The 72,089-nt window shown below is 42.7% G+C and overlaps 1 protein-coding gene across 1 annotated transcript; it reads left to right on the top strand.

Annotated features, from left to right (window-relative positions):
• Positions 1-20,109: 20,109 nt before the first annotated feature.
• LOC115321966 lies at positions 20,110-44,042 on the top strand. Its single transcript, XM_040214449.1, has 8 exons — positions 20,110-20,158; positions 24,771-24,809; positions 25,221-25,291; positions 27,331-27,408; positions 27,574-27,700; positions 32,652-32,716; positions 39,411-39,488; positions 43,911-44,042. The coding sequence occupies exons 1-8, from the start codon at positions 20,110-20,112 to the stop codon at positions 44,040-44,042; spliced, it is 639 nt and encodes a 212-aa protein (XP_040070383.1).
• Positions 44,043-72,089: the final 28,047 nt, after the last annotated feature.

Below are 72,089 nucleotides of genomic sequence, written 5' to 3'. Positions count from 1 at the left end.
AAGGCACGCCGAAGAGGAGCGCGCCTCTGCTTACGCACAGTCGTTGCAGTTGTCACTGTAATAAGCCATTTCTTGGACGTTGATTTTTTAGTATACCCCCCGCAATCATGTTGTTACTTCAAGAACTATTTTATTTTCTAAAAGATCTCCGACTCAAATGAAAAAAAAAAATTATTCCATTTGATGAAATTTTTGAGCAAAAACGAATTTCAGGGTCAATCGTTTCTTTACTCCTGAAGTGGTTTCTAAAATGTGACTATCGCGCAATTTGCTATTTATAATGATACTTATAATGTGTTATTTTATTTTCTACGAGGGTGCGTATATGTTATGTTATTTGCCGCAGTTTGTTTCATTAGGCTCTATAATTTATTTTATTGTTCTTATATGCGATTCCACCAAATAGGGGCACTCGAACATCACTGAATGAGATCATATAAGATTACATTTTCGGACCATACGATTTAACAGATAAGTATATCGTACTTCAACAGCAAAGACAATCGAATGAGTATTCAAAGTTCTGTATAAAATACTAGTATTACTCGAATAGCTAGTATTGATATATATTTTAAAGCTTTGGCTTATCTTAGCTTTATTTATCACAATGCAAACCATTGGTTTCAGCTAAAATAAAATTTACCCTAAACCTGGCAACTTCAAGCTATTCTCTAAACAACAAAAATATGCTATTTAAAACTTTTTTTAAACTATGCCAGCTAGCTGCTTATGTCAATTATCCTATAAACCAATACTAACGGGGCTCGATTAGCCTCCAAGCTAAGTTTGCGTGGTAGCATTTCTCTGAAGGTGTCTCTCCTAGCTCAAGCTCAGCAGTTTGGTTTCAAAGAAAGGTATTTCGTTAAGAAAGTCCTACCCTTAAGTCGGCAACAAGTAATTTTTTGTTTTCAAAGACGACCAAACGATTCTCGCTGTACATTTAGTGCGCGGTTCGAAAAGGCAGCTTGTGCTACACCATGTTGAGTCTTCACGGACACCTTCCTTTTCGTTTTTGTCTTTGAATGACTGTTCTGCCGTGCCCGTGTCAACATAGATCTCGGATTACATCTTTCAAGTACGGCATCATCAACGTAAGTGCGCTGCAACGTCCTTCGCGAAAATTAATTATTGCTCTACGGGTAATTTTCAGGATTACCTTTAGGCTTAGGCAGTGACTATCTCCTGGCAGCCGGAGAAAAAATTTCCCCCGAATTCTACAAACAGTCACCAGCCAATGGCTGTCTGAAATCAAGTCACAACTGCAGATAGAATACTGAATTTTTTATTCTCTTTACGTTTCGTGATAGCAGCTGTTCCACGGCCACCTTTTCGTGTATACACGTTTCATAGACACACGTTTCATCGACATTCGTTACGCGAATTGCACGTTGTAGGGGTATTTCGTCGCGCGTGTATACCTTAGGCGCGTGCTCACCGAACTAGCCCACCCTTTCTCGCCGGTGGATAGTAAATCTGCAGCGGCTCATTACGAAAAAGAAATGCTATTTTGAGATTTTTTCATGAAACATCTAGTGTTGATGGAACGATCTGTCCATGAAACGTCGTTCGATGAACTGATTGCCCCACCAATGAGCGGCGACTATACCGGTAGAATTTCGGAAAAGAATTCTGCCGGCTGCCGGGAGGCTGGACACTACCCAAGGATTACCCCGGTTGTTGTTTGCTTTGCAATTTTCTCAGTTGCATAACAGCTGAGTAGTACTGGCTCTTCCTATATTACAAATTGCTTAGCTTGTACTTGTCTACAGACTAGGCTGTGCGTAATGAACTTTTAGGATATTTCAAAACACTACCTTGTGTTTGTTTACCTTCCTATTTGCAAACAGATTGGCGAGCGCATTTGCAAACACCTGGGCAAGTGCAACGGTGGCCCAACATCAGCACCAATGACGGCCAACATTGAATTAGGTAGCACCTCCAGTATTGTCCAATATTACGCCGGTTTTTGCCAAAGTGGGACCACCATTGGCTGGAAGCATGGTTTAGCAATGGCCCAACATTGGCCTCAATGACTGCGCCAACGTTGGATAGGGTAGCGCTTCCAATGTTGTCTGATATTGAGGCCGGTCTTTGCCAATGTTAGGCCATAGTCGGACCAACATTGGAGTGCTGCCTGGGAAGCGTTTCGTTAAGCTAGTCATCGGGGAGAGGTTTGTGACTGTTACTATTAGCATAGAGTTGCTTCCTCCATCTCGGCATTTTAACCGCCTTCTGAACTGAGTTCTGCTCAGAGGCCTGGTGCATAAGACACTCAAGTTGGTCATCGCTACACCACCTTCACATGTCAACTTCCTGAATTGCTAGGTTGTGTATACACTGCGACTAGTTCGTTTCGTACACAATTTTTTGCCCCGCCGCAGCTCACGGAACTGGAAGCTGTTCCTCAATGGTTGGAGGCGCGGGAAGGCAGGTCCCCGGGCACTGGTGTAATGAAAATGCACCTACAAACTTCCATTGACGTATCTGCGTTGTAGTAATATCGCTTCGAGGATATGGGATATGGGGAGTTAGAAAGAGGTGGAATCGATGGTGCTGTTTCCTTCTCGATTAGATATCTTCATTATTAGTTTTCAAACCTGCATGTTTGTGTACTCGTAGATTCATTGGGTTCCACTGTTGCAATATTGACATCAAGTGGTATGAACAGTAATAGCAGCACACTTCCCCGGCTCATACTTGGGCCACTCTGGCGGAAGCTTGGTTAAGGCTTCAACCAAGTTGCGCTTCGGACATATCGATATGGACAGAGGGATACGCTTGAGCAACGTTTCTAAAACATGTATATTTTAGGGTTAGGCGCCGAACAAAATTTTTATCTGAATAATCGGCACCCTTTGATCGAACAATTATTCGATTAATTTGTTTTGCTGAATTTCCGCAAAACCCAATTATTAAACAAAACGACCGCAACCCCCCTCCCCCTAAAAATATTTGAGTGTTTCTTTCCCTAAAAGAAATAAAATGCAACTCAAATGAAATCTTGTATTCCTCCGCAGCCAATCGCATCCAATCATTTCCGTGACGTTACGACCTGCGTGAACGAATCTTCTTCTTGCGAAGGAATTTTTTCTATATAGCGGCCGGGCAGATTTCTTACGAGTCCAGCTTTTTGCAGCAATTATTCTGCACTTTGCTGCGATTTTACACTTACACGACGGTACGTCACTACGCGGCAACCACGTCCACTTTTTTCGCAATAGGTTCTGCACGACAGCTTGAGATTCGAGCGATGGTAGCGTAATCAAAAATTTCGATGGGGGTGTAAGGCTTAGCATGGTACGTCGGACGCCGTCTGCTTCTGTCTGCCTCAGATTGCGTCTCAAAAGTGTTAAAGCATCGGCTTAAATTCGCAGTGGTTTCCGTGGAGTAACGTTAAAATGCAACAGTCACCGAACTCTTTTTTATAAGTGTAGTACTATGAATGGAATGGGACATGATGGAACCGCCAACATAGTTAGTGTCTTCACCCGATTTCGATCGTATCTTTGCTGGCGTTAATAAATAGTCTGTTTACTTAAATGACGCCTTTGAAGCAATGTGTATGTATCTGTGAAACGTGGCATTCCTGTCACGTTTCCGCGTCGCAATCAGCTGTGCGGGAATCTATGGTTGAAAAAACACCTTCGGATGCATTCTCCTGCGAAATAATGAGCTGCTACATGCATGTGGCATACAAATTATAAGTCTAGTAACGCGTATGTTGCAAACCTTTAATTAATATTGTTTTATATTGATTTGAAGGTTAAGAAGCTGATGTATTCTTTCTGAAAAAATTCTGAGAATTTTAAGGAAGGAGTTATGGTTCTCCCAAATGCATCCGAACATTCTGCTTGCTCTGAAAGTGCCTGAAAGTCGTATTTTTATGTTTCCAAACACAGTACGTGACGCGTGCACCTGCACTTGAGTTGAAGATTTGTGCTAAGAAAGAAGATAATACATTAGTGAATGATCCATTTAAAGTAGAGTTTTCTTTACTAGAATGGCTATATCGGGAGGGTTTCCGCGCGCTCTGCGTTCTTGGGTAGTTCCACGTGATGCCGCTTCATGGCGACAAATGTGGTGCCGTGGTCAGGATGGCGGTTCCCTCTTGCCCGAAGCGCCGTTGCGTGGAACCTCTCCTCGGTATTCATTTTGTACTCAAATGCTTTGCGAAGGAGCGGGAGGCACAAGAGCTTCTCGTATCCCGGTACGCGTGCAGGACGCTCTAATAGACCGAGACTCCTCGAGTGGAACCTCACTTCTTTTCATGCTTCGTTTTACTGCGATGTCTGTTGTGGGCTCTTCTGTCCCCTAGATATGATGTCCATTTTTGTTGTAGTTGATGTTTTTGTTGGGGCAAGTGGGCGTAGGACGACTGTCGTCGTTATCGCTAAATGCTTGAAACAAATCGCCCGCCGCTGCGGTTTTCGCGGGAATCAAACCTTGGTCCTCAGCGAGTAAAATGAGCGCGTTACCACAAAGCTACCCGGGAGTATTTTTTTTATCAAGATTTGTTTTGTTTTTTTTCTTTTTGTATAGAATATTTAAGATGTACAAGTGGCCCAAACAAAAAATTATAATTATACATGGTTAGCAAGTACCGTAAAACATTACGTATAGGTACCAAACTAATTCTAGGCAACGGCAGCTGCATTTTTGCTACATTTTGTGCATTCAGCAAAATAATCAATTCTATTCTGTTTTCTTTCTTGTCAGCTTGACCTCTATTATGTCGGGTTCCTAACATAGATATCTTACCACATCTTCCCAATATTCGTCTTCAGAAACGGTAAGCGTCCGTTGCCCTGCTGCTATCACGATATACAGGAAATTTACCTATGAGGGTTTCGCGACCCTTCTTCGGTTTTGGCCTTCTCTATTTTCCCAACGTTGTAAATCATTAAGACTGCAAGTGAACCCATCACGCTATCCAGGTGGTCGGAGAATTGTAAATGTCAAAAAGTATTTCCTAAATTCCGAAATAGTTTTAGCGTTCTTTTTTAAAATATCCCAGGAAAAAAAAACACGTAAACACGTAACTCAAAAAAGTGTGTAAATGTTTCAACGGGCCTACAAAGTCTACTTTTCATTGACCATCATTCTTTTGATGCCTCGGAATTCGGGCCATCCTTTCACTGGTTCGGTACTTGAACGAAAGCATGAAAATAATGTTTTACATTATGGTGGTATTGGCATAAGTTTAAGGCTTTTAATCATGTACATTCAACAATTTCGCCGTGGTGTAAAAGGCCATTAGAGATATAACGAATCTTGGAACGATATAAGTAGTTGCTTTACTATACACTTTCGCGCAAAATGTCCCTACCCCAAAACCGTGCACCATGTTGTTCTTAACGATGTCTCTGCAGAGGAGTTGTAAATATATTCCCGCATGCATAATTGAGAGGATACGCTTCTCCGACAATCTAAAAGATTCAGGTAGAGTCTTACTCCGAGCGTCAAAAAGAAGGAGGTCAGAATGATCTTGCCATAGCAGGCTCGCCGAGCTCTTTCGATTACATTCTAGGTCGAAATTTCGAGATGAGGAGCATTGCTGCTCTGACATCTGCTGCCCAGACATCTGTTGCTCAAACATCTGTTGGTCTAATTTCATTTAGCGTAGAGTTCTGATCGGGTTACGATATTTCCCATCTAATCCTTGAATTTATACTCTCTATTTGTTCTTAAAGCTAAGCCTTCTTTTGCTGTTTTTTTTTTTTTTTTTTTGTGCAACCAGCAAGCTCTCTTGAGTTCCCCCAGGTTCCGCGAACATCTGTTGCTCAGTCGCGATGAGTTAGACATTCTCGGCTAGGCTACCTCCCTTTGTCTTGCTCTTTGCGTCCTCAGAAGGCTGTATAAGCTGTGTCTTCGGGTTCTTGCCCTTGCTGATTGGGTGTCAGTTCAAATGCTTGTAGACAATTTTTGCATTGAGCCTGTATCCTTTTCTAACTCGAGAATCTGTTCAGCATCTATAGGTCTTCTGCAGCGTCAGATATGTCCTCGTCTTTCTGCATATCAGGAGAGCCTTGAGGAGAATTGTCATCCTTGTTTATCTATTTTTTCTACGAACATCTTGAGATCACTTTGATCAGATTTCGGCAATGCATTTCCTAGCAGCTTCTAGACCTACGCATTCACGCATTCTTCACTGATATGCCCATAGCGGCAACACTTGATACATCGGGGTGTACAGCACTGTCTACGAATATGAGCGATGGCTTCACATTGCAGACACAGAGGAATACGTCCAGGCATTGTGACAAGCGTTTTCACTCCAGAGATGTTAGGTAAGTGTGCTTCCTCTTCCACACAAAAATGCTCCCTCAGGACTAGTGTCACAACTAGTGTCATTGTTTCAGTCTCTTCAGGCTGGAAAAATCGCCTTACTTTCTTTGAATATGTTTGAACGCGCCAGACGACTTAAGAACATTCTTGTATTTTCTGTCTAAAAATGTAGTAGCAGTCACTGAAATCTCAGCTTGATCTCTTCATTAGAATGGGTTGATGATTACGCGCCTTATTTTCACGCATGCCTTGATCTCGCATTTGGCTGCTTCACTGAACAAGGTGGCCCCTCAGGCGAGGCCCATCTGAAATAGACCCACGTAGAGGAGTTCCTTCCGCTGAATGGTCGAAAGGAGCGCTTCCTCTCAGCACCCAGCATGCTAGGAGGACCCCCCCCCCCCCCTTTTCCTTCCCCGGCGCACCCCCCCAAACACGCTCTCCAGTGGAAGAGGTATGTTTGTTTGGAAACCGGACGTATTAACTTTGACCAAGGTCTATAAATATATCAGAGAGTTCACTCACCAGGTGGACTTGATAGAGACGATAACTTGAAGAACACATTACAGCTAACGACTTTGTTAAGTTTTACGTTGGCCTCCCCGATTTGAAATGTTTAAATCTGCAACTCTCGTAGTGGTCTTGTTTGAAGTATTCGCTACACAACGTGCCTATTTTTCTCCGAATTTACTTTCTGAAGAGAAAGATGGGAGGCAAACGCGGGTCTTGCAAATAAGAGATGTGCTTCTCCAAAATGTTCTACGACTTTAGTTAAGCGTTTTATTAGGAATGTTCGCAGCATGGTGACCAATATTGATCACCCAAAATCTTACTGAGAGCGGGCTCAAGCAATAATCATATTTTCATATCACGCATATGATCAGTCAGTTGCTTTAAATTCAATTCCTAAAGAACCCCCCCCCCCCCCCCCCCCCCCCGCAAGTCCAATCTCCTTTTCTCCGTCCGGCCTGCTACGCCTCCGCTTTGCGGCGATTTGTCCTGCTGCAGCAAAACTTTGCCTACCCCGGTTAATATGAGAAGATTAGCTGAGGTATAACAAGGCCAAAAATTGGGCCCGTTGGTCAATAATCTTACATGAATGGAGCAGCGCTAATTCGACAAAGGACAAAAAACACGAGGTGCGCAGACAAAGGACTGAAAAAGAACAGGGTGCGATGCATAAAGAATGCACTTCAACGAGTCATAAAGTTGAGCGAGTTAGCTGATCATCTTACAGGATGGGAGCAACGAGAATTTGGCGGGGAAAAAAAGCCCTGGCACAAGAAATCCACAGCACTGTTTGCGCACTTCGTGCTTTTTGTTGTTCGTAAAATTTGCTCATTTACTACAATGTAAAGGTAGCTGAGTCTGGTTTCTGCCTCTAGGTAAAGATACATTTTTGTTTTGTGAAAGCTTCTTGTGTGTGTATGCGTAGTTTAATCGCGTACCACCAATGTGAAGACACGAATTGCCGTCTTATCCAGAATATGATTTGCTAATACACGTTTCATATGTATGTTGATAAAAAAATTAACATCCTTTGAACGAAACGTGATAGAAAATTAGGTAGGATTTAGCTCGCTCCAAAAGTATGCATTTTTTATGTATAAGCAAGTTTTATATATATTTAGGATAGCGCAAACACAAATGTAGGAAAAAGAACGGGACAGGGCCTAAAGCAAACTCGCAGCTATGAATTTTACTAGAAGCCAGAATGATAGAGAAACAAGAAGACACTTCAATCCACACTTCGGCACGTGCATCCAACACGCTGCCCCTGAACGCTGATCACCCTCCATGGGGGGGGGGGGGGGGGTCATTATCAACTCTGTGACATAAATTTTCTTGTTCGATAACGTCAGTGATAGTTCAGTGACATAGTGTTTCCAAAAGATGTAGATTTAGTATGCCTCGAGTAAATCCCGGACACTTTGTACTTCTGCCTGCAAAAGGTAGCTCTGTTCTGGAAGCACGGTTTTCCACGGCATTTTTTACAGTGGTACCGGTAGGTGTCCTTATACTTCACTCTCAAAATAAGGTATTCTGGAATATAGATCGTTTTATTCCGAAATAATTAAAAGCGGTGTTGCTCTATCGTGTCTAGGCTCCGAACTCAAGAAGTGATTTCAGATTCTTCGGGACAGCTTTTGAAAACAAGCATACAGGATCACAAAATCAAAGTAGCCGTCTGACCTAATGTCAGACGTGTCATGCACTCCGTCTAAAATAGCAAAAAACTTACTATCAAAAAAAAAAAAAAAAAACAGGGAGGAAAGGAGACCGATGATCATTTCATAACGGTACAGGGTGCCTCATAATTGAAAAACAAAGCAAAACACAACTTTGGTAGCTGTTCTTGGGTTTCGGTGGTATTTTAAGCACCCAAAACATGTAGCTAACTTTCCCAAGAGTTAACATGAAGGCTGGGGGAAAAAGCAGAAAAAGAGTAATATGCAGGTACTGCCAGATGTAGATACGGCTCGAGCGTCAGTAGCTAAGTCTGGTTAACGTGACGGTGCGTGAGTCTGGTTAACTAGACGGTGTGGGTTCAGCTACTTTTTGCGAGCTATAATCGGGGGACGCCTACCGATCCCCTGTGAGGAACGTCTGTGTAAACTCTGCTGCAAAACACAGGCATCTTGTGAAGGCATGAAGAAAACCGATCTTTAAAGTACTTGAGTAATTCTACGTCTAAAATCTCGGAGACAGACTGCATCAGTAACCATCAGCGATGTTGTCCAGAACGGAAATATATCTCTTGATGCTCACAAAGTAGCCTCTGCACGTGCAAGCCTTGAGCTATTGGGGTACAGGGTTGGGCAGGGAGGTGGACACACATTTGAGGCAGTACATTGCGGTGTTTCTTGTTTTTTTTCCGCTGCGTGTAGTAAAAACTCTAGAGGCCAGTTACCGCTTTGCCCTCCTCCCGTTCTTCTTCCCATAGTCGTGTTTGCGCTATTTTTATCTAAATATCTACGAATCATTTTTTATATAAAAATATACGAACTTTCAAACCGAGCTCAAAGCTACCATGTTGTGTCTATCTTGTGTTATTGGACTCATCTATTTCTTAACCTCAATATTTAAACAAAATGTACGCTAGGAAACTATACTCTAGATAACCTTAGCATATTGTTATTTAACACTGGCGGTACGCGATGAAGCTGCACAAATAATGTACGAGCACGTTTCTTAAAACTAAAGTATATTGTCACGAATGACAAATGATGAGGGGGAGTGTAACTGCCAAAACTAAGAGTTTAATGGGGCGAACTTTCGCCCAAAACAAAATAGATGCAAGTCAGCATCTCGGGCGTTGATATTGGGGAACAGCAGTATCGAGTGCTGGGGCGAGACTTACTCCCGACTCGCCACACGGAGCAACTTTTCTACCGGTGTAAGTACCTGGAACACTCGGCCTAGAACGTTAGGAGCGTCGAACATTCGTAACTCGACGAGAAAAGAAAGTTCTCGGACTTGCGAGAACGACAAATAGCAAGAATAAATAAAAGAACATTCCGCTACTGGGAATCAATCCCACATCGTCCGCGCGAGGGACAAGTGCGATAACCATTCGGCCACGCACGCTCTCGCTCGGCTAGTCGCGTGGTATTACTTTCCCCTTTAAAAAGAGCATCGGCCCGATGCGCCTCCATGGTATATGAATAAAAAAAACAAAGTAAAATAATCGCAAACAGCAGAGGCTTGTAAAACACAGCCGTATCGAGCGCAGTACAAACAGATAAAAGTCACTTACAACTCCCTGTAACACCGAATTAGAGTGCAGCCCTTGAGGAGGAGGAGGGAAGGGTACTGAGGGGAGCGTATGCCCCTCCTCATTCCTCCTCACCTCCTCAACCTGCCTGCTACCCCTCGCTCCAAGCGGCGTCGGCGTCACCATCGGCGTAACCGTGAGGTCACGGGACCCTGGTGAGATTACCGGGGTCATGTGACCTCACGGGGGTCACGTGACGTCACCGGGGTCACGTGACCTCACGGGGGTCATGTGACGTTACCGGAGTCACGAGACCTCACGGGGGTCGTTTGACGTCACCGGGGTTACGTGATCTCACGGGGTTCACTTGACGTCACCGGGGTCACGTGGCGGCACCGGGGTCACGTAACGTCACCGAGGTCACGTGAGTTCACGGCTAAGCCGACGGTGAGGGCGACGCTGACGGCGACGCCGACGCCGCTCAAGCCGGAAACGGGCGTCTAAGAGCTGCGCTCTAAAAGAACGAAGTTTACAGTCCTATCGACGGTAGTACGGCTTGAGGCACAAGACATGGACGACTTCCGGTCTTGGAGGGCGGCGCGATGAAGTCCGTGTTCCGTCGGGCATCACGTCGTAGTTTCGTAGTTCAGATTCCCAAGTGGACGAAGCAATTTGTAGGGTCCGAAGCAGCGCTGCAGGAGTTTTTCGCTTAGTCCACGTCGTCGTTTAGGGGACCCACACTCGGAGACCCACACACAGTCTCCGGGTTTGAAGCGGACGTCGATCCGCCGAAGGTTGTACCGCGTAGCGTGGGTACGTTGTTGATCTTGAATCCGGAGTCGGGCGAGCTGGCGAACTTCTTCAGCTCGCCGAGCAACAACCTGGACGTCTTGGCTCCCATCGCCAGTTGGTTCGTGGGGCAGCATCTCGTCGAGCATGGTCGTTACTTTTCGGACATGCACCAGCTGAAACGGTGTTACTCCTGTCGTCTCCTGCACCATCGTGTTTAAGCAAATATCACGTAAGGTAACAACACCTCGTCCCACGTCTTGAGCTCTGCGTCGAGATACATGGAGATCACATCGGCGATAATTTTGTTTAGCGTTTCCGTTAGTCCATTTGTCTGCGGATGGCACGCAGTGGTTCGACGGTGGATGGTGCCACTGAGACGAATAATATCTTGCGTCAGCTGAGCCATGAACAATATTCCGTGGTCTGTAATTTGAAATTCGGCAGCCCCGTTTCGGAGGACGATGGACTCGATAAAAAAAACTTGGCGACTTCCACAGCAGTCCCTGAAAGAAAGGCTTTTGTTTCGGCGTGCCGCGCGAGATAATCTTTGGCAACGACTATCCATCGGTTTTCTAACGTTGACGGCAGGAAAGGGCCAAGTAGATGCATTCCGATCTGCTGGAAGGGTGCATTTGGCGGAAGAATTGGCTGCAGGAGACCTGCCGGCTTCGAAGGAGGTTTCTTGCGTCGCTGGCACTCGTGGCATGATCGAGTGTATATGCGGACGGTTTTAAAGGGCATGGGAGAGTAATACTGTTTACGAATACGGGCCAGTGTCCAACTGCGACCAAGGCGTCCGGACGTCGGGTCGCCTGAGCAGGCTTGAAAGATCTCCTCTCGAAGGTCGGTCGGAATTACCAACAGCCATGGCGAGTTGTTGTCTCCGAAGTTCTCATTATAAAGTACACCTTGTCAAATGGCGAAGGTCGGCCGGGCTCGTGAGAAAACATGTGGCATAGTACTCCCGCGCTTTTCCAGGTGCTCTATTAGGGGGATCAGCTCAGTGTCGTCTCGTGGACGTCGTGCCCTGTCGTCGGTGTTCAGTGCGCCCAGGAAGCACTCGTCGTCATCACCGTCGGGGATGCCTGGGGGTGCCTTGACTGGGGCTCTAGACAAACAGTCAGCGTGGGTGTGCTTGCGGCACAAGGAGGTTAGAAGTACTAGGAAGGAGCACGTCGCAATATTTGTGAAGCCTAGTCATAAAACGTTTAAACGCTTTTGTGCCCAGCGTGACCGCAGATTGGTCTGGCGATTGGTACGCGTGATATATCACGTGCGAGATGGATGGTTGATTGTTGGAGGATTCCTTGCAGGCTTGCGCGCGCTCCGTCCGGTAGGTTTAATCAGATCGAAGGCTAGGCGAAGGCGAGCTACCGTCACGTGATGTGGTGAGAGTAAAGAGGAAAATGAGAAAGAGGCGAGACGTCAAGGGTGCATGGCTTGTGGAGGCTACACGGCTGACGTCATGCCCTCTCCTACCCTTCTATTCTCCGTGTTGCGGCATGACTTGTAGACCACGGTCGTGTGAACTCCTGTAGTCGGAGACTCCATAGAGCTAGGCGTCCTGAAGGGTCCTTGATGTTCGCAAGCCAGCAGATCGAGTGGTGGTCCCTGACAGCGCGGAACGGGCTCCCGTACAAGTACGGGCGAAACATTGTGATTGCCCAAACTACCGCAAGACATTCTTTTTCAGCCGTGGAGTAATTTCTCTCCGCCTTGGACAGTGCCCGACTTGCGTAGTCGATGACTCCCTCGGTGCCTTCTTGCATTTGAACCAGTACTGCTCCAAGCCCTTCGTTACTTGCGTCCGTGTGAATCTCAATTTCCACATCCTGATAAAGTGTCCAAGAACCGGAGGAATCTGGAGTCGTCGCTTCAGCACGTCGAATGCCTGCTGCTGCTCCTCGGCCTCTTCGAACTTCTCGGCGTCCTTCGCGAGGTTTGTGAGTAGTGCGGAAATCCTGGCGAAATCCCAAACGAAACGTTTATACTAGGCACATAATCCAAGGGACCTTCGTGTTGCCTTCTTGTCTTTCGGCTGTGGGAATACTGCGACGGCGCGAGTCTTCTATATAAAGAACGTGCTTTTAACCCTTATCAACACTATTTTAGAAACAGGTATTATACCCAACGAATTAAAACAAGCCATAGTTGTTCCTCTTTTCAAAGGTGGCGTACTAGACAAAGTTTCGTCGTACAGACCTATTTCGATCCTTTCTTGTGTATCTCAGATTCTCGAAAAACACCCATTTGTTATTATGACCTACTTTCTTGACAAACACTCCACAATTTCACAAAGTCAATACGGGTTTCTTGATGGCCATGGCACTATTGATCTTCTTCATAATTTCTCAGACACATTACATTAACCCTTTAAGAATAAAATGTACTTCTGTGCACCCTTCATTGACGTAGCTAAGGTTTTTGATATTGTGAACCACGACTTACTTTTGCATAAATTGTACAGGGTGAGCTTTCAGGGACCGTTCTTTTAATTTCTCAACTTTTTTCTCTTGAATTATACCCAGGTTGTCTCTCTGGGCATGTCTCGCAGCTCCAAATTGTGCTTGAAATCTGGGGTTCCACATGGCTCTCTTCTGTCACCGTTATTGTTTAACATCTACGTCAATGACCTACCAACCGCAATCACAAGATTCACGGTAGTACAATACGCTGACGACATTGTTTTTTTTCTCGACATCTGGTATAAAAACGTCGGTTAAAATACTTCAGGCAGACGCGATGAAATTCATGGACTGGTTTTCGGAAAATAAGCTGCGAATTAAGACTTCTAAAACGAAACTTGTATGTTTCTGCAGTCCTGTAAAATGCGTGAGCCTATTTTTTTTTTATGAATTAGATTGTCTGTGCACCAATTGTGAACCCGTTCATTATGTTAGCTCCATAAAGTACCTAGGTATTTAATTTGATTGCGATTTATTGTGGAGCACGCATTCATCGCATTTGGTTAAACGGTTAATTGAGAACCGCGTCTCGTCTTATGTGCAATATGAAGTGTTTTGTTGTTTTGTCTTCACCCAGACGCTGTGCATCTGGTGATGTGTGTGCGTGTTTGTCTTTTCTTGTACTTAGTTTTTCGTGATACAACTCACCTTTACCTTTCTAATAACTGTACGCTGTTTTATTATGGGGCTGACATTTCTATGCTCTGAATATTCTATTTTGATGTCATAATGCTGGACCTGGGCTTAGAAACTCTAGATGTCTTTGACCAGTACGACGTTACCTCTGCCACATGTGCATTCGTTAATTAATATAATATTATGAGTATTGTTATTTTTATATTAATACTATTTTTAATATTGTTATCATCAACCAAATCAGGCTGGAGTGTTTGCTGAACTGCTGGTCTGATGGGCACATCAAGCCGTCTGGTGTGCCCGCAAGTCCACAAGTAAGTACATCACGATGATCTGAAGAGTCCATCAGGCATCTAGTGCAGCCATCAAACGCTCTGCGGGACTCACGACGATGGTGCTCTGCTTACATCAGCTTGTCTGGCGGACGCACCAGATTTTTGTCGTTGAATCAGGCTTTCCTTGTGTTACACACAGATTGTCTGATGTTTTTCTTTTTCATTAAGGTCATGTGACGCAACTGTTTCCGCTAAATTTAGCTGGGAAACTAAATTGTATTGTAGGTCCCGTGACGTCACGTCATGTGACATCAAGTTTCCTGTTAAATTTAGCGAGGTAGCAGAATTTGTGTATAGACGTTATGATCTCAGTAGTTTCCTGGCCGGTGGATCGAAGGCGCTGACACACGCGGCGAATTCAAGCCATCCAAAGTGGCTTCAATTTGGTTGGTTTTGGTTTGAGTGGGCTCGCGGCTGTGTTGGTGTGTTATGTGGCTTTCGCTTAGTTTTATGATATAAATGTATGCCTTTTTTTTCAGAACCAATGATACATTAATAATGCGTCACCTTCATAACTGCTACGTAAGTACGAGGATAAAGTTTGGATATTTTTTACAAACAGTTCTACCGGATTATGTTCTTGGTTTGGCCAGGTTCGGCAGCGAAACGACTGAAATGAAGCAACAGGTGGATTACTGATGTTTACGGCCCTTTTGGACGTACCCATTGATATTAATTTCTATAAAAATTAAACTAATAATGCGACTAATGCATGAGGGAACAGGGAAAAATAAGGTCGTCCACCTGACTAACAGTGTGATGAATCGCAGAGAACAGATGAACTTGTAAGTTCAGTGACCACTGTACTGTTTTCGAGGACACCAACGTTTTGCGACAATCGCCGACCGAGAAACTCGCTTGTAATGATACAAAATAATAAAAAAAAAAGATGTAATATTGTCTTCATCGGTTTCCTTCAATAAATTAAGTACTCGAGAGTGGTTTTGATGGTCCATCCTAGTCGAGTATAAATTTGCTTTCAACTATCAGCACATCTAGAGTATTTGTTGGCAGAATTTCACAATATTGAGCTTAGCAAACGATTAGTTATACGGAGACTTCCATTTAATGTATTGAGAGTATGAGATAAGTGGAGAAACTCGTCAATCGAAGTCTGACGTCTGTCTACGATGTGACTTGGGAAATAAAATTAAATCGCACAAGATCATTGACCTTCAGCAAGTTTAACTCAAGTAAAATGCCAGTCACAATTCCATAAATTTCGATAGAAAGATATATATCTGTTTCAACATATACGCTTTTTACTTTAAATCTGCAACGCTGAACTCAAGTGATTTCTATGCAGACGACTTCTTTTCGGCGTCACATATTGCGTGCCTCAGGCTGTTTTGTCAGGCCCTCACCAGCTGTCTTCGTAAGGTTATTCCCCTGGGGCTGCAGACATGAGACTGAGCATAATGTGTATTATATTTAAATGCGTCAATAAACCGGATGTCTATACTGTAAAAATGATCCCCCCATGTAATCAAAAGCCAGTGTTTTAAATTTGTTAGGAAGTCAGAGCACGATGCTTTCAAGAAACAGGCTTACTGACTCCTTTAGGTGGCCATATTTGCCTTTTTTGAGATCAGAAATGCGTGATCATACATATTAATATATACCTCGGCGCTTGCTATAATCATCTACATACTCAACGTGTGCCAGTGCTTACGCTAATTTGCTCTAAAACCAAGTGCAGAAGTTGTGGACAAAATAATGGCATGAAGTCGGGTAGTAAAATAAGTATCAGACGACGCTTCATGAAGAAAGGCCTAAAATTGGGGTAGAACGCGACGAAAAAACATGACGCTCCTCTCTGCTCTCTGCGGGCCGCGTCATGTGATTCCAAGATGGCAGCGCCGCACCGTATCGATAACGAGCATAAACAAATATGTTCTCAAAGCATGCCACAATGAGCGCGCCTTTCATAACCTACAGTTGTTACCATTGTCACGGTAATAAACCTTTTCTTGGACGTTGGCTTTTTGCATATCGCCCCACAATCGTCTTGTCGCTTCAAGAACTCAATTCATATCTAACGCATTTCTGATTCCACTGACACATAAAAAAATATTTCCGTGATATTCGAAATTCTCTGCAGAAATGACTTCCAGGGTAAATTGTTTCTTTACTCATGACGTGCATGGTTTTCAAAATGAATTATATTCCATTTTGCTATTTATAACGATACTAATAATGTCTTATGTCATTTTCTACGAAGGTGCGTTTACTTTGAGTTATTTGCCGAAGATTGTTTCATTATAGCTTAATTTATTATTTGCCTTCTCGCTACGTAATTTCGTAAAACGGGGGACGTGAGGATCACTGCATGAAATCCTAAAGGAGAAAATTTTCGGAGCATCCGATTTAGCACAAATCGATAGTTTTTCAGTAGGGTACGTTGTTGAGTTAGGTTAGGTTAGGTTGGTTAGGTTAGGTTAGGTTAGGTTAGGTTAGGGTAGGTTAGGTTTGGTTAGGTTTTCGTTTTGCTTAATGACCTGAATTTTGAACATCGTGTAAAGAGATAGCCATGGAGACGACGGACACTGCATGAGCGCAAACTCGACCAGTCAGAGAAAAAGTGGCGGTTACGGGTTATCGACCGTTCATCGGTTCTCACTTTCATACCAATAATCGTGGAGGCCAGGGGAGGGGAGGGCATAGAGAAGGAGAGAAGCGGTTGTTATCGGTCTCGCAAAACAATAAAAAATCAAAGCACTTTTACGCGTTCTCTTTCTTTTTCTCTCTTTCTATGTCAACACTCCTTAGATGAACCTACCCCCCCCCCCCCCCTCCCTTTATGTTGACAGTTGACCGGAAAATGGGGAGTGGACTCGACCACCATGCCCAGACAAGTAAACCAAAAGAGTATCATCCGTACCCTCGAAGACGATGCTCTTAGACTCGCGCCGGGCGCTTTTCAACCGTGCGTCAAGAGCATGCTAGAATACTGTAGCGCACAACAAAGACAAAGATAGTTTGACCCCCTCGTGCGAGGCTGCATCGTCGGTTACGCGAGTTGTGAACCCGCGAATCGAGGGGGTACAGACCCACGTTTGATGTCTGTGCAGGTGGTGGGAGACGTCGAAGAAGCTGGAAAGGTTAAAACGGTGTAAAAGTCAAAAACAAATAAACACAAAAAGCTTTCTTCAGCCCGGGAGAAAAAAAAGAAAAAGACACGACGGAAGGCGAAGGAGAGCCTATTCGGTGTTGTCTTGCCTGATCTTTGTCTTTCGTATATTTGTACATGCTTTGCCCGTTTTTCTAGTTCTAGTTACCGGCTCTGCAAAATGTCGTGTATTCTATACGGCTATTCTCCCCTTCTTCATGTTTTCTACTTAGTTAAACTTGCTCTCTCTATGCTGCAGAATGTTCTGCTCAGATCGCTCTAGTTCTGTATTATGTTCACATTTAAAAAAAAGTAACGAGTAATTAAAGTGATTCGTTACCAATATTTTGTAACGAAATTACACAAAAAACTGCTTGAAAATGTCACAGATTACAAGTAATCCGTTACTAGTAACGGATTACTTCCCAAGTCTGATTTCACGCCAAAGTGTAGACGAAACACACGGAAGGCATGCGAACATCCGTGAATGGCCGGAGGTTTTTCATGCGAGAACGCTAGAACCCTAGAACGTTTTTCGTCTTCATCTGGGAGTCACGGCGGCTCTGTCGGGGTCGGATAGTCGTATCTTCGCTCTGTGTAGCTCTTGCTTATGTTTACTGGCGTCTCGCGGGAGTGCCGGCGCCATGCGGCATTCCGTCTCTCGCGGTAGTGCCGCGTGGGGAGTCTCGTCGAATTTTCTAGGTATTTCCCGTCCGGCGGGCGCGCCCGAGGTGGATGAATTTGATCGGTGGCATGCGGTTTAGGAAGTTCGTTTTAGCAAACGAAGTTTTACGGAGCCCAGTTTAACGAATCGCCTCACAGAGAAGATCAGTTTACAGGAAATGCGAATGAACCTCCTTTTAGCGACTTCTGCCGCCGCGAAGCGGGGTGTACGAGTGGGCCAGGTGCGTTAATATTTTTGCAATGAGCTGCCGCAGAGTGTCGGCGCAAAGCCGCGTTAACCAGGAGGGAGGGGGGGGGGGGCGGTAAACACGCGCTTTAGTGAGGCACGCGCGAAGTTGGGGAGCCTTTTCTTAAGCTCCGTTCCCTTTTCGATAAAACTCACTTTCCCTTGTTTCGATGAAATGACGCTCGATCAACCATAGTAAACACGAATTTGATGCTGCATTATTGTTTCCGCGGAGGCTCGGTGCGTCATCCCGTCGGCGCGTGTCAGCGAACGGTGACTCTGAGCGGCTCAGGTCGACTTCGTGACAGTCAGTAAGAGCACTTAGCTTTCGTCTTTGTAAAATATGCTTACAAATATATTTACGTTAGTGGAAACACCTTGCTCCGCAGTGCTAAGCCTCTCCAAATTTCCGGCCCACGGCGCACGGAAGAGTAGCGCGAATGTGCACCCGATTGGCGACCGGGATGGCAGGTTTTTTTGTTTTGCTCCGGTTCAAATTCAGCTCCAAATTGGCGCGGAACATTTCGGTTCAGGACCTGCTCCGGTTCGGGCAGAATAAGCGTTTCAGTTCCGGCTCCGGTTCAGTTCCAGTTGCGGCTCAGTTTCGGTTACGGCTCGGCGCCCTTAGTCAGACTGGTCCAGACATGGTTTCGGCGATGTCCCAGAAGCGCTCCCGGCCAGAGTGAGCGAGAGCCTAAGCTCGACCGCCCCTACTCAGGGAGCGGAATCTATTATATGTCCGCAAGAAAATCGATTCCTGCGCTCCTTCCCCTCCCAACTCCACCATAGATTTTGACCTGCCCATTGCACTCTGGCTCGGAATAAAATGGTACTTTGTGCTGGTGTACGTGGCGACAATACTTGAACAACTCGCATACCGCATGTGCCGCCTGCTTCTCAACGCTGGATTCTACAACCAAGAGGTTCCCACTACGCCTTCTTATGGTTTCTACCGCCTTCCTTCAGTCGCTCGAGGTTCCGGCTCTATCCGCTGCCGCGATGTTGGCTTCGCCGAATAACCACGCCTCTTCACTTCCATATTTGTTTCGTCCATTAGTTGTTATCCCTCCTCCCCTCCCCCCAACCAATGATGACCGTTTGGCTTCTGGCTATGACATACGCGTTAGTATTTTTTTCTTTCTCAAGCCTTCTTTCTCTCTTTCCCAGTGAGCGAGATCTTGGCCGATGTTTGAAACAAAAACGTAAGCGTCTACCAACAACGCATGTGGCAGTAACCTGATGCGAGGCAACCGCAGCAGACCGTCAGCTTACTTGGTGGCGTCCCTTATATAGCGGCCGAATCACCATTTCCGTTTTCGGTAGTTTCCCGAAGTGGGTGAAGGCATTCGAAAAGACCTTACAAAGAGACGAGGGAATTTAGCAGCAGTAACTTAAGGCAAAAGCACTGTGAAGGTAGACTTGAAAAATTGTATGTTTTTACCTCAAATCATTTTTTTTAATATATCCCATTTTGCTCCCTAAGCGGTGTTTCTAGTTTCCTCTATTGGCGGTTTGATCGGAACACAGCCTAGCAGATCAGGATGTAAGCGTTCTCCCAAAGATCGGCACTCCCCAAAATAATAAAAGCTGCACACAAAAAAAAAAGAAAAAAAAAGGCACGTTTGAAAGACAGTTTTTTCTTTTTTTTTGTCTGGCGTAATACACAATCTTTTCAGTTTTCAAAATGGCGCATGTAGAGTTGCTTCGTAGGGTGCGCCAAGCTCATACAATGAATACAATGAACGTCACGTGAGAAATACTGCGCATGTCGGGGAGTATATATTAACTGCAATGAGACCGTGTCTGAAGTCGGTTCTACTTCAAAATAGTTGCCTTGCACAAACTCTGAAGTGCACTTTCACCAAATGGCTTTGAAAATCCAGAGGCTGCAGTTAGTCTTGGTGTTCCTCGTTGGTAATATTGCATTCTTTACGTCACGCTGTTTTCTCTTCGCGAGCATATATGTGACCGCCTTTTCAGTTTGCTTGCTCTTATGCTAACGACCATCTGGTTTAACATAACCGGCAGTCTCCAACAAAACACTTTTAACTTTCTCTAATCTATTGCTTTTAATCAGATGTGTGGAATAGTGGCAAGGCAGAAAGTTGAATAAGTTGATGTTCTAAATATACAATAAAATTATATATAACTAAACATACCGGCCCGTAGCCGCTACCACTGAAAAATAATAAAAAAATGCTAATTTTGGGGAAGTATGTAATTCCTCTTTGACAGAGTAAATCGTGATAAGCTCACTTTTTCATCCAATCAGTCACTGCCGTTTTCGAAACCCAAATATCTGGCCTATAGATTTTTTTTAGCTCAATAAAATATTCTGCCTTTATTCTAGTACTTCCAATTCAAACAAAAATGTTTTAATCCTCTCAAAAGTACTCAAAACAATTAATACTCACACGGAACTAACAAGCGACACTAGAATACGAGCTGGAGTTAGTTTTTTGAGTCTTCATCACTTAATAGAATATATCCTCACCTTACCCAATAAATCACACCGCACGGCCATTCGGCAAGCCCCCTCCTGATTGTTTACTAACATAATTTCGGGTGTAGCTTGTTTTTGTACTAAGGAAACTCTGTCAGCGCCGTTTACGCGTAGCTGGATACGAGCGCCACGTTATATGCATCTGAACCCTGCAAGAACCGAATATGTGTAGGAAATTCATTCCTTTTTCTCCCTTTGTGTTAGAAAAAAAAAATGCATTCGAGTCATTTCTTTTACGACCGCATCGTTGTATGTTAATAAGGGAAGTGGCGTTGAACTGTATAATACGTTATCTCGCCAGGCACCCGATGCTATTTTGTGTTATTCTAATTTTCCGCCACTGTTATAAATAAATGAAGTAAGGTGGCGAGTGAACATTTATCCCTTTCACAATGTAAACGCCCTCAAGTAGCCCGAAAGTTAGTAGAAATGTTAATGGCAAACAGATAAATCAGCAGAAAAAAATTATGGACATTGAATCATGAGTAATTGCACCGTAACTTTTCCTTTCTTTAACAGGTAGTCGGTTTTAACAAGACATCGCACTGATATATTTTAGTTTAAGGTTATTTCAGCTCTTAGTTTAACCTCTGATCTTGTATTTTAGTTTCATATTAATGTCCGTAATGAAAATATAGTGTGCATTTTTAGATTACTGACATGAAGATCGAAGTGAAATTGGAACGCATAAAATTTATTGATTGAATAAGTTCTCCTCTGTTAGCAGTATTTGAAATGCAAGTATTTAAAATGTCTATTTAAAATGTTTCCAGTATTTCCGTATTGTACATTTAAGAACACATTGCGGAATGCTTATGTTGGTTGTAAATCTATAAGTTTATATTTCAAATTCAATTGTAACTATAACTACAATTTGAAGCAGACTTGCTTTTTGAGAGGAAACCAAGACGTCTGGATGTAGAGGCAGCCAGAGGTATGTCTGCCTTCGAGATATGGAAACCAGGGTCTTTGAGATAAGCAATTTAGCTGTACAATGCGAGTGTCAACGAGTAGTTTTTGACGGGCTCTGACTAGTAATTACGTGACCGCACGATAGTACTATCGTCATCCATGTCGAAGCTGGCACGAAGTCATACCTTGGGTCTGCTGCGCGAGTTCTCCCTCCACGCTCTCGGTGCCTGTCGTTGACAGATCAGTGTTGCCAACCTCGTTACTGTGGCTACCTCCGCTTGTTTGCCGGCTATCTTCTTACACGTAACCCTCAAACGACTACCGGCTGCCGATCCGGTGAACCCATGGTTAAAAACGGGTGTCTGCACAAGTGGCTATAAAAGGGATCGAGTTGATAATTTGAGATATAGGTACAAAAATAAGCAGAATATTTATTGGGTGTCTTCTTTCTTTAGCGCTCACCTTTTTCGAAAGGTATCCAAAACATGATTGATAGCTTGTGTGACTGTGAATTTCAGAGTACATAAGAATGTTCGTATATCGTCGAGAGTCAACAATACGTGAAGCACGCCGCATCAAAACATTAAAAAGCAAAATAAACTTGGAAATTCCGCCATGACTACACCAACAACAGCGTAACTACCTGGCATCGACCATCCCGCGGAAATGAAAGCCGCCGCACAGTGTGTTAAAACTGCAGTTTGGGCCAGGTAGTTCGTGATTACCTAATAAAGCACAAAAAATACGTCGGTACAAGAAGTACACCTTGTATCGTTCACTCTCTTGCCCTTGAATGTTTGGTGTTTTATTAGGTGCACAGTGTGATCGGTGTTGAGGTTAACAGAATGGCGGCGGGAACGAATATAAAAGAGGGGCACATTGGTCAGTTGGCACAACCCCTAAACAAAGGACGCATGAATGCACCTTATTGTTAACGCATTGGCCCACCACCGAGAAGGTGCTTTCAAGCTGGCGAATCGCAATCGCAATCGCAAAGCGGATCCGCTCCTTTTCATAATCAAACCCGCGTGAAATTAATAGTATTGAATCTCTAAGCTACCGCGTCCGCAACCGCTTTGCGAACGCGGTTCAGGCGCCAGTGTGAAAACGGCGTTAAAGAGTGACTCGTCAAAGGCCAGTGTTTCGGCATGTTCGATCGCAACAAATATGCAAGAAAAAAAAATTGAAATAGATAATGCACGCGCCCAATTGAGCCACTAGCTTTTTTGCTCGTGTTGCAAGTATTTGTCTTATAACATACTTTGGGGCGGTTATCGGAGAGCAAGTTTTTCAGGTCGGAGCTCTCTGGCTCTGCGCCCCACGCATTGTTTTCTTCTCCGTAGTCTCTGTACTATCAAACCTACGAGTGATCAGCAGCTCGTGACGCCCTCACCATTTGGAAATAGTATTTTTTGCACATTTTATTTCAAGTACAAGAAGGATTCCTTGCCCTACATGAACTGTTAGCTCCGGTCCAAGATTCATTCGGCCTGATTTCCTAGTTTGAGCCAAATACGTTTTATTGTTAGATTTCTGACTTTAATTTTATGCATTTGGTAATCGTAGCATATATTCTTTATACTTTATTCGGGCATTGCCGTTTTTCTTTAAGGGGTAAAATTTAACGTGCAACTATCAAGATATGGGTGACATATATAATTGAAAAATATTTGAAAGGGATTAAATAATAAATACAAAACGAGCGTCTTTGTAACAATATCCACGATAACGAATAATTCTTTCACACCTTCGTTATGATGAGATTCAATAATTTTTCGTTTATTTGTTTTTTTGTTTTTGAAGATATTTTTTGTGCGATTAACAATGCAATTTAATATATCTTTTACAGCGGGGCTGTTAAGGGCTACTTTTCCCAGTTTCGTGTCCGGTACCAAACAAATGTCGACACAAAACTACATAAAACTCAGGGTAGCTACCGCCATCTATGAGTGACGGCGGCAACCAGAGAGCCAATATGGTTGCCGCCGTCACTCATAGGTGGCGGTAACCTTTCCAGCCTTTCCGTCATGGCGCGCGATAATACGGTGGTCGCCGTCGTGTCCGTACCCCCGCGACGCCCAATGGAGGCATAGAAGCATTCATGATGGTCGTCTTCGGCTGGGTCATGCGCGGCGACGACACGTCTGCCGTAGTGGCGGGTGACTTTAACGTTGACATTGCACGCCAGGAGGTTGAGTGGTTCACTTCGTTTATGCTCGAGCGCTTCGGGCTTGCGTACGAGAACGAACCTACGGTGCCCACGATTAGGCATCGTACATGCATAAACCTCGTGTTCACAAAGAACCTGCCTGCCGTCAGTGTATACCGCATGGCGGTGTACCACAACGATCACAAGGCCATGGTCACTGTGGTTACCAAGTAAATAACAACCCTGGATCATTGTAAATATGTCTGGTTCTTTAATTGTTCAACTAACCAATTACCCAATCACACCTTAATCGTTACATTTATAAATACTCCATTCCCACCATAGTAACACTTCTCTGTTCTTCCTTCTTCACCGCAGTGGAAAAGCTGACAGTTTTTTGTCAAATCATTTTGTGGTTTTATTTCTATTCGTTTTTGCAAGTATTTGCCCATCTCTGCTCTGCAAATTGGTGTATCAGCATCAACTGATTACAATAATTCAGCAGCGTGCCTGATGTTTTTTTTCGAGCATAATATCGACATATATAACGAGCTCTCATTTCGCGACAACAATAGATCACTACTCTCAATTAATAGATATAGTCGCAGACAAGACAAGAAGTGCAAGAATCGTGGATGCACAGCTTCCAGCACGTGCTTGCTCGCTTCCGTCGTGCTTTGGCTACGCGTGAACGATTGAAGCTTATCATCCCCCGATGTTTTGCCGGAGGGCATCACGCTGGAAGCGGGACACTTGTGAGGCCTTCTAGGCGCTCTTATTCTGGCGGTGACTGCACAATACAATTATTCGGATTTAAAGCATGGATTGGCAAAATGCGATATTGTACTGCTTTGCAAAACAAAAAGAAAGACATGACAGTGCATACCAGTTCTTAATCTTCCTCTTCCCTCTCGGATATTAAAACGTCACTAAATTCTACTAAATGTTTATTTTTGACGCAGCGATGCAAGAAAATGTTCCAGCAATGTCCGCTCGGATGGGTGAGAGATCACTTCGATATTACGTATGTTAGAACATTTTATCAGATGTTGTTTAGATTTTAAAATAAAGTGTTTGTCATGAGGCCGACAAAAAAACAATCTTAGAAGCCTTCATGGTGACTCAGAGTTTAAAAAACGCAGAAAGTCGTGAATTATGAGCATCTCGTTATTGCTTTGAAACCAATAAAATCGAGGAATCAGCCGATAAGAATGCCGAACAGTGAATCATGAAGCAAGAGTCGCGATCATAAGGAGCCATGCCCTGCGCTACTAAAACTGTCGCGGACTCTTATCACGAACTAGAAATCACACTCGCCCAATCTAATGTGAAAGCACAAGGGTTCGATGCATGTCTCAGTGCAAGGTAATTCTTTGAATTGTATAGCTAATGTTTCTGATTCTCGCGCGTAGCATTTCCTCTTTTTAAACCACCGGGACTGGATGAAGCTAAATGCATAAAGAGCCACGCATTTGGCAGTGGGGTAAGCATTCATTAAATTATTGTGAATAAAAAGTAGAATTGACTATGTTTAACTTTTTAACAATGTAGATAGTATCATGTCTAAAAAAAGGTATTGGATGTCACCAATTCAAATAACTCGTGGTAATAGAAACCAAGTGCTATAAAGCCCAGATAATAGTTTTGATTAATCTCGATGGCACATTACCTTCCACGTAGCGCTCTTTAGTTGAGGGATCATTTTAATGCTGTAGGTAGAGGGTATGTATGTACATACATTTCGTATTAGACTAAAATTATCTACAGAAAGGGGAGCCGAATTAAACAAGTAATTCCTATGGGATAACTCTATCGATCGCGGCCGCTGTCGGAAATCGAGTTTGACACATTTGTTAGCCAATTGATAAGCTTTTCAGACACGTTTTTTTTCAGCTGACAGACTCCAATTAAAAATCACCAGTGTAAAAAAAAAAAAAAAACTTCAAATTGGTTATCAGCTTTCACGAATCTGTATTTTGCTTAGCGCTACTCTAGGGACCATTTAAACTTTTAAGAACTCAGGGTAAAAGAACAGTTTTCGGCTTAGTTCTGGTTCGGCGGCACCATACAGTGGTCTGCAATTTAAAAGCAAATCTATGCTAATAACCACCACTTCCTTAAAAAAAAAAAAAAAGTCTAATCACATGTAAAAAGAAATCATGCCACGGAAGTAATAGCGCGATATTTAGGTAGTGAGCCGCATTTTTACTGTCTGATGCAAATAAAACGTGCCGAAATAGAAGCAAGTTTAGGGGAGCGCTCCCCACTAAAAATAATATAACAAGTAAATTGGACGCAATGTTATGACTTAAGTTTTCAATCCAGACACTGAAATTATTTTTGGGGAGTTCAGCGTTTGTAGGACCGTTTTCGAAACCTGCTTCTATTTCGAGTTGACGTTCGAAAATATCAGAGCCGCAACCATATTAGAATTGTGCCTCGCAACACAAATATTACGCTAATTATTTGTTTACGGCGGATGGGAAGTGGAGATTCTTTACATGCGTGTCATATACGCACACTTCGAATCATTTTTGTTTTAGTGCCGCGCTTATTTACATAGGAGATAAAGGTTCTACATATAGGGTGACTGAAATAATCAGGCTCTATTTACTTTGGGCCAAAAAAATCGGCGCTTGCACGCACCAATCTAAATCTTTTCGTCAAAGCTGCTTTTCACAGGTCGGTTTTATCTTGTAAAATTACAAAGCGTAGCTCCCTTTCTGTAAAAAAAGGGGCCGAAAAACTTGCCAAGTTCAATGGCGGACGGCGACGCAGGCGACCGTGTCCTGTGGCGGGGCACGTTTGGCGTACCTTTTGATAGATGGCGCTACTTCCTTATTGAGACTGCTCGATAAAGAATCTATTTTGTACAAAATGCAATACTTGTTATTTCGTTACGTGACCCGCAATGTATTTCAGAAAAAAATGTGTCTAGCTTCTTCACTGATTACCGATTTCGACATTTGAATCATTGGTATAGCAACCGATGTGTATTTTTATAAGTATCCATAAAGTATTCATTATTGTTACTTCCCCTGCTGGTGGTTTTCGAGTTTAATTTGTATATAATCTTGAGTGACTATTTAATTTGAATTGTATCTCAGCATTGTATATCAATGCTAAAGGGCAGGGGCCTTGTCAAGCTGCCACTGCAACTTTTCGCCCAGTCCTTCAAACAACTTGGAGGGACAATAAAGAGTTATTATTATTATTATTATTATTATTATTATTATTATTATTATTATTATTATTATTATTATATACAGTACACGTAATGATAAGCGAGCGCGGCTTGCCTTGGTGATAGGCACTGGTTGCACTAATAACGAATATACATTGTCAGTACCTGACATACACAATTTTCATTGTTATTTAAAGCCGCTCTTGGTTTCAGTAAAGTCAAAAATTAAAATTTCAATGTTGATTTCTTTTTTATGTAAGGCTTGTTTATGTACAATTACATAAAAACACCACTTGTTAGAACATTCTTGACAGGAGTTTGTACTTTTTAATCTACAGGATCAAACAATACACCTGAAACAGCGTTGTGATGGAGGATGCAGCGGGAACAGACCAAAGGATGGCGACATATGTGTTGTAAGTTGATCGGAAAAAAGTGTTCTTCGGTGTATTTGTTTAAACTAATTTCGCGTACCTATTTTATTAATTGTTTTAATTACACCGCTAACGGCATAGCTAACATAGGCGCTCATGTTTATTCTCGAAAAATGTTGCGGGAATTTCAAATATCTCTCCTTCCAGGTGGAGACCGGAACATCAGGTTTTGCTCTAATCTTTCTCTCCGGAGTATGCCAAAACAAGACATGTAAAATAGAAAATGACAGCGAGATATACAAACAAGAAATGAATGTATCACTCGGTAGTAATGGTAAGTATATCTTAGTTGTGCAGAAATTCTCTCTCTCTCTCTCTCTCTCTCTGTATATATATATATATATATATTTATATATATATATATCTATATATATATATATATATATATATATATATATATATATATATATATATATATACGGAAGAAAACGCACCTGAGACGGTTGTTGGAGTTTTTAAAACATATTATTGGTAAAGTTGGTCGACGTTTCGGCCTGAAACAGACCTTTTTCAAGACCGGCACATGAGAGGTCAGATTGACGCTCCTTGTGCCTCTCATGTGCCAGTCTTGAAAAAGGTCTGTTTCAGGCCGAAACGTCGACCAACTTTACCAATAATATGTTTTAAAAACTCCAAGAACCGTCTCAGGTGCGTTTTCTTCGCTTCGTTTTTTTTTTTCTCTCTCTCTCTCCCTCTCTCTCTATATATCCCTCTCTCTCCCTCTCTCTCTCTATATATATATAGGGCATGGTCGCGTAGTGTTGGCCGAAGGCGTGGAGTACACAAAGTGGAAAATCCCAAGTCAGAGAAACAAAAACACGGAAGGTTTATTTCAACGTTTCGGCAAGAGTCTTGACGAAGGCAAGACTCTTGTCGAAACGTTGAAATAATCCTTCCGTGTTTTTGTTTCTCTGACTTGGGATTTTCAACTTTATATATATGTATGTATATATATATATATATATATATATATATATATATATATATATATATATATATATATATATATATATATATTTTTTTTTAATATATATATATATAAGCTTTACACCGTCATCTGTCGTTAATATAAACGCCTCAGTTCCACTGAAAAATCGACCGTAACCTAAGTCGTTCATAATAAAGAATCAAAATATAAACAAAGAACAAATACACCGAGGATAGTCACAGAATGCCCAGTGTCTTTAGCCACTTTAGTTTAGGATTTAGACCCCGATTTCTTGTCCAAAAATTGTTATAGGTTTCACCTTTTGGACACATTCTGCCCTCTTCAACTTGACGCCTGACGGAGTTTACTGCCTTAGAGGCAGCGACTCAAACTGAAAATTATAACTGTTCGGTTAAGGTTACGGTTACAATATATGTAAAAAAATCAGTTTAGTTTCTTTCTTTTTTGGTAGAGGTAAATGGTATTTGCGAAACTAGTTTTTATCGGCTCGGAAACCATGTTGACAGATGGATGTTATAAAATTGTACAGGGTTCCCAGAATAATAATACTCTCAAACTTCAGATCATCTTTCTTTTCAATGGATTGTTTTATTTAAGGTTAAATATGTTATTCATAATAATTAATTTCAAGTAGCCGTGATATCACACAATGAGTCGGCAATGACAAATGAATCGGGGTGACATCACGTTACAAGAATTCAAAAGTGTGATCGCCTCCTTTGATTGGTTAGGAGTCTCAAATATTTTTACTGGTAAAACTCTCGTACTCTATATTTATTATCATCTTTTTTGCTAGGGAAGAACATATTACACACAGTACAAGACGCTGCAAAAACCATCTTCCATAGCAAAAAAAAAAAAAAAAAGTTTCACTCCGGGTGGGGCGGAGGTTATTTTATTTTAACATTCCTATGAACCTTTCGTTGTTTCAAGAATTTTTTTCATTATTTCATTCTTTTCTTTAATACTAGTCCAGAAGTAGCACCATTCAAACAGCGTATCAAATAGAATATATGGATATCAGAACGCTAGAGATCATCGAAAACAAAAATAACTTTTTTCTTAATGTGAGTTCCAATGCAATATTTCATCGTCCCCCAGATCTGCAAGAAGATTAATTTTTTTCGATATTTCATAGCGTTGATAGCATTGGCAGTTGGAAGGACGAAGTGAGCTGAACGTTACAGTATTATAGCTCCCAAGTGCATACTTTTGAAAAGGCTGTAAACAAGCAGCTATAGAACACACTTTTATATTCATATGGTAGTGAAAACTGAACTTTTACTCTTATTTATAACTAGCAGCTCCACTTTCCGACGCCCTCTTCGTCTACGTTGTCAATCAAAGAATCCGCCTAGTGGTTTGAATTTGTTATTAAAACTTTGCCGAACCGATTTAATATATGAATTACCGGTTAATTTCTAACGGCTACTGTTACGGTTCCAGTTTCTGCTGCTAAGCGACCTGGGAGGTGTGTTGCCTTGCGTTTTAAGCAGAAGCAGTGTACATTACCAGCGAATGTCCTTCCGTTTCGTCATGTATGAAGGTAGGCACTAATAGAGAAGAGCGGCAGGTTACCCATTTGAACTCAAAACCTAGAATAATCAAACCATTCATTTGTGTGTAGGTCTTCTTTTAAATATAAGAGCATTTCTGACGTAGGAAAAAATAAGTGACGTCAAAGGCGTATTGAAAATACAAAATTGGCTGTCGGGGTGATATCAATCCTTTCCGGTGAATCTGTTACTCGTCACCGCCGTTTATTCCCACACTTATTTGAGTCGTAGGGATCACTTAATGTATAAAGCACGAATTTCAGTATTCAGGCATAACAATGTTGCCGTCATAGCAACCACCGTAGCCACTACACTCGTGTCACGCTTTTTGTCTGAGCTCTTAGGCATCATCCATATGTTTGAGTTCTTAGGCATCATCCAGATGTCTATACACCAACGTCACGTTCCGGGGATGTCGTGACGTCACGTCGCGTCCTCGATAACCACCGCCGCGATTTGGATACCATCGTTTCGACTTCGATAATGCAAACCCTAACTCTCCATGTACGGATACACTATACCTCAATCTAGAAGCGCCCGTGTGTCATTTTACCCGTAGAGCACCTGGTGAGCCAACCACTGTGAAGGAGTGAGTCAGCGAAGGACGTGGTCGAAAATACTGTGGACCACAAAAAGCGGAGTCCGCTTTGTGACATTGGGCATGACGCTTTATATTCACAGGCTCAGTGTAACACTCAGCTCACTCTCAGTCTAACATAGCAGACTTCACAACATATATTTGGCCTCGTTATTTGTCGAGTTACTTTCGTGTATTTCTTTGATTGACTCTCCGAGGAATGTGCAGAAAAGTATGGAGACGGGAAATTTGAGATATAAGTATACGTGGTTGATATATGACGGCATTAAGCTGTTTCATTGTATTCACCTCCTTTCTGCTCTTCTTCAATATGACGCTTTAGTTGTGTTTAAGTTGTATTCGCGTAAGTATTTCATTCTGAACAATCTGAAAATAAAAACAATGTCGCTCAGCATGGGGTATCGATGGCCGAGTGGGCTATCGCACATCCACTCGAAGCATGGAAAGCGAAAGCTAGCGCTGGAAACCCCAGGATCCTGGGCTCAATCCCGACATATATGCCCGTTTCGTTCTGGATGAGCATCGTACCGGCGTGCGTTGGTGTATTACTACTGCGTGATGCACGTTAAAGACCCCAGGCTAGCGGTTGTCCTGCACTGACTAAATTTCTCATCTACAGCTGGGAGACTGATTGCCCATTGAGGCAAACCAAGTTCTAGGCTGTACAAACATACACACAACCCACTTTTTTGTCGCTCAGCAGTAAGCGTGGCTCATCTGTAGTCACACCTCACTCTGCACTGTGATTCCCCGATGGTCTGGAATATATGACCTTGGGATTCTTGTTGACTAAGTTTTGAACTTCATTCATTACGTATCCTATTTCGAAGTCCTCGCTGATGACTCTCTGTGCGATATCTCGCTTAACAAAGCGATTTTCTTCACCTGCATGTTTCGTGTGGCTATTTTGTTTCTTGTATCGTTTGGAATCATATTCACCATACTGCATCATCCTATTTTGAACATGTTATAAAGCGGTTTATGTAAGTTATCTACAACAGGTATTTTGTGGCTAAGTGCTGAGAAATTACGTCAGAAATCGGGATTATGTTCTTTGTTTAATAGACGTCGTTTACATGATTTATTCCTCTTACGTACGATTGTCTGCGCAGCTGTTGACTTCTCATTCCCTTTGAGCGCTGTAGCTTTCATGCCTCCTCTCAGTCGGGTCGTATCGTTCTTAATGTGTTACTTTTTTTTCCGCGTGTTTCCAACTACAAGAACGAAACTCGAATATAACAATCTAGAACAATCTGTAATAGAAGTTTTCGTGACATTAACGCTCTTCGGCGAGCAATCAACTGCTTGACTTTTGTTTCTGCTTTGAACGTGTTTCCTTATTCCTATCACACTGCACCACTTTGTATGATTTGTGATGTTTGTGAACACAGGAATATAGAGTTCATTAAAACGTTTTCCTTCATGTTGGCTCACGGTGTGCCTTGGCAAAGTCTTCATAGAGTACGGCAAGAGAGAGGCTCAGCAAGTGAAAGTTCAATTGCGTAGCTTAGCAGAACAGATCTCAAGTTGAGCATAGTTTTTCGTGATTATTACTCTCACATGTCAAAAAATATTGTTTTGTAACTTAGAAAAACAGTGTTATTAATTTTTTGTTCAAGCTTTAAATTTTTGCACAAATAGTTAAACTAAAAACCGTAGCCCATATCTTCCCCTAGTATTTCCGGAAGTTTCTTTGAAGCTCTTTTTTTTTTAACCAGCCTTAAGTATGTGCCATGTGCATGATTGGTAATATAATTTGCACATCAATAGAGGGTATATTATATGTCACTGTTTGGGGCTCTTTATAAAGCGGAACTTCTTTTTAAAGATGGAATGTTTAGTTATCCTTTCGTCGTTATTTTGAAAGTTTTAAAGGAGTTGTTACTTTACAATACTCCAGACACTCCTCACAATACATAATCAATAATATATGCTTTAATATAGTGAAACAAATTGAGGTTTTATTAACACTATAAGGAAATACTATGCTTTCGTGGACCAATAATGTATTTAACTTTGTTACATTTCTTTGTTGAGAGTTTGATTTGTTCAGGTTTAGGGTTTTAAGGGCTGCCTTGAACATGTACTTATCTAACGAAAAGCTTCCGCTTTTTTGTCGTAGATGAAGCATCAATCCCACGGCTGCCTGGTTGTGGGTTCACAAGTGTTCAAGATAAAAACAGACAGGTAAGTAAACTATCGAAACGCCCATGCCAGCTAGCTCCTTTTCGAAGCTCCTTTTCAATTCGAGTCAATTGTTTAATTGAATTACTGCGTCTAATTTAAATCGCTCAATTTCTGTAATGTGTTTGCTTCGCCATTTATTTTATATAATTGTGTAATCTTGCTTCCTTTGGTACTTCTAATTTGAACTCTGTCTATACTAGTATTATGTCTTACTGTTTCGTTTCACTTCCGTTGCCTCAGTGTTAGTGCGACCCATTTTGTTACTCGTAGAGAAATTTGTGTCAACCTTGTGGATTTGGTGCATACTGTTTGGCCACAAGGAGGACCAACCAGACTTAGAACAAATGCAGTCCTGTCCTTAGGAGCGTCCTTGCCATTCCATTTTCGGCTAGGAGTGACTGAACTTGCGGCGCGGCACCAAGTTTTTGCAACGTCGACATCCTTATCGTCGAAATGCAGTACCCCGACGCCTCATTCATTTTTTTTTGTAGCCTGGAGACATCGGTGTGGGCAGAAATTGAGGGCGAGGAGGATACGAAAGCGCGCGGGGACGTTAGAGCACCAAACGTGAGAACCAGTCTTGTACACGTTACTTAAAAAAAGTAATCGATTACAATTACTATTACTATTGGCTAAAAAGTATTCGATTAGAATACTTGATTACTCGACGGCAAAAGTAATTGGACATTACTTAAAGAAGTAATCGTTACTTTTCCGATTACTTTATCGTGTGAAGACACATCTTTAGCGCTCATAACAATGAACTACTTCCAACCTATATTTCACATTTGCACAAGTATTGAAGAAGAAAAACTGTCTCCCTCTTCGTGGTCGTTGCACTTTCACAATGCGGACACAAGCATAGAATTCGTTTGAAGACGTTTAATGATTTCGGCGTTCGCCAGTGTGTGTGTGTGTGGGGGTGGGGGGGGGGGGGGGAGCTAAGGGGGTTTGCTTGAGCAAGGGTTCTCGCTCAAAGTTTGCGTCGCTCATTTTATTACTCACATGTGGATGAGCTCGCATGTCATACAAAAGAGCAGCAGCTCCAGGATTTGAAACGGATCATGTGTAGCATCCATTGGCGGAAGAGATCGCCCCGACCACTTCTCAACTCGAAATATTGCTTGTCACAAAGACCACGTAGGGGAAATGGGGAAATATTTCAACTGCCTTTGTTATATTTTGCATCCGCTTTAGGCATTCTTCGGTTCTGGTTCTCCTACGGGCTGCGAGTAGGTACCCTTAGCAGAATTGTTTTAATTTTTTTTTTATTTCTGTGTGTGTGTGCGTGAGGGGGCGAGTTTGAACGAAGGACTCACAAAGCTACATTCTGCTTCCTCAAACTTTGCCCGGAATGGCCTTTGTCACGTACTGTGGCTTCCCTGGGGCTTCCCGCTCCCAGTCCCAGCACAAAAACAAAAAAACAAAACAAAAAAAACGGACATTTCACAGAAACTGTACATAGCAAGAGATTGACCTCGTTTCCTACAGCTCCGTTCTGTCCGTCCCTATGTTTATTCTTTCTGTTTTTATTTAACTTCACCAACGCGCTCACGTCGAACTAAGTCCGCAAAAATCTTTCTTTTTTTCCGATCGAAAAAAAAAAGCAAATTTTATTTTTGTCAATTCATAAAAAAAAAGCGTGTGCCGGAGGGGGGGGGGGGTGTCCCGTGGACAAATTGTAACGGTTACAAGTAATTTTATTACTTCGAAAAGTAATCAGATTACTCTTGTGATTACTGCCTAATAAAAGTAATCAACTGATTACAAAATTACTCCCAAAAGTAATCGATTACAAGTAATTTGATTACTTGTAATGCGTACGGTACAAGTCTGGTGAGAACACAGCGCAACACAAGTAGTGGGTAGACGCAAAGCTAGATGCCTTTTTTTCACTGCACTCGTCCAACCCGATAGAACGCAGAACTACGGCGTCCGGCTTTCGCGTTCTGGCGTGTTCGACGAGTGCAGTGGAGAAAAAGGCTGCCAGGTTTCCTTCCACCCACCAACCATTCCCGCCAAAGCTCGGTGTTCTGACGTCCTCGCGCACAGTTGTCTCGTCCCCTCACTTGGTTTCCGCCTGTCACTGCCAGGGTGAGAAGAGCCGGGGTCGCCTTTCGAACACCCGGTCTCCAGCACGCGCCCGTTGCCTTTCGCCGTGCGTCGGTGCGTGTGCGTGCTCAAAGCTCACGCAGCCGCCAAAGCCTTGTCAAAGGAATGAAGCTCGCGCTAGAGGTGGCTTTGGTTAGAGGAAGGACAGCTGAAACTCCTTCCTGGCAATAGAGCATTTTCTTGGCAAACACCACCAGGCGGTGCTTCAGTCTTTGGCGTCCCAACAAACTTCCGGTTTATAAAAAGAATGATCAAAGCCCACCTCAACACCGCTGCTCGAAACGTCGTTGAAACATCTAACCACCAATTCTCCAGGCGATCGCGATAAAGAACCAAACAGCGCGAGATATGATCAAGGATTTTTTTTACATTAATGTAAACAACTTGTCTCTTTCAGACATTAAATCGTAGGGCCGAAGGCCCTCTTAAAATCTCCAAGTTTGTTGTCCGTGTAGCATATATGCTTTCTAGCACTAGTGACATAAGAAAATTTTATACGCTTGCAAAGACCAGTCTGTGATATTATCGGGGTACTTGTATCGCGATACCGAAATTTGGTACATTTTCGTTAACTTTTTAACTGTAATTAGATATTTTTCCTTAAGTAACTGTAACGCTAACTTAAATGCTTTTTTGATAAAGTAATAAAAAAGCATCTGCAAGGATACTGACACTTTTCGCGAAACAATGGCCCTATTTTGCGAACACTAGAACGGGTTTGACTATGCGCGGAGGACGGGCTCCACATAAGACGCGACAAAATAAAACGAAAACTCAAAACATTTTTTCGTCAGAGCAAGGTGCGGATGTGGAGGAAAGACCTTTTCTACTTTCTTTTTTTACATTTTTCAGCCCACGGAAAAGCGCATTTAGCATTCGCTTTATTTCAACCATTTTGAACGTGACTGTCTCGACCCGTCTTCAGTCTTTCCGGCCTTAAAGGGACACTGACACCCCCCAAAATTTTTTTTTAATTTTTTGCCAGGCGCTTCATTATGGTGTCGGAGGACTACCCAATCAATATTTTGCAACAGAGTAGCGTATTTTTTTAATAAAGCCAAAAGACGCAACTGCTCGAAACCGAAACCGAAACCCGACGGAGGTCGGAGATGTGGAGAGAAGAGTGTGTGTGGCGGAAGTCACGTGGCTACACCCGACCGTGTTTTTTTTTTTTTTTTTTCTCCTTCCCGGTAGCAGACGACATGCGGCGTATGGGAACTGTTCGCCGTGGGATTCTTTTGCAGTTATGTATGTTCCGCTCGTTGTTCTGTACTCAAAGATGAGTTGTTTTGTACACTGAGGAGTTGGAGATGAGTAGTGAGTGCCCGTGGTGGATTTTGATCGGCTCCGAAAAGAATACACCCAAGATGTTGCGTGAAGAGCTGGCTCCCATGTCCCGCGTCCGAAACAGAAGTGGCATTGTGCGACAGAGTTTCCGAAAGATCAACGGGATCGGGACCAATGGCTGGCTGCAATTCCTGTAGACCATTTACGGGCACCTCGGAAAGCGGACGCTACCTGATTTATATGCTCCTTGCATTTTGTGGAAAGTGATTACATTGAGTTCGCAGTTGTCAAAAAGGAAATCTCATACCATTTAATTCAGCGACGTGTCGTCCACAACATTTGTTTCTTATATTTTTTTTTGTTTCTTCAATAATAATTGTAAAAAAAAAAAAGAAACGTAGACATCAAAAAATATTTGAAAAAAAAAAAAAAATAAAGTTTCACGGGGGATCGAACCTGGTCCTACCGCGTATGAAGCGGACGTCTTTCCCACTAAGCTACTGGGGCACCTCTCTTTCGGTGGATCTCTTTCCTTAGTAATAATTCAGCCGGTAAACTGTAAGTTGGAAAGTTTGCTGTCGATTTTTCTCTAGCAAAAGCACTCCCGGGTCGAAGTCGGGAAGCACCACGCTTTGGAGACATTCGCACCTAGTAAAGAAATCGTACGCGTGCATATTCACCTCGAAGTAGACACGTCGTGCTTGACGTTTGCGCGAGCGATGTCTTCAGCCACGAGAACGGAGCGACGGCTCGGCGACGTCTTCGTACAAATCGGCTTGGTGACCGGGCGTGTCGTACAGGGATGAATACCAATTCTTTTGATCAGTCCCAAATTTCTCTTTTAACGGTAGACAGAATTCGCCGGTACCGCGAACGACAGTTCTGAAATAGAGGTCCCACGCCCGTCGTCCGCTGTCATCGCCGTCCCCGCGAGTCCCACGATATGCGAAACGACGAACGCACAGAATGCTTCCGGTTGTCTGTGGAACTTTTTTTTTCAATCAACGTATTTACAGCTTTTTAGAAGCCACAAAAAATGGGTTTCATATTTTTTTCTATTTTTAATATTGAGTGTGTGCCTTCAGTGACCCACGACTTTGATTAAATTTGGTGGTCGCATCGATACCTTAGAAAACGGCCCGTGACCGCGAAAAAGAGAGTGAGCGAGACTCGAACCGGCCAGTTCTTGATCGGCGGTTTTCGCGCGGAAAGAAACCGAATTTCGAGCCGCAAATTCTGTTCTGGGTAGTTGAGCTCTCATATGTCACGTACAACTAAAAACCTCGGCGAGCATAAATACCCTGTCAGTGTCCCTTTAAGAAACATATAGTGAAGACGGCATTCACGTAAGAGTAAAAACGCCTTTTTTTTTTTTTTAAAGTCTGGTTCGAATAAAAAATAACACTCGGTATTTTCATGCTCTTTACGGCGTACCAAAAAAAAAAGAGCACTCGATTTGAACGTGTCTTGAGAGGGGAGGGAGGGGGGAAGGGAGGGTGTCTTAGGAAGCAAGGCAAGGAAATGTAAGTATAAAGCTAAGCTAGGGGCAGCACGACTTCCTACAACCTGCGATTGAGCAGCATCACTTTACAGACTCTTTCGGTTCAATTCAAGCTGGATCAATTTGAGTGAAAGTTTGTTTTTGTTTTCCTCTTGGAGGTCATACATTACACCACGTTTTTTCATCACTAGTTCAATACACTGCAGAAGATTAAAGAAGGTTTGCAAAATTTAAGTTTTTTTAATTAATATTGGCCTTCGATTTCAATTCGTCACACTCATTACGTAATAAGCGTTTTATAAAATAATTAGGAAAAAAATATTTTCTATTTGCATGTGCCGGTGTGAAATTGGCGGTTGTGAAAAACACCATAGCGAAACCTTGGCAACATCCACGCCTCTAGGGAAAAAAAAAAAAAAAAAGATCCAGTTGCGTTTTACACTAAACTATGATATGCCTACCTTTTATTAGGAGTAAACAAATAATGCTTCGAACCCAAAAATGCCGCGGCATTTCTATAGCTTCGACACTGCAAACAGGCTGTACGTCGTGGCTTTTTTGCAATGTAAAATTGTTGAGTCACTCACTCCTATTCAAGTCAAACCGCTGTCCGCCCATCCCCATCAGTGATCCGAGACGCGGGCAGTGATACCTGCATCAAGGCACAATACCACGCAATTTCTAAGTGCTCGTGATTGGATCTGGCGGTCCGTAGCTTTTGTCTTTAGTCCATCGTAGGGTGAGACGAAGTATAGCTTCGCAATTTTATATCTCCGGAATAAAATTAGCTATGGTGCTCGCATAGAGCTGAATGTTTGTTTCAAGAACATTACTTTCACATATATTTTTACGTAAGCATAAATAATATGACCCGTTCCATTATTGCGCGAACTGACGTGACACACCCTACAGACTTAGCGTTGCAAAAACCTTACCTACGTTCAAGGGGAGCGAACCAATTTTATATCTTGGCTTGTTTGACATGGCTTGAAATGCGAGGAGCTTATAAAAGGGCAAAGGAACGGAAAGAAGAACGTTTTACTGCATCAATAGTGACAGATGGGCCAGTTGGTACATGACTACTTTTTCACAAAATGCGCCGCAAGACAAAGACAGAGTAAGTGACACAACACGAAGCGCTTGAACGAGTCATCTAGTAAAATCTATATAAATGATTAAAACCTGTAAGACACGAAACAAAGTTCTTGATACAAGATTTACATGAAGTAAAAATTAGTTATACTAGTCATCGTTCCCTGCGGTTTTTGTGAACAAATATTTGCAAAGACATAGAAAGAAAAGTAATTTAGTTGCAAATTGATTCCGTTTAAATTTTCGAGCTGCCTTAACAAAGCTATTTAGTTAGTGATCTTCTAAACACTTCTTCACGTGGTACAGAGGTGCGTGAAATATATAGGGTTCATGTGGCAATTGAAGCAAGGAATATGGAACCCCGGAGGCGAAGAAGTCTCACCTGTTCTTAGGTACCTATTCCTGAGCTTAAAAGTGACAAAGATGACACACGCGAGAGCCTCATAAAATGATTCATTTTTAACCAATCAATCAGTGAAGAAATTGAAGGTGAAAAACGCATTATTGGATTAGTTGTTTGATCGATTAATTCGCAGCCCTTCTGTAAAGTGTCGAGGTTAAAAAATAAAGGCTCTAAACGCTACGTCTGTCGTTGGTTTTCCTCCCCTACCTTGGTAGGGAAGGAAATACTACAATTTTCACCTCGATTACTAGTTCCCGTGTTCGTGTGTTTCATGTATGTTTTTTTTTTTTTTCTTTCAGCATTTACTTTCCACGGAGTGCACGTCCTGTGAATCTCAGTTAAATCAAACGCAACGACCAGATTGCACACCGTGCATTGTATGTAAAACCTTTTGTGTTAACTAATTTGCTTGAACATGACTAAATACGAGTGTCCTGCTAGTGACCGATATTAAAATTGTCGCGATTGTGAAAATATGACATCTAGCAGTAAAGACGTGGTTTCATGCCTACTTCCTCCGGTTGCTTAAAGTGCACAATGCCGTCAATTGTCGTCCTCCGTCTCACCGAACATTATTGCCGCATCACTTGGCCTAGACCTGTTCTGTGTGCCAAAAACTTGAACATATTATTTTATATCTGCATTCTGATGATAAGCGTTTAATTTAAAAACAAATATTATATTTATAGTCCGAATTTAATTAGGGCATCTGGCATGAATTTCGTGTACATGTATGAGTATGATTTAATTATGCATATAATATATATATATAGAATCTATATATATATATATATATGTATATAAATATATATATATTATATATATATACAATATACAATTTATTTGGATACTGAGTTTTTTGGTGTCAAAGCATCAGCAAGTTCGACGCATAATTTACTTTCTAAGAATGAAACACTGGTAATCTTTATGTTTTTGATATCAGGACCAGACCTGATAATCAGGAAATAATTATGAACCATAATGTACAAAATTAAAACAATAATATTTTTATTAGTCACTAAAGAAATAAAAGGTGCAACTTTTAACACCAAATACTTACCTCAATGTATTAATCAAGAGACGAGTTTATAATTTCAAAGATGATTATTCTCAAATATTGCGTGGCTTTCGAACTAACTGAGTTTATAATACTTAAAATCGGTGCCAATGCGACTTTTAAAAAGTTTGTTTTTTATTCGTTGAATTTTTAGCTATTGTTGTCTTCTTTTCTTGTCGTCCCTTGCGGGGAACTTGTAACGTCTTAGACCAAAATATAAATTTTATTTTCCCGTCTGGAGCAAAAAAGGATGGGCACTGTTTGGGCGTTGCAACACAAAACAGGTCAGCGGAGCCATAAGCTGTAGTCAACGATTAGGTTAGGACGGCAGGGAGGAGAAATTAGCGCGAGCTTTCTACATTCGAGAACGTTCCACGTCTTGTGCCTCTCGAGCACGTGCACGCAGACAAAACATGGCGGAAGGCATGAGACGCGTCTTGGAGATCATGCGTTCAAAAGGCCCTTTCTGCTATTCTATTTTTTCCAGTCGCTACAACATAGAGTTAATATAATGTACGCTAGACGTTCAAGTGGCGCTAGTGTGCTGACGCAAATTGAAGCAGACAGCAAGCAGTCGAAAATTGACTTCCGGTAATGCATTTCTATGGGAAAAGTGAGTGCATTTTTTCCCTGCGCTCGGTCATTATTGCAAATATCCCGAACAATTCGTGCGTACTAGGTTGCTTAGAACATTTCTCAGACATCCCGATGAAATTATTGGTCAGTTACGGCGTTTTTCGTGCCAGTTCATCGCATTGCAAACGGTGCTAAAACGGAATCGTACGTGTGTTTATGTACACTGTCGGACACTGTTAGCGCGAACACGACGTCCGCGCTTTTCAACGAGCGAAGGACATCTGGAAACCAAAGGAAAAGGCAAGAACTACGTAGTAAGACTGAATCGTTAGCTACCCGTGCATGTTCGATTAAAATAAATTGAAGATATATTCCGATTTTAATTAAGTACGTACCGCTTTCTTATTCCTGCTGTGTGCGAAGTTCTACGTTCAAAATATGACCCGCACGCTCGAAATCTTTAAGAAGATGTGCCCGATAAAAGCTGCCCGGCAGAGAAAACAATAGGAAATGACACCTTTTAGAGCCCAAGTACTTTATTATTTACGTTTTGAATGTTCTTATCCACTCATGCATGACGGGGTCATTTTCATAGCTACAAAACTCGCATATTAGGTATATAAAAGCGTCACCGGAATGCTGGCGAGCCTTGAACACTCTCCATATTCATTTTCATTGTTATTTTGCTTAGAAACACCCCTTGTTTTTAGACGCCTTCTGTGGACCACAGGTTTGGGTCTGAAATATAGCGAAGTTAAATATCGTTCACTGATGAAGAAAAATGCGCTAACTAACGCAATTACACTTCTACAATGTTAATCAAGGTGCACACTATTCGGTACGACCCAAAAAACCACAGTGTTCCGTGTTATTTTCCGGCGAGGAGACAAAATGCACGAACGTTTTCCCATAGGAATACACAGGAGCACCGGAAAAGTAGACTGGTTGCTGCCTGCTTTAACTTGCCTCTCGGAAGTCGCATAGACACTAGCGCCAGTTGAACCTCTAGGGTACATTATAATAACTCTATGGGCTACAGTACACACAGGTGCCCCCCCGCCCCCCACACACACACACTTTTCAAAAGAAAAAACAGAAATTCATGTTTTTTCGTCGCAAATTAAACTGCGCAACGCCGAATCTCTCATTTTCCGGCTAAATTTAGCTTTAGCGGTCAAAACCAGATGGCAATTAACTAGCAGTTGTCTCATTCAAAATTTACAAGCGACTTTTTCAATCTATTGAAACGGGAAAAGGGGGTCCGTTTTTGGCTGTTTTCGGTAACAGGTGATTTATTTCAGCGTAATGGACCATCATATCCCCATTTTAAATATGGAAAATCGCTTATAACATCCGAATAAGATAACAACGGTCAGGTCTGAAACTTATGCATCTGGTTGGGATCGATAGCTCTACATTTGGGCCGACATTGAGCGCTCGGCGATGCGTAGTTTGTTTTTACAACACCGAAAACTTGTAGTTTTCTTGTTTGTTTTTTCGAACACTTTTTACCTTGTAAACCGAACTTCCGAGCCGGACATTTATTTTTCCAGTGTATGTAGAGCCACTGCTAACTTTTACAATCGTGAGAATAATAATGTTCCCCGAAAGAGAAGGTGTACATATATAGTGCTCACGTGTTCATAAATACCTGGAAGTAGCAATCTCTATGGTAGCTTACATAGCCACTGAGAGCCTAAGATAGGCAGGATGTTGCTTATTATGTGAATGCTTCTGTAGTCATTGAAAGAAAAAGAGACGCAAGGAGTGACAACTCCCGAGCAGCATACACAGCCATTAAGATTGCGGAATTAGCCCAAGAATGAATCATGCAGCAAAAAATGTGAAGGTCACGCACCGTGTTCCTTAAGCTGTCCTTGACTATAGCTTTGTGATTTGTTCTCGGGTGTTCTTAACGTCTAAGATCGCAATCTCATAGGCAGTGGAGTGATGATACATTTCTGAGGACTGGCCACGACCTGCGTTTCTTACGCTATCATCGAATCTAATATGTTGAGACATAAGAACTGCAGGAAAGTGTCTACCACCTCATTTCAAGATAGGAATGAAGTCACTACAGGACTCAGCACCAACGTTACTAGATTAGCTCAGTTACAGGACTAGCCCATAGACGCTGCTTCCACGAACAGTACGTCCCCTCTCCTCCAGAAGCTCGCCTCCAGCCGTTCGACGCGCCACCGTTTTGAGCACGGCTGATATAGTAACTGCAAAGCATTCTATGGAATACGTATGGTTTGAAGCACAGCGTCTAAGCGGTGTTTAAAGTACTATATAAAATATGCTGTTTTGAAACGAGAAATCTAGATGTCGCTTCAAACGACGGGAAGTAGATGGAAGGAGGTGAGTGGGGTTCCCCCTCCGCGAGAATACCACAACTGAGCTAATCTATTATTGTTGCTCAGCGCAAAATCACAGATCTTCTGACATCACGGAGGTTAAGGTGCATTCGACAACGTCTACCATATTTTCTAAAAATTAGTTGGCGCCTGTATAAATAAATTTCTTTCTAAAGCCCGAGTTAACTTTCATTAAGTGGAGCGATTGTTCTTTTTCTGGGCCTCTCCTGTAGCTCTTATGTTGCAACAGACTCTAGTCACTTGGAGCTTAAGAGACACAGGGCAAGGCTTAATATCTTCGCCTTATTTGCTTCGCGATTTATTTCCGAGTCTTCTTATCAGTTAATAGCGAGTTTTGGTAGACCACTTTCATGCGCCCGGTCAGCTCTATGGAGTGGCGGAATCGCCACTGCGCATACGCGGCTGCTCTGAGTTTCAGCGAAGCCGGTTGAGCATGCGTATTTGCGCAGGCTCGAAACGGAAAGTGAAAACGATCTACTTAAACGCCCTGGTACCGCCATCTCACTTGCTGCGTAGTGAGAACATGTTTAAACTCGCCATGCGCTACGTTTCGTTAGCTGCCAGTGACGAAACTGTAGTTTTATTTGAATCTCAAGCAACGCTTTAGTGGCAACTTTTTTCTTTTTTTTTTTTACATAGCCTTTGGAACGAGAAATACTTGGCCCACAGTTCACACTGAATGTTCTGCCTGAAATTATTTCTCAAAGTTGACACCTCATAGCTAGCGTTTCTGAGTTTCATCGTATGAAAAGCTCTCACGTGCATGTTTCATTTTATTTTTAACCTAGGCATCTCGGGAAGATACAGAGTCTGGTGACCTGAAACTCACAGTGGGAGAGTGCCATAATGGAACCTGTGTCCCTCGAAATCCGACAGAAACCGTGGATGTAAAGAAAGAATTAATCTCCAACTCCGACTAACTCAGGTACAAATCACAAAAAAAAAAAAACACATGCCAGCGCATATCGTTTATTTTTAAATGTTTTCCTTTGTATTGTAGCTCTAAAATGGTAAAGTTTGAATGAAGATGTTAACGAGCCATCTGGCCATCCCGTGATGTGCACACAAGACGAAAAGAAAGCGAGCACACGCGCCAGTTTCGAGTAGGGCGGGGCTCTCTTTTACTATTCATTTCTACCAAAAAAAAAACAAAAAAATGCCTGTGTTTATCCTCTGTTATGAGGCTAAAATTAGATGACAACAAAAAAACGAGCGGAAATATTTTCGTCTTGATTTTATTTTACTTTATTTCATTTATATTTGGTCAACACGCTCTTGTTCCTATTTATGTAATCATGTCTATATTATTAATTATGTGCCCACAGATTTCCGAGACTGCCGAAGGGAGATTGTGAACTTCTGATTGCCCTTTTTCATGTCGATTTTATTTATTTAATTTATAACACATCGGTAGTATGGCTTCATGTTACAGTGCTGAAAACTTCGTCCAAATTGCGAGCTAAAAACATAATTCTAATCAAAGGCTTGTCAATACCCTAGTCGCTAGATAATACTAGTCGTCTAGATTAATTCCTTCTTTTTAAATTATTTTGTTGACGTTCCGCCTCTTAAAAGCACATTGAAAATCCAAAATACGCACCTTGTCCCACTATCCAATCGTCTTCTTGAGCGCAATAAAGTTCGTCTGCTTTGGTCAGCGTGACCACAGCACAGAAGCGTCTTTTTTATAGACGATCTCGCTAACACAGCGTCTAACTATGCTGCCTGGAGCGTGTCTCCGACTGGCGTGTGTACCTCGTCCAAAAAAGTGGTTCCTTGATTTCCGCGTAGGACGTCATAAAAGTGTCATGCTGTCGCCGGTCGCTATCCTGGCGGCGTCCCAACAACGTTGGTCGATGTGCCAGACGCCTGTTCTCCTACAGGTCACTCTCTTCGGTAGAAGGGCATACACTTGGGCTAGTTGGTGATCCATGTTTGTGAGGGTAAAAGAGCTAAAAACAACGGGCGAGTAAAAGAAACGAACAACACAGAGCGCTACTGGCAACTGAAGTTTATCCTCAGAAAACACACATTTATATACACCGTAAAATCGCGACATGTACTACACAAATGCGACATCACCCAATCAGTGTTCGTTTGTACGCTATCTCCTTTAAGAAATATTTTAAAAACGCCACCTCACAGCCAAACGGGGCTGACACAAGTTCCTTCAACGCACTCAGATATGAAATAGGCTTCGGATATCTCCCTTCAGTGCGACAGTCCACGGAAACTTCGGCAGCCAGAAACTGAGACGCCGTGACGACAGCGACACTGGCGTTCGCTTGTGCTACTGGCAGCTTTTCGTTTGCAATTCTACGACCAACTGTAACGATCGCGACATGCAGCAGCATGACACTCCAGCTTCTGTGACCTCATTTGTTGCCACTTCGGGACCACTTTTGGTGTATGGGAAGCATAGGACGCTAAACACATCAGTCGAAGACGCGCTCCACGCGCCATACTCTAAACCAAACAACGGCAGATGCCATCTCCCGAATGTCGTCTGCTAAAGTATAAGCCGGAGGTAAGCTATTTGGCGAGCGACAAGACAAGCGAACGCGACCGTCTTCGCTGACGCTTGGTCATTCGCGCGACAAAGCAAACCCCATGAAAGCGACTGGAGCACGCGACCAAATCGATGTGCGTCCGTTTTCTAAAAATCCAGGAACCGAGGGACGCGACCAGCGAGAAGTTTGAATCGCTTACGTGCGGTTCAGCCTTAAAGCGAACGCCGCAACGCTAACTAAAGTCGAACGCCCCGTAATGATAGACGCTGATAGCGGCAAGAGGTGGCCTGCCGAAACATTGGCGGCTTCGATTACGCTTGGTGCACGCTCAAGCACGACATTATGATCGAATTTTTTAGAGCGGAGTGGACCGAACCGAGACGTAACCGCGCGTATAGTGTAGTCTATTTGGAAGCTTTGAATGGGCTCCAGCTAGCTTTGCTGCGTTGGTTGCAGACGGCATTCGTAAGATGGCGTGGGTGTTGCTGGTTTACGACGCTGTGTTCGCGCATGCATCTATTGACGTTCAGTGACTATTGGGGACTCCAGCGAAATCGACGGCACCAAGCGTTTATAACAGAAAGCTTTGGCGGCATGTTCGCTGGCCAGCTTTCGCGAGCAAAATTATACAGCTCCTGGCGGCCTAAAGACGAAGCCTTGAGAGCAGCCTCAAAAACACGTGGTGAAACTCGCCTGTAGCCTATAGCACGGAAGGAGACGGGGGTAGGTCAGGTACGCATTTGAGGTTTTTCGCTGTGCTTTTCAATGAAGGTCATATGTAAGAACGAGTTCAAGATAAGAGCATACCGCAGATGGGTGATTTTCTTCGGTGCTTAATATTTTGATTAGTCTTAATCGAAAAGCATGTTTCTTGGGCTATTCGGCAGCTGCTTTTTGCCCTGGAACATTCAGATAAAATATCAAACTGAAACGGTATTTTAAAACTGAAAATGCACTCTGAAACATCCTGAGTTAAGTATAGTAACGCCGAGCGATCCAATCAGTAATTTAAAAGAAATTACGGTGCTGGCAACAGCAAGCCACAATATCTCCCGGCAGTCCCCTCCAATTGGCGATATGTACCCACGTGACAGCTGCCAGTAGAATATTTTTTTCGTTATATCCCGTCACCTCTTTAGGTCATTACCATTAATAGTCACCGTTGCCGGAGGCTCCATCATATTATTTTGAACTGGATATCTGGATCTGAAAAGGAACGATTGAAGCGTCAAGAACTGCATTGGGAGGATAGCATGCAGGATGCCCAAACATTGAAACTAACACTAATTACTATAATATTGTATACACGGTAAGAGGAAGTACCTACGTTTGCAGCAACAAAGCCGACAAAAATGATTGAAGTTCCATCAGGTGCACTTTGTCTATAGTGCATCCGTTGTCGCGCTTGGCTTTAGCGCCGTGTTTATGAATTTGCGGGTCTACTGCGCTGTTATTAAATACCTCCCACAAAGAGCAAGCATTATAAGTAGCACAACCACGTTTTCAACTCTCTTAAGCAGCAGCTTGTGTGTGTGTCACGGTGTGTTTTGTTTCTATGGTTTATACTCACGGCAATGCCTGAGTACCTTTCCTTCAATCCTTATTGTACTTAATTTGAAAACTGTTTGCAGCCTCAGTATTCTTGCCGGGAGAATAACGATAATCAATAGTTTACCGGCAGTTGTCACGTGGTCACAAGTAGCCAATAAGAGGCGACCGCCGATAGAAATACTAAGAATTTATTTTCCCGGCTGTAGGCAAAATGCACCACCTCAATATTACCGAAGAGCTGCTGTAACGTTAGAAATAGGCAGAATGTTTTCTATTAGTTATTCCTGTAACCCCGTACGCAAGTATGTTTACTGAGAACGCGCAGTCTGACCATTAATTGTTCACTGTTTAGGTAAGTCTACAACCACAAAAACTATGTAAGCAATATAGATTGCAAAAAAGTGCCTCAAAGGTTCCTTTGACGTTTTTAATGCAATCAAAAAGTGTCCAAATATGTGTTGTAATGAACTTTTAATTTGACGTCTCACCAGTGTGATAGAGCCTTCTCAAACGGTCAAAATAAGCGCTTCAGTTTAAATACGCTAAGATTGAGGGGACACTATTCCAAGGTCCGCTTTTCTCTGTGGTCTACCTCAGATGATTGCGAGATAAACTGAACGTATTTGATTTATTTTCAAACTTTTGGTAGCACCATCATGGGGAGGTATTAAACAGTAAAATTGTCACATTCCTCCAAGAATTAATTAAGTTGTTGGAATATCCTATTCACGAAAACCCACTAAAAACTGTTCTTATTCACTTATTTCGCCCTTTTTCAACTACGTAATAGACCTACGCAATAACTTAAAACGAAGTTCACGCGCACCAAATCTCTTTTACGAGACTACGTGAGTATTTAGTGTCGAACAAGTATGCTCACGTAAAAGTATTCATGTCACTAATATTCTCAAAGAGCACAAAAAATGTTAATTTCAAATTGTCCATGATGCTGATTTTTCCGCTTATCCCAATCCCGTTTTTTTCCCTAACTGGTATTCGCTCTAAGAGAGGCTGCGGAAACTGTTATCTATCTTTCAGTTCCTTCGCTCCGCCTTTGCGATTAAATATTGCAATTAGCGAACGAGAACGCGAAAGAAAGAGAGGAAGAAACGGCGACTTAGCTCACCTTTTCGTTTCGTGCTTTTGAATCATAGGCGCCAAACACTAATTTTCAAATGGCGTTTGTACACTTAATTTGAAATGTATTGACGTCCAGGTTTGGTCTGTCTTTTGCTTCGTTGTTCGTACAAAATTGGTGCGTTTTGTAAGAACAAAAATTATTGCTTCTTACTACAGTGACCCTTCAACGCTTGCTAGCTGCTCATTCGGCGATACATTTTGAGTGAATGTGCTTTGGTCAATTTGTAATCTTTACATTGCGTCCTTCCCCCCCCCCCCCCCCCCCCCCCTTCCTCGTAGCGAAGGGTAGCTCTTCGTTTGAGAAAACTGAACCGAAGAATGCACTTGAAGGCTTTTGGAGAGCCATTTTTTAATGTATAAAACACAAGATCGATTGCATCAAAATCGCCCTGTGTAAGCTATTGCTATAAAGTTTGATTTGAAAATACCCTTGGGACTCACTTGGTACGTCCTTTTTCAAGTAACCACAAATCGCCTTATTATTTCATTCGAATACGTTATTCACCACGCAGAAGAGACGGACATTTTAAAAATCAATTCATCCAGTATACAACTTAACCTTCAAAGAATATATACATGTGGCATACACAAATCGTAGTCACTCTAGTAATAAAAGCGGTGTTTAAGAATACCCACGTTGTACAGTCTCATTAAAAACGCTGAACAGACAATCATCGCTATATACTTATGGTGCAGGCATAACGTCCTCACACATACAAAAAAAAATGTTTCTGCTCACATCGCACTTCCCCAGATGATCGTTTTCTCGATCACATTTTTGTTACGTTTTTTATGTACAACTTGACGATCGAATGTATCTGCTAGAAAGTGGAAGCATGCGCTTTGTTCATAAGCAGGACGTCTATGACACAATTAATTACGGTACACCCTTCATTTCTTGGGTGTGGTTTGCAGACTTCGTACAAGTTTTCAGTGCAGTGTCGTTTTAAGCATCTGGCCATTGATTACAAATTACAAGGTAAATTAGAAACTTTCAAGCAGAAAAACTCTCACGCTATCAGATGTGTTACTCTAAGCCTATTTATTTCACTAGTGTAGTTACAATAAATCCTTCCCTTGTTAGCATTTTTATTTATTTATTTATTTATTTATTTATTGATGCATTCAATCATTCATTTATTTTGAAATGTCTACCTGCTCCACTCAAAACATTTTAGCAAAAACGATTGCGATATTTAAAAACAAATGCGAATCTCGTCCAAAAAGTACTATCGTACAATAATAGCCACTACAAAGGGATCAAAACTCGTCAGAGTGACAATATCATCGCAACATTAACCCAATCTTGATTTATGCTAGGTAAGAAGGAATATCCAAAAACCGTCGTTTTTGTACCTATAGATTGTTTTATTGTTCTATAATGTTCACATATTCGCGCTGTGGCTGCCAGCTTCTGGAAGGCGGTGGATTCTTTGCATTGCACCTGGTGCATGGGCGTTGCATGGTCATGACTTTTTATGACTTTAATTATCCCCGTATGTGCTTACAATTACAAAGCTTCATGGCCATAATTGTTTTGCTGCGTTTATCTGGGACCGATTCAGCAAGCGAGCTTCTGTTGTGAATATAATAACAACGTTGAAAATAATGTGTTCATATGCGATTTCATGTAATTGTTAGATACTTTTTTAATAATTCTAGCATAAATTGTAAATGACTTTTTACAACGGCTATGAGCAAAACTCATAAAACATGAGCACGTTCCATAGGTCTGCCATACTTTGCATGGACGCCTGATGTGTGGCAATTTTAGTAAAACAAATAAAATAATGTGTTTCTTGTTCAATTATTACTGTAGCTTCAATTTCTCAGCAATTCCATCCCTAGTCCGAGTAGCCTCTTTACTACTGAAGAAACTCAATTTTCGTTTTTCTTGTAAAGCCATCGCACATTACCCCATCCCAATAAGCATCGTCATCTTCTGTTTGGTTTTGTCAAAACATGGAGTACGGCTCGTTCCTCGCGGCGGAGTTCTAACAAATACATCGTAAAAAATTGTCAAACAAAACTGGTTTGAAATTTTTGAACACTGAGAAAACGAGTTAATATCGTAAAAATATATTAATGTTCATCAGTTCTTCTTGAAATATTTACCATATTATCTTTTCTCGGATTTACAATTTGTGTGTAAAACTTGTAACATACGTTTGGTGGCCATAACAATAAGCATACACATCTGTAGTACAGCATATTAATGTTCATTTCTGCAGTTACCTCAGGTTAGAGCTAACAAATATTCCCAGCAAACTAAATAGCCAATTTTATTTCAGCACTCACACTGACCTCGAAAACTGATGAGTAGCGACTTCGGTGTGTGTCGCACAAACTCCCCCTTTCTGCGTACCAAGCAGTCGTCTGAAAATGCAGGATTAAGATTTTACATTTATAGCTAATTTTTATCTAAAACATCACACTGTAACAATTATTACCAGAATGCACACTCGAGGCCACCCTAATCTCAGGTGTAAACTCTGAATTTTAAATTTAATCTCAGTTTTTGGTTTCGTACTTTCACGGCACTTGTAAGGCATATCTTGTTTAGGGTACACTTTCTTTTGAAATGCATCTTCCATTTTGCATTTTTTGTAACAAACATATTTATTCAGCATCAAACAAGTCTCGCTCATAAACAGGTAATGACGCTCAGACGCCTAGGTTTTTAGGTATATCGGTGCCATTTAGTTTACTTTTTATAGCGTTATTAACGCTGTTTTGTTCCTTTTCTGTGTACTGTCGGCCTGTGCCCATGCAATAAAACACAATAACTATGCTAATTCAAGAGCGAGTATAGACTATCAACTCAGCAATATTAACGAGCAATCGAAACAGCAACAATTTAACTGCACTGCAAAGATAGCAAAACGGTATTTTATATAAAGTACAAACACTTAGGTATATTTTATGTAGTTGCTTCAGACTTGCGAATATATAGATATTGGCAACTTTATTATTACCTATGCGGAGCGCAAGTTAGTCTGCTTCTTGTACAGGGGTTCCGATGATGTCAGAGCGCCGAGCTCGCATTGGCTGATCGAAAACAATAGTGGGTAGACCTCGTGGCATCTGGCAATGAAGTCTGCACACTATCCTTCCAATGAAAGCCAATCAGAGCTTGGCGTCGTTCTGACGTCGCCGCAACTCCTGCGCAAAAAGCAGACGACTTGCTCTCCACATTGCCAGATGAAAAACAAATATATGCAACTCATGAACTAAATACCATAGCAAAAAGAAAGCACGAGCACTTCGTTCCGCCAAGTCAGTTCGTCAAAATATTACATTATTAAAGGTGAGAAATGTTATATTTGTAAACTGGTCATTCTTGATCTAAGCATCGGCATACCATACGAATCAAAACTGGTTAATTGCTGTCGGTAGTGTTTGAAGGCGACTTCTCCGCGCATGTGGTGTTTTTGTCTGTGGCTGGTTGGTTCGCTGAACGGGCCGGACAGTCTATTCCGATGGAGGCTGAACGCAGGTGCCGATGCGACAGGATCCAATCACCAGCACACCAAACGCGGACTGAAGAAGAAAAACGTAAAACTTAGAACGTGTCAACTTGATCGAGCAACAATAAATAAAATCAAAATCAAATTAATAGTGCAACATTTTTAGGTTGCGTTTGTCTAAGAATCTGTTCTGCGAATAAAGTACAGTCACAATGGTATTTTATTGGGAATATGTCCCTCTTTGCCATTTTGTCGTGTCATTTAGCTCAATTTTTGGAGATATAAACGGGACAAATGTTAGAAAATTTGAAAGACTTGAATTGTCACCGTTGGGCAGAAATACAGGCAAACAAATCCGATAATGTAATCTTCCCCTCAGCCTCGGCAGCTGTCTTTTTCTTGCTAGAATATGAAGTTCACTGCTTTTGCTGCAACTAAAGTTCTGGTTCAAGTTGGCACGAAGTATTAGGAGATGATGGAAACCTATTGTTTACACAGACTTAAAGAATAATACAATAGTAGCTCATTTTCCGGAAGCCCTCTGAGCAGGATGAAGGATAAAATTATAGGTGATTTACATCGAGATTTAGATTATTATTTAATTCGTGATTTAAATCAAACCAGTAGTGTTAGGTTTTTATACCAATGACTGTGTGTAGAAAATTGTGTGATTATGTTGTACAAATGCATGCACCACCTAGCCCCTCATGTAGTGCGTCCTCAGAGACGCCCTGGAGGTAAATAAATGTAATTAAATGAAATAATAGAAATGAAACATGTCATGCAAAAAAATGAGAATATTTTATTTAATATTTATTTATATGTCGTGCTTCCTTTCAGTGTGCATTTGTTAATTTATGTTTAAATAAAATAAGCACAAATAAAAAAATATTTATATCAGGTTTAAGGTGGTACACTACCCGAAACAGGGAATGTTTGAAACACGTGTCTCATTTAACTGACATTTACAGCGCTTGTTTCTGTTTTAGAGCGCAGCTCTTAGGGGCCCGTTCCCGGCTTGAGCGGCGTCGGCGTCGGCGTCGGCGTCGGCGTCGGCGTCGCCGTCGGCGTCGGCGTAACCAAGGTCACCCCGTTCCCGGCTTGAGCGGCGTCGGCGTCGGCGTAACCAAGGTCACCCCGGGGGAAGGGGTCACGTGACCCCCAGAGGTCACGTGACCCCTTTCCTCGGGGTCACGTGACCCCCAAGGTCACGTGACACCCAAAGTCGCGTAACCCCCCGAGGTCACGGGATCCCCCCCGGTCACATGACCCCCCCCCCCCCCCCGAGGTCACGTGACCTCCCCTATGACGCCATCATCACTGATGACGTCATCAGCATCCGCATCGTCATCGTCATCATCACTGGTGACGTCATCAGTGACGTCACTGATGACCTAACCGGCATCCGCATCGTCATCGTCATCATCACTGAGGACGTCATCAGTGACGTCACTGATGACCTCACCGGCATCCGCATCGTCATCGTCATCATCACTGATGACGCCATCAGTGACGTCACTGATGACCTCACCGGCATCCGCATCATCATCATCACTGATGACGTCATCAGTGACGTCACTGGTGACGTCACCGGCATCCGTATCGTCACCGTCATCATCACGGATGACGTCACCGACATCCGCATCGTCATCGTAACTGATGACGTCATCAGTGACGTCACTGATGACATCATCGGTATCGTCACGTGACCCCCCCCAGGTCACTTCATTCCCCCCCCAATACCCTTCCCTCCTCCTCCTCAAGAGCTGCGCTCTAATTCGGTGTTACAGGGAGTTGTAAACGGCTTTCACTTTTTGTTGAGAACATTTATGCCAAACTTTGTTAACCAGGGTGAGGAATAAACGACATGGCAAATGCTAAAAGATAAAAGTGGGCATGCTTGCGTAGAAAAACTATCGTCTTGAAATTACTTATACATTTGTTGTTTTCGTGTGTTATATTGCTATAGGACAGTTCAGGAGCTATATTTCTATATTATAGAATCTTTCGCGACAAAAAGGCCACATAAACACAATTAGTTTTTTTTTTTTAAATTTCCAACTTTTGTCCAAAGGTTTAGTACTTGAGCATCAAAAATGACAAAAATGAAAATACAAGTTCATAGCTATATTCGCCTTAAAATTTCACTCCAGAAAAACTCACAAAAAAGAATCTAAGTTACGTAATAGCAAAAGTATAGTTTTCCTCGAGTGTGATTATGTTGTTACAAATGCATCTAAGTTACGTTATAACAAAAGTATAGTTTTCCTCAAGTGTGATTATGTTGTTACAAATGCATCTAAGTTACGTTATAACAAAAGTATAGTTTTCCTCAAGTGTGATTATGTTGTTACAAATGCATGCACCACCTACGCCCCTCATGTAATGCGTCCTCAGAGACGCCCTTGAGGTAAACAAATAAAATTAAATGAAATAATATAAATGAAACCAAAACGTGGAATGAAGAAAAATGCGTTCAAATCGCTCCAACGTCTGCATTTTCTTTAGCATCGGTGGACCGAAACTAAATTATAAAAAATTAACTATAGAGCAGGGGTGGCCAAACCGCGGCTCGCGAGCCGCATGCGGCTCTTCGCTGGTCCAAGTGCGACTCGCGGATCCCTCAGAAGGGGACCGCCCCCCCCTCCCCCCACTCACCCACCCTTCCCCTTTCGCCCTTTCCGCGTTTCCCAAGGATTTCAGAATAAAGAGCTTGCGGTTTGGCAGCCTTGTGCTCCCCTACGTACAGTCAAACCGCTTTTCACTCATGGATGAAGAAAGAATAAAACAATTAAAACAGGGACAACACAACCACATCTTTCAGCTAGCAACAGACGAATAATGATTATTCGTCTGTTGCTAGCTGAAAGATGTGGTTGTGTTGTCCCTGTTTTAATTGTTTTATTCTTTCTTCATCCATGACTTAAACCAACACGCTCTTCCCCCAAGCGCTTTTCACTCATACTCTTCCACAGATACTGTTTCTTTCATTGTTCGAAGGAGTTTGCCGGACACTAGGAGCAAAGGCATCAAGGACAGGGACTGTCAAACCATGCATGCACTTTGGCTTGGGGTCAAGGAAATGTTCAGTCTCGCGGCTTTGTCACTCGCCTTTGATACTTGTCCCATCTTAGACAAAGCATGTTCCCTATCGTTCCTTGTTGAAGGTCGCGGTTGACATTCTTCACAGCCCCCCCCCCCCCCCCCCCCCCCCCCCCGTGGCTCTTACAAGTATCTTGGTTTTGTTTGCGGCTCATAGGCAGGGCCAACCTGGCCACCCCTGCTATAGAATGTAAACTACTGAAACTTTCTTGGAATACTCTCTAGATGTTGGTGGATGTAAATATGGCATTAATCAATATCAACTTTTCTTGCAGTTTTTTTTTCTGGGTTGTGTCCTCCTTAACACGAACAAAAACAAGTTTTCTTTTGAGCAATCGGATCATTGAGCTTTATTTCTACAAAAGGCAATCAGATCGCAAAAGAGAAAACAAATGCAGCACTTCAACTATCTAGAATGACAGGCTCTTTTTTTTTAATCAAGCGGGTCTACATCAATAAAATGCTAGTTAATTAAACCACTTTCATGCGCAATATAATCGGTAATCGGACGGATATGGCATCTGCCAGGCTTAAGAAGACATTTTGTCATAAAATATCACTATTTTTAACTACTGTGATTGAAATCAAATAAATCTGATTGGTATGCAATAGATATAATTAAGTATATATATAGATATATATATATTAATCAAATAAATCTGATTTCAAAAAGATTATTAAAAAATATTTAGTTCAAGAAAATATTTTTGTTTTCATTCCGCCTTTAAGTCCGTATTAACTAGACGCTCTAACTGCGCCAATGTGTTTGTCCTCAATCTGAAAGAGGTATTACAATGGTGTTGCTTGTGAGGGCCCTTTGTTGGAACAGTCTGCCGGGACAGCATTAAACTTACCGTGCACAACGTGCCGTCGGGATGCGTCCTTACTGAGATGCTGGGAAGGAGCCTCTCAAAGCAGACATATTGGCATGGGTTGAGAAACTGAAACAATGCCCGTTTTTGTCTTTAGTACGAAACACGTAGTGCAGAAGCTAAAGCGAGAGTGTAGGCGAACTGGTTTAAGATAGACATAAGGAACCAGGCGCAGAGGGGAAAAAGGGTAGGCATAAAAAGGTAAGCACAGAACTCCAATCAGAAAAGAAGTTTAAGTTTTGTTTCGTCCGTTTCTTTTTTTTCTTCTCTCTCGGGTTTACATGTTGAGGTACTGTATGTTTTATGCCTGCCGTTACTCATGTTTTCTCGAATTTCTTATTAACCTTTTTGCGCTTCACTAAACTGTTTGATCCCGTCACCTTTCCATCATTTTATGCCTTCTTTTTTTCTTTGCAAATTGCGAACTGCACATACTACAAGACAGGGATGAGCAGTATTTCAAACACAAGTATTTAAAATACGTAGTTCAAATACTTTGTGTATTTTGCATTTGTATTTAATTCAAAATTGGGTAATGTATTTGACGTGTGTATTTAAATACTAAAACGTGGGTATTTCAAATACAATTGTAATTAAATACAATTTTGTAGACGAAAATACATCCTTCCAATTTATTGTCACTGTCCACAGCAGGACGAAAACTACGTTCTGTACCGAATGCAGTGTCTCTCAATCAAGCACAACCGTTTAGTTTATATATTTAATAAACTGGCCAGCAAACCTTCAAGCGAGCCAAGTCGCCGAAATCTGCCAACTCTAGCGGGCGGCGCTAGGCGCAATCACCAGCGCAGTCAATGCCACGGCGTTGGAGCAGCCGGCATTGAGCCACTGCGTCAGAGGCATGTGTCCGTCATCCTCACGTTTTGTTTGTTTTTACTTCTCAGAGCGAAATAGAACGATTACCCCATACAAAAATGATCTATGGACGTCTATAGAAAATCCTATGGTGAGCTATCACCTTCTATGGCCCTCTATGGTCAGCCATTAGAAACCATAAAACACGCTATAGCCACCTATAGGAAAATGTATGTCTTCAAAGCTTTAGAATCTCGACCATTCCGATCTCTATACCTGGCTATAGAATAATTTATGACTACGCAGCTATAGACTCGCGACTATTCAATATTCTTTAGCGAGCTATAGAAATATGTATGTCCTTGATGCTATAAATTCGCGACTATTGAATGTGCTTTAGCCGGCTATAAAGTGGTGTATGTCCCTAAATCTATAGAATCGCGACCATTGAATTTTCTTTAGCCTACTCTATAGCGTTTTATGTCACCAAAGCTATAGGCCTTTGACCTTTCAATGTTCTTTAGCCGGCTATAGAGTGGTGTATGTCCTTAAATCTATAGACTCGCGACCATCGAACTTTCTTTAGCCGTCTCTATAGTGTTTTATGTCACCAAAGCTATAGGCCTCCGACCATTCAATGTGTTTTAGCCGACTATAGAGTGGTGTATGTCCCTAAATCTATAGAATCGTGACCATTGAATTTTCTTTAGCCGACTCAAAAGTGTTCTATTTCACCATTGCTATAGCCTCCGACCTTACAATGTACTTTAGCCGGCTATAGAGGGATGTATGTCTCCCGAGCTATAGACTCGCGACCATCCAATTTTTTTAGTCGGCTCACTGGTTTGCTTAGGCTATAGGCCCGCAACCCTCTTTTTCTTTTTTTTACTGCAGATGTACGAAAGTGGAAGAGAGTCATTCATGCGCTCGATCGGGGCGAGAATTTTCTTCAGCCAGGTTAACGGGGCGTACGTCACCGAGGTTATACGCCCGCGATCACAAAAGCGTCCTTAGCTGCCTATAGGACTATTGCAGTTTTGCCGGCTGCTTTCCCTGCGCATTGCTTTATTTCGGCGTTGACGTCATCTCAATCTTCCGTTTTTTAGCTCTAATTATCTGTCGTTTCCAGTGTATTTTGTAAGTATATGTATTTCGTAGCGCGCCGTCTACGTTGTCCGTGTCCCTGCCATGTTTGTATTTCTTTCTGCCTGCTGTGTTAAATATATTTAATGTCTTTTTTGTGTATATTTCGTCGTTCTCGACGCGGCGTCAAGAACGCTGCTTACGCCACTACAGAGGTGAGCTTTACTCTTGTCACGACGGTTTATCGCGCTATAAAGCCGTCTATTGGACTCGTATAAAGTCTCGAGAGGGCGGTTTTGAATGCCGGTGCACACGTCATCGGTGTAGGCAGAGCAACGACGTAGCAATCGCGACGCGAGTGCTGACTGCGCCTCAATCTGGCCAGCCGCGCTCGCTCTGTGGAAATGTAAGCTTGGGACTCTCGAGCCCCGTTAGCTTACTGAAGATGCAAGACACTACTTGGTCGTCGCGAATCCTTTGCCCTTCGAATGGCTTCGAAGCCGTTCCAGCGCCCGGCGTATACCCTACGCAGCGTCCTCCAACAACCGTTCGCACAGCATCGGAACCCTCCGTCTGCGAGCGCCGGCGGTTCGCCGTCGCGGGGATTAAGTTCGCGGGAGTTCATGTTCGCGGTGTTTCATGTTCACCGCAGGAGTTCATAAAATGCTCCCATTCAAGTCGCAACGATAAATCGTCGGCGCTCGCAGACTGCCAGTAGGCTCCAGAAAGGTTGTGATGCTGCACGGGCGGTCGCTGACAGGCGCTGCTGCCTAGGGTACGTCGACCACTGGAACGTTTTCGCCGGCGTTCGCAGGACAAAGAATCTCAACGACAAAGCAGCGCCCTGCATCATCAGCAAGTTAACGCTGCTCGAGAGTCCCACGCTCGAGAGTCCCACGCAGTCGCCTCTCATTTCGCGATTGCTGCGTCGTTGCTCTGACTAAACAATTCACAGTTCTCTCGAGACTTCATGAGCGTTAAATCGACGCGCCTATAGCGCGATAGAGTGTCGTGACAACAAAAAAGCTTACCCCGGCAGGGGCGTAAGCAGCGGTGCAATGTCCGTCAACGCCCATGTCGAGAACGGCGAAATATACAAAAATAACAGCCGAAAAAAAAAAAAATTAATATCCTTAGGCACGCGCTACCCTAGGTGCGTCCTATTATCTTTCTGTTCTGCGAATTCAACAAATCAGCAAGCGCTGTGGCTAATTTTTCTTCTTTTTCTTTAAATTATGAGACATTAAACTCATTGGAGCTTCTTGGAGCACACATCCCCACCATGAGTCATAATGGTGCTCAGAGATTGTAATTGATGGCAGTGATATAGACTGAACTCACGGATAAAAAACGTATTACGGCACAAATTTCTTAAACCACGCAATCATAGATGCCACAACGATGCAAAGATTCCCAAAATTGACGTTCAAAAATGCGAACCTAACAGTGTACACATAATTCAAAAGTGCTTGGTAAAAAAAAAAAAAAGTATATATATATATATATATATATATATATATATATATATATATATATATATATATATATAAACACATATATATATATATATATATATATATATATATATTTATGTATTTATTTATTTATTTGTCTGTGGACATCCTCCGCAAAGAGAAAGTATTCGCCATTAATTAATCATTTTGAAGTAGAATGTGGGCTAAAAGGCGTAAAATATGATATCTTCAAACATGCCTCGTTTTGGGTCACTTCTGGGAAGTGCAGCTTTAGAAAGAAGTCCAAAAGCTGGGGGGCCTTCATGGAGCTCTCCTGTTCACTCGGTAGTGACAGCAGAGTAGACGCTATGCGTGTTTGAGGCCAATCATGTCTCCGGTTAGGGTCCCGTGACAACTGTCTCGAAGCTGGTGATAACGCTGGACACGGCACCTGCCTTAAGCCCAAGGCCACACGTAGCATCCACTGCACTATCAACTTTGGCTCGAACTGTCAACAGGATATAAGTGACACATTCTCTCGCTGTGTTCATTGTTGGTATGCCCCTAGTCTTTGTGATCGCACCCCCGTTCTGGCCTTGAAGGAGCTCTGCTTTTCAATTTTTCTGTTTTCTCTCTCTCCCTAAGCTAAAAGCATTGCAGAAGGTGCGGACTCGGTGGACCAATCAGCCGTAGACTTTCTATCGCTTCACTCCGCTCTCTGTGCGCATGTAACGGAAGGAGCGTGATCACGTGGTTTGACGGATGACGTAATAGCCGCTGCCAATCCCGGAATGAGGCTGCCAGTGCTTGCGGACCTAGTTTGGCGTGTCGTGCGGCCCGCGGGGCTGCTGTGGATTTCGCTTCTATGTTAAAAGGTATCCCGATCGAAAATTCCTACCCGTATGTCGGCAACAAGCGATTTCTTCAAAGAAGCCCAAGACATTCTTGTGATGAGTTCAGTGTTCGGTTCGGCAAATGACAGCTTGTGCTACATCGTGGTGAATCTTCACGGATCCCTTCCTTCTCGGTTTTGTGTTTGAGTGGTTGGTCTGCAGTGCCCGTGTCAACGTATATTTCGGATTACATCTTTCAAGTCCGGTATTTTGAACGTAAGTGCGCTGCAACCTACTCGGCGACAATTGACCGTTCTGTAGTGTCTATCTCCCGGCAGTCCCTATCTTCTGACAGCTGGGAGAATAATTTCCCCGTAATTCTACCGCAGTGGCCTGCCATTAGCTCTCTGAAATCATGTGAAAATTGTAGTTAGAATACTGACATTCTTATTCTCTCTGCGCTTTGTGAAAAGACGTTTCATGGACACCTTTTCGTGGATAGACGCTTCATGGACACACGTTTAGTCGGCACTCGTTACGCGAGTTGCACGCTGCAGGGACATTTCGTCGCGCCTGTATTCCTGAGGCGCGTGCTCACCGACTCAGCCCACCCGTTCACGCCACTTCTTGGCAAATCATTACAAAAAAACAAAAAAAAAAACATATTTTGAGTTGTTTTAAACGTCACGTGTTGATGAAACGATCTTGATGAAACGTCTTTTGATAAACTGATGCAGCGCCAATGAGTGGCGACTGGCATTAGAATTTCGGGGGGAAAGAGGGGGGAATTCGGCCGGCTGCCGGGGGACTAGACACTACCCAGGAATTGCCTTTGGTTCTTGTTTGCTTTACAATATTCTCAGTTGTATAACAGCTCAGTAGTACCTCTTCACATAGTAGAAATTGCTTATTGTGTGCTTGTCTACAGAATGGGCTGTGTGTAATAAACTTCTAGGAGATTTGAAAACAATACCTTGTGTCTGTTTACCTGTGCTTTTGCAAACACCTGAGTGAGCGCATTTGTTTTTTGTTGTTTTGTTGAAATGTTGGCTCTTTGTTTTAAATGGGGCTATGAAGTTCGGCACGTCACACAAGGTTTTTTTTTAAAGATGTCCAGTGACAACAAATAATTTGTTTCACATTTCATACGATTGCGGTAAAAAGAAAAACTACAGGCAGCTATGGCACGATGGTAAAGAGACTCATAAGACGAGATATAGAAGAAGCTAGAGAAAACCATACAGAGAGCAATAGGCAGCTAAAGAAATCATAGAAAAAGCCATAGGCAGCTATTGCACGGTGTCTAAAAAGATCCATAGAGTAAGGCATAGAGATTTCTACAGCACACCATACAAGATGCTATAGGTGGCTAAAGAAACCATAGAAAATTCTATAGGCAGCTGTAGCACGGTGGGTATAGAGAACCATAAGACGAGCTATAGAATGAGCTATAGCGGACCATACAAAAGGCAATAGACGGCTAAAGAAACCGTAGGAAAAGCCATAGGCAGCTATAGCACGGTGTCTAAAAAGATCCATAGTGTAAGCCATAGAGATCTCTACAGCAAACCATGCAATATGCTATAGGCGGCTAAAGGGACCATATGAAATGCTATAGAAAGCTGTAGCACGATGGGTATAGGGAACCATAAGACGAGCTATAGAGTGAGCTATAGCGGACCATACAAAAGGCAATAGACGGCTAAAGAAACCGTAGGAAAAGCCATAGGCAGCTATAGCACGGTGTCTAAAAAGATCCATAGAGTAAGCCATAGAGATCTCTATAGCAGACCATAAAAAATGTTGTAGGCGGCTAAAGGAACCAAAAGAAAAGCCATAGGCGGCTATAGTATCCTTTTTAAAGAGACCCATAGACTAAACCATACCGAATTCGATAGCAAAATTTCCATTGAAAAAGCTATAGACAACTATAGGGGAGACCATAGGGAAAGCTATAGACAGCCATAGAAACGGCTATAGCTAATTGGGCCAATTTGCTATAGCCGGCCATACAAAGGATTTTCTATAGCCGACCATAGACGATTTTTGTATGGGACGTCATGAGTTTCTCCTCCCGGTGTTGGCTGACCGGGCGTTCACGTGATCACCGTAACACGGATGCGGTAGTTTGCGCTGCCCTGCGCGCTTATCGGTCTGTGTCTCCGCTCCCCTTCTCCTCTTTCGTCTTCTCCCCTTCCCCCTCTCCCCCGGGTCATCACCGTCCACGTCATGCGAAGCGACCTGCCCGCGTCCAATAAAAAAGAAAAAAAAAGAAAAAAGACCTGCTCGAGCGTCGCGTGTCCTGTTTCTCGCTCCCTCCCGAACGTCACAAGACCACGTGGTTAGACGTTACGTGCCATGACTCTGACGACCCGAGACCAATGTTGCCTGACGCAACCCAAGTTTCGGTTTCGGTATCAGCTGATGTTTAAATTAGGATTACACAAATAATATTCCACATTTCGCGAATCCGAAGACGTGGAGTTGTTTAGTAGTGCTTTGTGAATGTGAATCACATGGAAGCCTAAATTTTTCGGAATTGAGCGGCCGCTCAATTCTGAAAAATTTATTTGTGTAATCCTAATTTAAACATCAGCTGATACCGAAACCGAAACTTGGGTTGCGTCAGGCAACATTGGCCTCGGGTCGTCAGAGTCATGGCCACGTCACGTCGAACCACGTGGTCTTGTGACGTTCGAAAAGGAGCGAGAAACAGGATACGCGACGCGGGCAGGTCGCTTCGCATGGCGTGGACGGTGGCGGCCCAGGGGAGAGGAGGAAGGGGAGCGGAGAAACAGACCGATAAGCGCGCAGGGCAGCGCAAACTAGCGCATCCGCGTTACGGTGATCACGGTGAACGCCCGGTCAGCCAATACCGGGAGGAGAAACTCATGACGTCATCGTTCAATTTCGCTCTGAGAAGTAAAAAGAAACAAAATGTGAGAATGACGTAGTCATGCCTCTGACGTGGTGGCTCAATGTCGGCTGCTCCAACTCCGTGGCATTGACAGCGCTGATGATTGCGCCTCGCGTCGCACGCTAGAGCTGGCAGATTTCGGCGACTTGACTCGCTTGAAGGTTTGCTGGCCAGCTTATTAAATATATGAACAGAATTAGATCGTAATATTTGACATGGGGTCTTCCTATATGATACTGAAGAGGGCTACATAGTTTTCTAAATATCAAAAATGAAGCGGAGTTGCCCTTTAAGTTTGGGGTCTTATAGCCAGTCTTTTCTAAACTTTTGAGCGCACTTCCCGCGCCCACTTCACGAAACAGTGACAAGAACGTCAAAGAAAAATTGGAACATTCATGCTGTTCAAACGTGCGCGCACAAAACGGGAAGACGTGTTCCGATATTCGACGTCTTAATGTTTTGATGACGTCACAGGCGTTGCTCTCACAAACCAGAACATTACTGAGAGCCAGCGAAGACGACTGTGGCTTATTATCCTTATCATTATGGATATGAAAAGTGCATAGTCGACCGTAAATTGATATAAAACTTCTATATCTCTAAAAAACCGCCAAGATTACATAAAACCGGCTAAAAATCCCGCCACCCGCAAAACAAAAAATTTATCCCGCTAAACAGAACCAAAAACCGCTAAGTTTAGCGGGAAAACCGCTAAATTGGCAACACTGCTCCCGAGTGGGGGATGCAAAATTAAGATGAGATACCCAGAAACCCGTTGCAGGTGCTCTGAAGTCGCTGACGCAAATTTCGTGGAATGTATTTGGAAAAGTATTTGGAGGACACCAAATATACTGGGTTGTATTTGTATTTTGTACTTAAATGTTTTTTTAATGTAATTAGATTTGTAATTGAATACATTTTTGACCAAGTATCTTGTATTTGTATTTCGATACATATTTGCATTATTTTGCCCATCCCTGCTACAAGATACGCCTTGCTTTACCTAGTAATCAATGACATTTAAAAATGGATGCATTACTATCAAAACTGCGCGAAAGAGTAACCGGACGCAGGGAAGAGTGGGCCTTATGGCGATGCACATGGTCACTCTTTCGCAATAATACGTTATAAAAAAATAAAGCGGTTTCGTTTATCAAACCAGACTCTTTTCTTAGCGTTCGTTCTACATTTTATTTCAATACGATGGGAGCATTCCGCCTTCTCCGGAGCTAGCGCGCGCAACCTGACAACTTCAGAACTGACCACCGTTAGGACGAATACCAACTCAGCTGTAAATTGTGCCATTGAAGTTCATGTTGCTGATGAGTACGTACGTACCAGCCAAGTCATCATGACGTCTCGCATCTTGTGGCAACTATGCAAAATGTCCGTTGCGTTAGGAAGGATTCACTGCGGATATGTCAAACTGAACAAGTTCAGTGTTTGTTATGATGTCACGGGATTGCTCCCAGAAGAAGCTGTGCCACTTGAGACGCGGTCGTTTGTGATGATGTCAAATGCTTACCAACATAGCAGTGCGGCCTTTTGAAATCCTATAACGGGCCGAAAGGCGCCAGATTTATTTCACTGAAGACCCGTCGTTTATGGTTTTCTCTGGTCCCCTTCATGACATTGACTGGTATCCAGGCATGAAGCCAGGATTTTGTCTCGGGGGGGGGGGGGGGGGGGGGGGCAGCCCATGACAAAATACTGTATGAGGGGGAGGGGGGCGAGGATGCCCTAGCAAAGTAAAAGATTTTCGGGGGGGGGGGGGGGGGGGGGGGGAAGGGGCCCCCTGGCTACATGCCGGCGGTATCACTAAAATGCTAATTAGGTGTTTTAGGCTTAAAAATATTGAATATCATGACATTTTGGATTCTGGACGAGAATCACACACAGCGGACAAAGCGAGCTTCAATTATGCCAGAAGTTTCAGCATTTATGTTATTCCGCACATACGTCTCCGTTGCAGCACAACTTGGCAAAGCACGAACGCTACAGCTTGCCTGAACCAGTGAAGGCAATAAAGCCAATTGGCACGTCACAGCTCTCCATAGAACGAATGCACATTCCTTTTTGTGCAACGCGGAATGTTTCAATTTCCTCGCTCCGATTCTCTGATTGGTTTTTCGGGTCCACACCCTTTGTCGTTTGCCAACTTCTGCTAAACGAAGTGCTCGCCTGCAATCTATGCAACGCTGCAACCTAGAAAGTTGGCGCCATCTATGAATCTTTTCGACAAGCGTAAAGCAGCGGAGGCCGCGGAATATTTGAATTGTATTGTAGTCTTCAGTACTCGCCTGAATAATGAGGTTCAGAAATAAATCGCCCACTATCTCTACTGGGTCTGCCCTTTTATATAAACCTGAACTGCTCAGACATCGTATTCGGACCTACCCAACCGCCAATTGGGTCCAGCTAAATATTGATCCAAAATACGCGTCGTGCTAGCCTCAAATCATGCATAGTTCTTGTTTAACCTCTGTACCTACGGCTGTCTGATGTCGTGGTCACTATTAGGTAACCGGACATCGGGCACTTTTAGGAGAGCACTTTGAAATTCGTAGTTCTCACATTCTCTATTATTCTGCGTCTTGATTGTCAACTAATCGAGACGGGCTGATATGAATCAAACAATGTTGTAGGGGGCAAAACTGGTGGTGTTTTCAATGTTTACGTTTTTGTGGTCTCAGAGCCCACAAGGGTCATGACTTCAAGTTGCATTGTATTCAGGTAGGCGATATACTCACCAGAATGCTTGGAAAGACCAAAGAGCATTTTGAAGGTGGGACCCGAGCGCAGTCTTGGGCTGGCATAGTCGCGGCCAACACTGCAACTTTCTCCAAAAATATTCGATTCCATCATTTTAGCACCGTCCATGTTAATTTGACCGACTATTAGCATCCTGAAACATGCTTTGGCTGCATCCCCTTTCTTATTTCTGGCAAAAATTATTTCCTTTCGAAGCAGCAGTAGTAAATATTTTCATTGTCGCTCCAGGTTTTGTATATGATGGGAGCTTGAACATATATAAAATACTTCATGAAATATTATTGTCAATTTCCTCTCTGCTTTTTTTCTTTCCGTCCGCCGCTTTCTATGTAAGGAATCGTTCTTTGGGGAGGATCTTAACGAACAGGTCTTTCAAGGCGGGCTTTCGAGAGCACATTAAGAATAAAAGAACTTTTCATTGAGATTGCTCAGGAATTCAGAACCTTGGGCGTTATCTTCAATGAACATATGTCTTGGGATTCCCCCACATGAGAAGTATAATTATAAAATTAACTGGTGTCACTGAACTAACTTAAAGAAACCGCTTTGTGCTTCCGCCGTTCGTCAAAAAGGCGGTGTATAGGTCATTATTTTGCTCGTGTCTTAACGACTGTCATCTCATCTGGGCTGCGACCACAGTGACCAACTTAAGGAAAATTCATTCACTCAAAAAAATGATGCGTGTTATTTAAACGCCCCGTACGACTCGCGTACGGAAGAATTTTTTAGACGGCTAGACTTTTTAGCAATTTATGACTTGTACAGTTACAGACTCATTTCTAGCGACAAAAGGCAGACATATAGCCATAATCAAAAGAATTTCGGAGTTATCAATGTTCCAAATTAAATAACCCCGGTACGAAACTCGAGGATGGGAATGCAGGCAGATGATTACTAGCAAAACTACATACAGAGACCATATGATAAGGCACACTTTGCCAAAACTACCAAATCATTTGGCCACTACCTCCATAAATGTACATAGCACATTTCTTATACAATTAACACAATGCATAGAGTAATACCATCGACGTGAAAGAAAGGTGTGCTCACCTCAGGTTGAGTACATTTGACGTAAAGCTTATTTTGTATCTTAATTATCCGCTCCAGTTGCTTTTTCAGTGCAGTTTAGTAAACAGTGCGTACTCTGACCATTTTTAAAACTTTTTTCTGGATGTGTTATTATTTCTGTTAAATCACAGGTTCGTGATTTTATGTGCTATATGTATGAAAGATTTTTCGTATTTTGGGTTTTGTCTATTTAATACTGGTTTTGGAGGCTATGTGCATTGCATGTTTTTTTTTGCTGACTGATTAGCATTTTTTTAGCTTTCTCATTTACATGTTGAATGGAAAAGAAATTATAATTTAAGTAGAATTAGATATCGTTTCTTGCAAAAATCGAACTAGGGTAGCCTGTTTGGCGTGAGACCGTTTGCCGATATAATCATTAAAAACAGTAAAACGAGTCGTTTTGGTTTTACGCTTCCGAAGCCAATTTTAATCTTCCAGCGACTAAACCACTGACTGCATTTTTGCAATTTGTATGTTCATACTGAACACGGAGAGATCAAATTGCCTTTTGTAATTTATTTATCAATAGGTCGCTCTAAGCAACATCTAAAAAACATCCTGTTAGGCATGTTGCTTTTGCAAAGAACTTGCAATATGCAAATTTACAACAGCGAACTTGAAGGTTAAAAAGACCATTGTATTGGTGCTCACATTTTTTCTACCTATACTGTAGATCTCTAGGAGCAACACTTCAACAAAATCGCTCTATGGCTTTGGTATTCACACCTGTAGAGGAGATATATAAAGCAGTATCATAATTCTCGGTGTTTCACCCTTTCGAAATCTCCCTCTCTAAAATGCTAAAAAATCGACTGAAAAAAAACCGTGCTTCCGCGCGACATTACACTCTAAGAAATCGTATGTGTCTAGTTTCCCACAAAGCATCCGGGAGAGCCAGTTGCTGCAATCTGCGAAAGAAGCTCGGGGAACGAAGTAGCTGAAAATATATCAAGAGCTAAAACATTTGTCTGCGCTGTGTCACTCAGCATGAAGTAAACAAGTGGAACGTCTGACTCTCTAAAGTGATTTGCAGCAAAGTAGACCCACTAGAGTATTTAGTGTGTAGAACTAAATTTACAACAGGTCTAGAAAATCGGGAACTCACCTGACGCAAACACGACAACAGAGACGTACTTTCTGGTACTCAACATTATCCTTCCAGCAGTTGTTCGAATCCAAAGAAGCTCAAACTGCAACCCTTAAAGAATGCAGAATGCAGATTAGACACTCTAGCGGCCAGTTCGCTTTCGGATAACGTCTGCTGCTGCAGCTGGCTTGGAATCGACTCAGAAAAATGGCTGCCTTCCAGACCTTGTCTCCGGTAGGCCGCTGATGTACTGCGGCCCAATCTTGTACGCGTGTTGATCTTGTCTTCGAGATTGTGTCTGGACCCAACAGCCGTTCTGCTTGATCTCCGGCGCGTGTCGGGATTATTTGTTAGCCAACACCCGTTATTGACAGCTATGAATATAGCGGTGACAGATGGACCTTTGTGTGGGAGGAGCTTATCAAAAATAAGTCGCAGAGCGACCTAAAACATAACTCTACTAGGCTTAAATGCTCAAGTTCTGGTATATGACTGCTTGGTTCAGGATTCAACTGCACCAGTTAGAGAAATATGCCGGCTTATAGAAGGGTATTGAGACATTTATTTATTATGTTTATCCGTTTGCATTGCCAAGTTGATTGTTGCACTGAGAAACAAGTTCATGTTCAGCATGCTGACAATAAAGTGAATTGCATACGCCATACGCAGAGGCGTAGGGCATATAGAAGTCAGTGAACACTTAAAATAATTTTCAAACCGTCCCTTTAAAGTTGTAAAAGGTAGTACCAGAATCTCAAGCAAATTTGAATACATTAACTATAAAAAATTATAATCTATAAAAAATATAAAAAATTAAACAACAAAATAATAATTTTAGCCGGTAGTGTCACGACACCAGAAGGTCAAGAAGGGGTACTTGGCAGTTCAGTGCATGTTTCAAGTATCGATCGCACAGCACCACTTTCAAGTCGCTCAACACTCTTAGAAAACGTTTCCCTACCAATACAATTGCATTTAGTTTTTACATACGCAGTTTGAAGCTAATTGGTAACTTTATCCGAAAGAGATATCGTGTATACAGTTTCTTTAAATTGAAGTCATGTATCTACTTCATGGCGTTGTATCTTTCAGCTACGCTTCAAAGCCATGTTTAAAAATCGCCACCAGACGGCACCTACTGCCTCGTATTGCGAATGTTTTTAGCTGGAAGAATGCAAAGCCGCGTTATATTCAAGTTAAAACAACAATGCAATGCCCTGAGGCGATCAATTTATATCGAGTGTTCATTAGGTACCGCAGCGGCATCTAATAATGCGTTCATTTCAGTGCTCGCAACTCTTGGGAACAGAAATAAGTATTCTTGAAATTCGTTGACGTTCCACTTGAGCAGAGTGCGACGTTGGTTGGTTTCTGAGGCAAAAACCCAGTGCAAGTGTAATCGCAGAGACGGAGCTTTTTCCCTGACGGGACATGTGGGGCGACAAGATTCTGCACATTCGCAACAGTTAATTAGGGCGTGAGCGTTTATAGTTACTAATTGCAACCGTCAGGTTCACTTAATAATACCAAATTACTAAGGCTCGACTCATACGGAGGCTCTTGTTTCATTTCTATAATTAACCCCAGTTAAGTAACCACGATAAAAAGAAGGGAAAGCGATACATAACGTCTCGTTCTCACGCTCAGCGACTGAAGTATTACAAAGAAAATCGTTTTCATACACTCGACAACCCGTTCCGCAAGTTTTTCCCAATGTTTAGGATTAATTCTAAAGGTCCTTTACCAGCTTGCCTTCGTCTTCACTCCTTCTTGTAGTCCTAAATTCCACGTTTTCTTGAATGCGGGTATTTATTATATTAAACTACCGTCAGGGTGAAGGTATATATATATATATATATATATATATATATATATTGTTTTTTTTTGTTTTTTTACCGGTCATTATGTTTAATTTTCGCGCTGCAGCATCGCATGGTCGGAAAACCGAAACAGCTCCACGCGCGTAAAAGCCAATCACAGTGTTTCTGCTTTGCTCAACATGCGTGACATCACAATGTGGAGTTTCATGTAGTACGTACCCTCACATGTCTAGAGGGTATTCAAGGAAATGCCATATTGTTCGTCCTTGTTCGCAGCCGCAGCGCATGCTCAGAACTAAACCGTTTATCTTTCACCAAGAACAACTATCGGGATCGGGAGGAATGCACGATTATGCACGTTCAACCTTCGTTCCACCCATTCAGGATTGTACGTTGTTATTGCCAGGTGATAAACGGTAGCTAGTCACGAGCATGCGCTGCAAACAACATGGCGTCCTGTGTATACCTCCTACACCAACAAGTACACACTCCGTCAAGTACCTGCGTCCATACTTCCATGATCTCTACTCATGTCACGATAGTCGCTGACAGCTTAAGAACTGCAGTGCGTTGTATCATGTCCACGCTCCTTTCTTCGTGATTTTTCCTCTAGCGTTCTGATTGCGGTGCGTGGAGTGCGTCTCCGATTGGTGCGTTTAGCGTCCAATCCCGCCCATGCATCCAAAAACGGTAGCGAAGGAGCAACAAATGACGTCACAGAAGCCGAAGTGCCCCTCTGTTGGATGTCGCGATTCTGGCAGTTGGTTGTACAAATTCTGTCAAAAAGAACGAGCGAACGCGAGTGTCGCTGTCATCGCGGCGTACCAACCCCTGGCTGCCGAAGCTACTGTGAATCGCCACCCTGGAAAGTGACCTCCAGTGGAACAGGCGTCTGCTATACCAATCACCGCTGCTAGAACACCGTCAGGATCGCGACCGGCAACAGCATGAGACTGGTATGACGACATCAGGCGGAAATAGGGGGACTTTTTTTGTGGGCGTCGTAATCCCACCAGTTGGAAACGCGTTCCAGGCATCATAGTTCGGATCGACTAATGCCGCAATCTTTTTGAGTGTAGAACGGCGAGAAGATTAAAAGAACTTGCCACGCCCAGTGTTCCTTAAACGGCAACTCCGGTCGAAAGCGAAACCAAGTCAAGGTCAAGTTTGAGGGTTTTACTCTCAAAACCAACGATGGGCATCTGGCATGTCCCAGCTGAGGATTAATTTGGACCAGCTGGGGATCTTTTCACGTGCAACCGAAAGCTCGGTTACACGGCGCCTCCTCCGCAATAAGCCTCCGTCAGATTGGGGGCACCTCGGCTGGGATTCAAAACCACCACATGGGGATCCGTAGGCCAGCGCTCTCGCCTCGGAGCCACCGAGGCGGCTGAAATCAAAACCAAAATAAACGACTGGTATCGCTTTTGTGGCACGAAATGTGCTCACAAAATGCGCCCTGTGCACATATACTATTGACTCTCATTTTTTCCCCGCATTTTCATTTACAACGCCTAATTCGCAAATATTGACCAAAGTTGCCCTTCAATTTGTCAATGACAAAAATCATATCCCCTTCCTCTATTTCAAAAGTACAGTTACAAAAGCATCTGCATTGGTAAGTCAATGAAACTAAAACTCCTCATTTTAATGTAATATACTCAATTATAAATTGTTCAAAACTTTGGACCTTAGCCAGCCGCACGCTACGCCTGGCTTACACTGACATTTCTTAGGTAAAGGAGAGAACCCTCCTCGTGTGTGCTGATGAGATGTAAAGAGTGGCCATGTTTGGTTCGCTAAGTTATGTTTTTTCGTTACCTCCGTCCCTGCATCTTTGTAGCGTACATGTTCCTATTGTATACCGGTGTGATTTACGTCTTGCAGTTTACAGTGTCAATAAACTTTTCTTTAACCCTGTAACCTCTACCGCTGTATCCGTTCTTAAAGCCAAAATAGAAGTCACGTGCAGTTCCTCGAGTGGCCGCTGCGGGAGAAATGGTGGCGTTGTGTTCGTCATTAGCTCGGTGCTCGGAGACAGATTGGGGCCATTTTTTTAAAGCTGTCTCTATGGGAGTTTCCCAACGGAGTGTTTTAGTAGCGTTGGCTTCAAGACACGGTACATGACGCGTGTACCCCCCCTCCCCCCCCCCCCCCCCGCCCCTCACGTCGAGGCGTATAGTTCTCAAACAGACATGACACCGCACTTAACTATTTAACCGATAAGGTAATGCCCTATTAGAGCACAGCTCTAGAGGAAGAGGAGGAGGGGAGGGTACGGAGAGGGGGCTATACCCCTCCTCCTTCTCCGTACGCTTTCCTCCTCCCCCTCCTTCTCCTCTTATTCTCCTTTCCCCTCCTTCCCCTTGTCCTCCTCCTCCTCCTCCTCCTCCCTGCCTCCCCCCTCGTGACGTCACTCATGAAGGCCTCAGGAAGTGAAGGTAGTTTGCATTATTTGACAGGAATGCC

Source organism: Ixodes scapularis, unplaced genomic scaffold (genome assembly GCF_016920785.2).
Source record: "Ixodes scapularis isolate PalLabHiFi unplaced genomic scaffold, ASM1692078v2 PGA_scaffold1__304_contigs__length_218370807, whole genome shotgun sequence".
Lineage (NCBI taxonomy): Eukaryota > Metazoa > Arthropoda > Arachnida > Ixodida > Ixodidae > Ixodes > Ixodes scapularis.
The sequence above is the reverse complement of the archived record's forward strand: the minus strand, read 5'-3'. Positions and strand labels throughout refer to the sequence as shown.

Coding starts and splice junctions, on each gene's coding strand:
- LOC115321966 (XM_040214449.1), top strand. CDS start 20,110: ATGGCTTTGAAAATCCAGAGGCTGCAGTTAGTCTTGGTGTTCCTCGTT. Junction 27,409..27,573: donor AGGATGGCGACATATGTGTT/GTAAGTTGATCG, acceptor CTCTCCTTCCAG/GTGGAGACCGGAACATCAGG. Junction 27,701..32,651: donor TGTATCACTCGGTAGTAATG/GTAAGTATATCT, acceptor TTTTTGTCGTAG/ATGAAGCATCAATCCCACGG.